General features: G+C 41.7%; 1 protein-coding gene across 1 annotated transcript; it reads right to left on the reverse strand.

Annotated features, from left to right (window-relative positions):
* Positions 1–37,293: 37,293 nt before the first annotated feature.
* slx9 (SLX9 ribosome biogenesis factor) lies at positions 37,294–59,612 on the reverse strand. Its single transcript, XM_070930778.1, has 6 exons — positions 59,333–59,612; positions 58,882–59,002; positions 43,140–43,208; positions 39,126–39,300; positions 37,838–37,903; positions 37,294–37,710 (listed from the first exon to the last, which is right to left on the reverse strand). Exons 1-6 carry the CDS (start codon positions 59,528–59,530, stop codon positions 37,584–37,586), a joined length of 756 nt encoding a protein of 251 aa, XP_070786879.1. The 5' UTR covers positions 59,531–59,612; the 3' UTR covers positions 37,294–37,583.
* Between the last annotated feature and the right edge of the window lie 1,336 nt (positions 59,613–60,948).

The raw sequence follows: 60,948 nt of genomic DNA on the forward strand, positions 1-60,948 counted from the left end.
TGTTTTTAGTTCCACCTGTGCTTTTCCCTCTACGGCAGAGCAAAAGGTCTACTTCGAGAAAGACCTACAGGGTCCTTGCCAAATTGAACCCTAACCCGAAAACAGAAAGGTAAAAACATATGCAAGCTGATTGGCAGGAGACCTGATAAGCCTTCAGATAACCCTGTCATACCTGGTACACAGGTTACATACATCCATGCTAATTTAAATGACCTTCCCTCATTGCACTTAGTATCAGTTAGACCTGCATGGTCTCATTTCCACACTTCTGGAAGGGTATACTATCAAGGACCTGGGCTTCCTTCCCAGGGAAGTCAATGGAATCTTTTGGGTGAAAATAAGACAGATGTTGAGCTTTTTCCAAAGGCTCACCCTCCAAGGAGCTACAGTACAGTGGAATTAAAAGAAACCCTACCTAATATTACCCTTTGGTTCAGAGAGACCTTCAATACACTCCCCTATCAAAGGACATGCAATGCTTCAAAGAGAGATGGCAGACTGTTCACAACCGTAGGGTCCGTTCTCCTCGACGTTCAACTGAAACCTTGTCTATTAAAAAGCCATGATATATTCCATTATGGACATGGTGCTACACACGCTACATTGAATGTCTGCGTAAACGGACGTGTTTCACACACATCAATGTGCTGGTAGGCATGTAGTCCCTCATGGAGTAGCTGACAAATTGTAAGTAATGTGGACCCTAATGGATTAAACGGATGCAGTAAGTATAATTTGCTTTTAATTTGCTCAGTATGTCCTGGATCGGAGGATGCCCCATTAAAAATAGGAAATATATTATTCAAACATAGTGGTGAATATGGCCTTAAAGGTATTTTTAAGGTATTTTTGTGATACCTGTGGCAAAGTGGTAACATTTGCCTTGACTGTTTCCAACTTGTACAATTTTTTCCCCCAATGTTGTGGCCTTTCTTGTGTGATATAGCGTGTTTGCCCTTTTTGTCTGAAGGTTAATATTATCAAACCTCTTCCACACAAGTCATTCCCTTTTTTTGGGACTAACTCCTCCACAGTGGAACCAACAACTAGACAAGTTACTTTAAATTGCATCCATGCTTGTTGCTGTTGTATGCAATCATGACGTAAACACGTCAACATGCGCAATATTGTTAAATATCATCATATGACATATTTCTTTCACATTCAAAATGAAAGCGGTATCATCATGGGCGATATGATATGGCACAATCAAAATCAGTACAAGCTATCAACAAAAGCAGTGAGAAAATATGGAACAGGTATTATAGAAGCTTAACTGAACCTTCTACATACATAGATTATGTGTGTGGGGGTGTGTTCCGACTGCTTGATTGACTTCGCCTGACTGATACATGGGTTGTGGTCTTTTTTGCTTAGGAAGGTTCCTAACTGAGTGAAATGACCCGGAAGTATCTAAGTGGCAGCCATGATAAGAGCTGGCCGAATTCTCTAGGTGCCAAGGAAAGGTGCTTCAGTGCTTCCTTTAGCATAGGATACACTGGACCATGATTAATAAAAGGAAAGAAGATAATGTCATCCCACAATTCCTGGCGGTTGTAACAGTCGGATGCAGTCGGATTCTCTTAGCACCGCGGTTGTGTTTTCCTGAGTCCTGATGAATTCTCCTTCACATCTTTCCTCGACCTCATGACGTGTTCCGACGAGGTCAAGGAAAAGTGTTTCGGAAAACACGTAGGACGTCATTTTTTTGACCATTTCCCCGCAGCGATCAGCCAGAAGTGTAGGTGTTCACAGACTTCAGGTTGTGTGGCTGCTTACAGCCCACAGGATGGTGCTATTGAGGCCTGTTTCTACAGTAGTTTATGTACTGCGGCATATATGGATTTGTATCTATAATAATTGAGTAAAAGAAATTGAGTGCAACAACAATGACGGAAATGCAAATTTAATCTAACCCTAACCCAACTTAATATCAGCCAATGCTTTAAAGGGTCATTCCATCAATTATACACACAAAGGCCCATTTACTACATTACATTTACATTATTTTTTTTATCTGCCTCTTGCCTCACTCTATGGCCATGCAATGGTTCAAGTTGCTTGAATGTTGAATGAAAAGACATGCAGAGTCAATCTACCTGGTTTATGTCTTCTTCAGGGTCGGGAAGGACTTCACCAATACTGTGCTCTGAAATGAAGACAACAGTCATGTTACTTTTATGATGAAATAACAGCTTTTTTTAACAGCACAATATCAAAACATATATTTGTATGTGTTTGACATAACTATATAAAAAGGTAACAACAGCAGATAAAAAGGTGATATATAAAAGCAATTCTTTTCTCAAAAATTAGGTCTCCAGGTGTGGCCCACCTCTGATATGGATAAAATGCCATTATAATATCATCCACAAACCTGATATATCAACTAAAAAGAGTCCACTCTAAAGACACCGACTATCATCACAAATCCTCACCTTCAGTACTAAAACATCTGTACCTGCACCAGGGTTCAGGTTTTAAGTAAGCCTACATGCAGCCTTGTACCTAGACAATCAGTAAAAGCTGAGATTACAGTGAGAGGCCTGAAGGTGGAGCCGCTGTACTTTACATCTCCACACTAGAAGGAAATGATTGCACTACATGTGACATTCCTTCTTCCCACACTGTTCCCTCTCCTCCCACTCTTCTGTGCATCTTAACATCCATCACGGCTGAAGGAGCTTGTTATTAGGAAGAGGCAGATTTCAATATTTCAACGTACAAGGCGAAGCAACGCAGTGAGTACACAATCTCGGCTCCTGTGCTGACAAGCAGAGAGCACGCACAGTCAGAGAGACAACATTGGAAGATTACAATTATACGATACCCAAAGGAGCTTTCTGTGTCAGTCTCACAGAGACGTAACTCTGAAACCTTCAGGCTGTCACAACATTTCATTAAATGAGTTCAGTTTAATCAAGTTAAAGAAAAGACTTTCTGATGTCTATTAGAGTGAAATTCCTTTTTTAATGCTGTATTTCAGTCTCATCACTCAAATGAACAAATGAAGACACCAAAAATGAAACTTAAAAAGAGGGAACCTCACAGAGTGGGGATACTAGGATGATGCTCGCCTGGGCGACCCAGCATGGGATCAGAACTGTGGGCTTGTTGGACTTCTACCTCTCTGCGAGGTGAAGGTCAGAGGTCAAGTGTGATGCCCTACACTTAAAACTGTAGAGCTGATACCTGAAAGATAATGCGACTCAGATCAGCATATGTGCATTTTTTTTATCAACTCCTCTCTTTCCTCTCTGGACTGAGAGAGACATGTCCACCCCATCCTCAGTCTAAAAGATGCCCTTGCAAACAGCCAATGAGGTGTCTCTGCAGGGTGGCTGGTCTCACATTATTTGACAGAGAGATGACGTTTGGTAGGGCCTCAGGATGGAGCCGCTGCTCCTTTACATTGAGAACAAGAAACAGATCTGAGGGTTTTCCTGAATTACGCTGAATTACATCCAATAATTACCAAAAGTTTCAGTTTCCTTCCATCTGCCCTTCTGTAATGTAGCATATGTACTCACTCTCCGTTTCCCTCTGGTTTGCACACTTTCTAGCTCTCGGTCTTTCCCTTTCTGTTCTTTCCTGGGAGCCGGGTAAATTATGTTTAGATGTTGGTATCATTAAATCAACCAACTCACATCCCAGACTGCTGATGTAGGTTTTGGCCTGCGTCACTGTGTCGGTCTAAGAACTAAAGGCTGCGTTCATTAGTAGTTGAGATCTAATAACTCCTTGGATTATATCATTAAAACCCGTATGAGTAGGATTTGACTTTGACTGCCTGTCTGAGTATTAAAACACACTGCAGCAAATGCACTGAAAGGCATTCTCCTGCCTGCCTGCTGGATCCAGCCAGGGGACATTGAAATTAACGGCTGAACAACTAGAAAATGAAAGAGATCAGTATAAGTATTTGAGTGAAAATGTACTATTTGTATAATGATAATTATAAAATGCATGTCACATAGGCTCAAGTTATATTATTGTTTTTATCCTGTGTCATGCTTCACTTTAATTGCATAATACTTTGTTTGCGTAAAATGCTACTCATAGTTGGTATTATTTCATTTAATTTTATCTTTCTTCCCTGCATGTCCAGGTCCCACGTTGGATGGAATCTGTGACTTTTGTGTATGTTGTTTATGACAGAATCAATCAACTGAAATATACAGCACTTATTTTTTTAAAGGATGCTATAATCACACAAATGATTTAGCAAGTAAAAAGTTAGCAGCTCTAATTTCAACACATTTTAAGGTATTTCCAAATGCGTTATTTAAAAAGTAACTTTACATGATGGGCAGATAACTCAGTTAGCAGCATGTTATACGTGAGGCCATGATTACTATGTTAAATGGAAAAAAAGGGAATTATTGTTTAATAGGCCCTATTAATGGGAGCCAATAGCATTCTTCCAATTCACATATTTACTTAATGATGAAAGTGCATACATTTTTGCCCTTTTGTCCTCATGGCCCTGTATTTTACTGACTCGGTTCCCTCTGAAAACCCCTACTTTTGAGTTTGTATTCATTTATTTTTTTTTTTAGCTTTCTTTCCCTCTCTTTTCCCCTTTTCTTTCGTTCATTTCTTCTTTTGTGCGTAGGTTTGCATGTTTGTTTTCTTGTAACCTTTTCCCCCTCATTCTCTTTCTTATACATGTACATATTAATTTGCTGTGTTATGGAAATGCTGGGTATACACGTGTGGAAAGTAATAAAATAAAAAAGCCAATGCATGTGGCACACTCCATCCCTGATACCCAGATGCACACTAATTAAACAAAGAATGTGTGCTGCTTAGTTTGGACTGCAGGATGGACTTTCTGCACTCGACCTGAAACAACGCACACAATCACCATCTGGAGAACAACTGTCCTCCTGTCCAACACTAACAGAGCGCAGTAGCGAGCTTGAGCAGAGCACTTCAACAGCAACTTAAATCAGGTTTACCCAAACCAGAGACAACCAACACAGCCAGCGTTAAGACGAGCCTCCCATTTTAAATCAAAGAAAAAGTCTAGAGTGAGCGAGATATCTGTTCGGACAAGGACATGAAGAACAGCGGCAGGAGCCAGGGTCACTGAAGGACAGAGTCATTTTACTGTCCATTACACAACACCAACAGCAATTACATTCCCATCATCTGCTCTTCCTTTTCCTAATTCACTAAACTACTGCCTTTACTAAATTCAGCTGCATATTCAACACTTGGTTCACTATTTTTTTTTTTGTTTTTAAACTAAAAGCAATATTACTGTAATGTACAAACACCCTTAAACAAAGGAAAGCTCACTGGACCACAGCTACATTAGAAGAAGTCCAGCCAAAACTGCATCTTCACTAGACATGTCCGCAGTGTCAATCACAGAGCACTCCACCTCTCTAAAATGGAAACAAACCGTGTCTCAGCTGCTGGTTCAGGATCCAGAGGACTTCCTGACATTGTCTCTCACACACACACACAGACACACACACACACACACACACACACACACACACACACACACACACACACACACACACACACACACACACACACACACACACACACACACACACACACACACACACACAAAGCTGACTGTGATGGAACAGGTCAGTGTCAAGTAGAGAAGTATAAAAGATGACGGACACACTTAAATATTGCACCATTTCATATCCACATTTGACAATATCACAGTCCAGCCTGAAACATGTGATCATATATCAAATATCTTTTATATCAATCAATCAATAAATAAACAAGCTTAATAAACATGTACATATACATATTTATACATATACATACATATATACATAGGCTTCATGTCTCCATGTCACACAGTTGAATGCCAGACCAGGATTGGCTTTGAAAATATTTGTCATGTCACGCTTGTCATGCTTGTAGGCCCACCCCTGAAAATGGGATTTTCAGTGAGCATATAGACACTTTCCACTTTCAGCAGATGAATGTGAAAACATCCCTCTAGCGTCAAACTCTGCACATGCACCATTCTGTACAGTGAAGCTCAAACATTCAACTGTGGGAACAAGAAGAAAAACATATTTTTGAGTGGAGGGGGGCTTTAAATAAAGTCCTGACCGAAACACATGGACATGATCTGTGAGATCAATTTGTTGGGTTACACTCAGCTACAGGCAGCATATCCTATTGAAAATAACATCTTCCTCCAAACATGAAATAAGGACACAGAAAACTTGATTTCAGCACCAGGAGCTGTCCAATGCAGGATAAACAATAATTTATGAATTAAAGTACACACGTGGGTTTTGTCAAGTTTATCTTAAAGCTACAGTGGGCAATATTATTACCATTGCATGTCACTTACAATGTTTAATTGAAGGGCTCCTTTAGAAAGATGTGGGTCTGTGATCACCTGCCAGTCTTCTAAAAAACTGGTCTGAATCAAACAACCAATCAGGGTAATCAGGGGTTCTATGTTTTGATTCCTCTCTTCCAACCGTTATGATTCACATTCCAATCCAGAAGGTGGAACCTTCTGTAGAGCGCCCTTGTTTGTACACAGTCGATGTGATTGGCCAGTTACGTGCTAGCTAACCCTGATTGGTTGTTTGATTCAGACCTGGTCCAGCTTTTTAAAAGACTAAATACAAAAAGGGGCGGGTGCAATGGTCAAACTTTGTTATTTCAACCAAAATTATAATTCAATAATATTGCCTACTGTAGCTTTAATACTTAGTTGTATTTGGTTACTGTAATCATTCCTCCGGTCCAGACTGACCGTGAAAAATCCTCAGTCTACAAAAACACATTCTAAAGTTCAGCTTAAGTTAACATGAGGGCTCAGCAGCCTGCGTTAGACAAATGAAGTGGGTGTGTTCAATATTTACAGCCTTTTTAGAGGGATATATCCTGGTAGTCTATTTTGGTTTGGGAAATGAAACTCCTAGGAATCCTTTTTGTATGTTACTGAAAAGTTATCAGCTGTGATAAATCTTATCTCTGGCTAGATGGCGTTCAGAGGAATTGGTTGAATGAAAGAATTTATCTACAGCGGCAAAAGGTGCAGAGCCACGCAGAACAGTGACAACAGGGACTGGGGTCCGCATCCTAAGTCCCGTCTGTGGTTACATTTAGGTGACTAAAAACCGTTTCAGTTGTGTCAGTTAAATGTTAAAAACATGTAGTGCATGGTGCAAGTTACTGCAGATTCTTCGGTAATAAACCATACCATAATCTTTCATTCCTGCCAGTGCCTAAACACAAGCACACGTTTAATGATACTGTAGCCACGACGAGCAGTTTATTAGTGTAATTGTATATAAAAGTTATGCATAAAAGTATAAAAATGCTAAATGTTTAATGTGCAGTAGATTAGTTACCAGACTTCAGACGGTCAGAAGCAGCGGTTATCAACCATCACGTGACTGCTTATCTTAAAGAAAAAAACAAATGTACTGTTTGGCCAGTGATTATAAATCTTTGAGGTGAGCTGAATAAAATAAAATAATTCTCACCACTCAACCTGAAAAGTGATTCATGATTTCCACCTCGAGCCCATGAGCTAACCACGTAAAGAACAGGTAGTAGATCTACAGAACCCAACAGTGGTTCTTGAAGCTTCGTCCACATTATTACATTTAAAAGGGAAAAGATTAGAGCCATTACTGGCCTTTAGAAGAGACTCAGGCTTGTCCTTGTACTGTCTGTACATCTTTACGTTGTGTTTTTACCAACCTCCTTCCTGTACGTATGAAGTGGAACACCCATCCCAAGTACAGTAAATAGCAACTTAATGCAGCTTTGGTCCATCTATCCCCCTCTTCGTAACACTGCGGGTGCACCCCCATGTTGAACAGCCTAATCTGTTCCTGTGAATCACTGCTTTTACATTCTGTACATGATTTCCTAAAGCAATTTGAAACGTGCAGTTTATGTGTTTGATTTTAATCAAACACAAGAATGGATTTCATATAAATGCATGGCATTTAGGATCAATATCATTGATCAACCTGATGTGCAACAGAGCGTATGTTAATACACAGTGAGCATTGATCCACAGGGATCACTTCTGTTCTAAAGACCGATACTTCACTGTCAGCTTCTTGGCTTCACTGTTCTCACATTTTGAGTAATCTGAAAAAACATGCTAATCCCAAACGTAATCCTACAGTATATTTAGCAGGCTGCTTATCTTCCTATTTATCCAGATTCTCTGTACTATGAGGGACCCTGATGTGGTCTCTGCAGTCTGCATGAAGAAATCCAACATTCCTGAAGTTCAAGTGTTTGTGATGAGAGCAGTCTCCTCAGTTGGAAGCTGCCTAGAAATGAAGAAACGGGGCATTTGTCTAACAGAAGCTATTGTTTACTGCAGCAGACCAGCAGATGGCCTTTGATGACACAACGGGGCTTTCAGTAAGGGGGGGTAAATACCCACAATTCTCCTGACGTACTGGAATGTTCTCTACAGCCAATGGGTGAATGATCAGACAGCAGTGATATATGTTTTTTTCCTGTACTCAATGGCCTTCAATGACTTTAAATAAATAACCTCTATCAGGTTCGTGGGAACCAAACACTGAGATACATTAGGACCAAACAATCGACTTCATTTTCTTCGTTTATTCTTCGAATTGCAGAAAGTACAATACAAATCTGGAATATGAAGGGCCTGGATTTCTCCCTGCACCAAATCTTTAAACCATTCATACCAACCTCCTCCTGATGAGATGTGATAAACAGAACACCTGTCTACCAAAACTTGCTGCTACTTTCTGGCAGTGCATTTTTAGCCACCTGTTTTTATGCACATTTTCAGTTTGCGCATAAAAATCCTGAGAGGAAACACCGGAAATTAGAAAAGTCAAAGCATTGCAATAAAGTTTTTACGCTTGGCCTAGTTGGAAATGGAATGGTGTACTGATGAAAGCGAAACACAACACAGAAGACGGAGAGATGAAACATCAGATCTGTGTGGAGCGAAGAGGAGACTGTAACCTTACTCACGTGACACACGTGAAAATCATATTTCCAACCATGTTTTCCACATGGTTTTCCATGGTTTGAGCTTTGACTGGAGCTCTGTCAATGACGTCACCTCGTCATGTCCCCTTCTTCCGCGATGGTTTAATGGCAGCGAAATGGAGAATTAGCTCCACCAGCTGTTTATCTCCATCAACCAGTGAACTCATATTCACAAAGCAGCAGTGGGCTGAAACGCACAATAATTCGCAATAAGTAGAATTTCTGGAATTTGGTTAAGATTTGTGCTAAATCTGGATGGAAACCTGACTGTTGAAATTAATGAGGAGGCTGCATTTTTGCAGAATGCTGTTGTCTGTCACAGCATAAACAAGCACAAAGGCTTCTTTTGTCTTTGCTTTCAAAAATGACCCCTTTTGAACATGAACTGCAACGCTGATGACGTTGATCTGCCGATGCAGTGAAGACATTGTTTGTCGGTTGGACTGCAAGATGAACCGCGTTTTCAAAATGCTTTTTATCCCAAGTGCTTTAGTGTGCCACTCATTCAGATCAGAAATCCGAAATACTTTATTATTCACCAATGAACACACACACAGCTGACAGCAGAGTTGCCATGCAAGGCCCCAGGGGAGCCAGGGACAGAATCACCGCCCCTGTGATTAATGAGTGAGTGAGCGAATGACAGTTACAAAGATGATTCTTATGACTGTTCTCCGATCTGCCACCTCCACGGTTAAAGGGGGTTGCGACTGCTTGGTCAAGGCTGGGGAAACATAGTGGTCATGGTGAGAGACAGAATGCAAACTGACAAAGTCACACACTTTGGTTTTGCAGTCTTAGAGTCATTATTCACATGACCACAAGAAGCTGCTTGTCAGGAAAACATGAACAGGGTTGTTTTAAACATTTGAAGAACCAACCAATGCTATTGTGTTTCTGATGAAGATAGTCTCATTAAAAGAAGCCCCAACGTATCCCCTGATTCGTTAGATATGTCAATGACAAATGGATTAAAAAACAATTGAAGGAACAATTAAATAGAACAAATCTGTACAGAAAATGCGCTAGCCGGAGATCAGGGATCACACAGACAGACTGTGACAGACCAAAACGTTAAAGTTTAAAGTCATGTGCGTCTGTACACGCAGTATTCAGGCAGGAGTCCTCATCAGTCCTCATCCAGCAGCAGACTCCTCGTGCCTGAGCCGCAGGGGGAATGCATCATCCTCTGAGTTTTCTCACATGCTGTTGCCTGCTGACCTTAACTGTCCTCCACAGACCAAGAGGGACGTTCCAGCTTCAGCCATCAGTTTGTTTTGTTTTTTTAAAAAAAAGAAACAAGACCCTCTCTGATATACACCCCTGGTTGGTCAATCTGTGAGGCCTTTCAGGCCATGCGCTCACTGTCAGGAAATCTAACGTCCGAATGTGATCTAGACACGAGCAGGAGAAGAGAGGCAGCGGTGGATGGGAGGCTGGAGGATGCGCGTTTCCTTTCCTTTTTCCAAATCCCACAGCACAGACAGATGAGAAGCAAACACGAGGGGGGGGGGGTCTGTAGCCTACTTTCATACATTTGCATATTTTTCAGAGAGGGCAAGAGGCAGTTTCAGAGAGGGGGGGTTAATTGGATGAGGGTGGGGGGTGGGGGAGTGTAGGGGCTTGACAAGGTCAAGACAGGGTACAGAGAAACTCAAAATCAGCATTTTAGACCCACTGAGGTCAAATCTATTTTAAACCAAGCCAAAAAAGGTATTCACAACACCAAACCTCCCTCCAAAATCCTCCTAAAATAATAGATCATTATTTTGGCATTGTTTAATGTTTAATGTATGTGTTGTCCTCCTCTTTATAATGTCCCACAAACATTTTCATCCTACAGTGGTGAATATTTCATGTGTTCACAGATCAGCACGTCAAAGGACAATGCAGCGAGTCCCAAAATTTTCACAGTAGCTGGTAACTGTGGGGGGAGGGGCCCGCAGAGACAGGCAGGGCTTTCATTCCCCCTGCGTCCAATCTGTTTCCTAAAATCACTTTCAAAAGGAGGAAGATGACGCTGGAGTGGTGCTGCCGGCCGATGGAGGAGTGTACCTGCAGCTGGGCAGCAGCAGAGAGAAAACTCAGGCTGTGTGAGGAGATAATCAGACTCCAAAAGAGAGAAGATGGAGAGGATGCAAGGCACAAACACACCCATAGACACATTGAGCGTGTGGTCGAGGTCTTAAAGGTCTAAATCAGATCTCATGGTTATTCAAAGCTTGCAGGGGTGTGTGCTCCTGTTTCAGTGTGTTACCGTCACCTCTCTAACTCCTTAACCTCTCCACGAGGACACAAAGTGCTCTCTAACTTTACTTTAAGGGGCACTCCACCTGCTACTCGGCATGTAAAACTAGTTGCATGATGTCTTCTGTGGCTCTGCATGAGCTTTGTAAAGTCTGAGACCCTGATGATGTCGTCAGCTTGAGAAGACATTTTTTGTAGAAAGAACCGCCTGAAAGTATCTCAGCCTCTGCTCCGACATCTCTGTCTCTTTTGAGTCCCCCAACATTACGGAAGTGCAGCGCTACATTTCTGGAGTAGCCCTTCTGGGGAAAAGATTTTCTTCTTTCACCCCAGCACTTAAAAACAGCTCAGCATTCTGAGCAGATGAATTCATTTCATTGGAATTGCTGCAATCGGCGTATCCACTCATAGAGGCGAGGTAAATCCTCACGTCAGATACAACAGAAAATGTTATATTTACATTGGCACTGTTTTTAATGTGGACCAGTCACGTCATGGCCGACGTCCAATCCATTTAATACGGTCGGTATCAGGGCCGATACAGATCCAGCATATACCGTATCAGATTGGTGCGTTTCCACCACCACCAATTTTTACATAATCCCGCTCTGCTGGAGTAGAAACTGCTCCACATACAGCACAGAGTCATGGTTAGCAGTCAGTGGTAGAAATATTAGCTTAGGGCTGCAACTAACAGTTATTTTCATCATCAATTTCATGAATTTAGAAATAACTTTCTATCACTTTCGCAATTAATTAATTACTTGGTTTGGTCCAGAAAATGCGAAAAATTACCCATCCCAAGTACCAAAGCAGTGTGTTGACATATTCAGATTGCTTGTTTGGCTGACCAACAGCAAAACTGAAAACGATTTAGTATAATACCATAGCAGACTGATGTAGCCAGTTAGCTTAGTTAGCAATCCAGCTAGCTTGGGGAGCTATCTTGACTGATGCTGCATTCACACAATGTGGGCAGAATGGGATGAACAGAACCACCCTCTGTTATCGGTCCCGTTCGGTTAGCCCCACCGAGGTGTTGTGTAATTGGAGCGGCCGGTTAACAAATAAATCTAGATACAAACAAAAGGTCTAGCTCCTATTAAATGAACTTTGACTGTGTCAGTGTTAATGAACAGAATGTGTTTGTATGATAACTGGCATTTGATAGTCAGATTTTCTGTCTCTAAAGGAAACATTTGAAGCAACAAAAACCAAAACAGCATTTTCAAAGTTTGCAGCAGCCCCTTCCGTCATTTCACCTTGAATCATCTTTCCCCGTGTTTCGCCTCAGAGTTTCCCTCCTCTGAATTCTGCAGTCTGAGACAAAGCTGTCAGCCGAGCTATTTTTACACGAGGAGAGCTCATTTGATGTCATCCCAGCACTCATGTTGCCACTTCTGACAGTGTTAAAGTGTTTGGAAGATGAAATTATGGCAATTATTTTTCAGGTTTGCAAAGCACGCGTGGATGCCCTAGATACAGTAAAAAAACAACACTAAAAGTCAAAAGTCACTGCGGTCTGCAGTGTTCATTATGCAGCACACCAAAAAAAAACAAAAAAACATATGATTTCACTATCGGAAGCTTGCCAGTAGTAAAAATGTAATGTTGGTGCTGGAGGAAAGACATTTGCGCTGACTTGTTTTATTCAATTACAAAACCAGAAAGGATATGAAATTAAATTGCTATCGTTAAAATGTTCAGTTCGTAGATTAAGCCTGTAATTAATTAATTGTTTTTGTTGACATCCTGTTCGCATCTTTCTTGCCCAGTCAGACTTCACAGTGTTATCATGGCTGGTATGGGATGATGGACACGGTGTAACAACTAAGTTGTGATATTAATTTCCCTTTAAAGATCAAAACCAAGCAGCACATTAAAAAAAAAAAAAAAAGCTTGTACAATATTTGATTTGTGAGGATATGAAACTGAGAAACACAAATCCTCCCATTTTAAAAGCAAGAACCAGCAAGTGTCAGTATATTAATTTGATAAATAATTCATGAATTATCATTGTCCAAGCAAAGTATGATAATATCATGAAATATGCAGCTTATGCATATGTACAGTATGCAGGAGCCATAGCCAGGGCCATATCTACTGAGGTTAGGTCACCCATCGGTTTGTGGCAGGTTTGAGAGATCTGGCCTTCATTTAAAAACACCTGTTATCATTTTTTTAGACTTCCAATATGTTCTATACACGATGTATTAATTATGATGATTATTTTAGCTTAAAAAGCAATTCAGTGTTTCCCTGCCAGATTTTTATTCCTGGCAGCGTGAAGACTTTGAAGCCTATATTTTTGGAGATGAGACGGATAGAAATTATAATTGAATAAAATATAAATGAGAAATGTAGGAAGAAGTATTGATAACTCATGCACTACATGTATTTACATACATTTGTCAGTTGCAGATGTTAGATGCAGTGTTTTATTGTTTTATAAAATACAGCACACTTCTATATTCTATATTATTTATATGGAGTAAGTATCTCTGAATCAAAAATATGATATGACACCCTTGAAATAGCACAATTCTGAAAATATACAGTATGTTATATATGTATAAATTATAAATCATACAATTGTAATATTTTAGATATATTATATGATATATTTTTTAACCCATGGAATAGTACTTGATTTTGTGTCTCTTGAAAAAAGAAAGGGAGTCAACCAAAATGGAGATACAAGGTTGTCGTAGGGAAAACCTTAACTGTATTCTTCTGACTTGACTGAATGTGTGGGGTATCCTTCAGAATAAAAGGTATCATTATCAAGCCCCTTTATGGTTTTGTTCTTCATGTCGGGAGCTTTTATCTGCAGCCTCTCCGCTGAACGAGTCCCCAGAGCGATGTTGAATTACGCCGGCAGAGGAGCCGTTCGATTGGCTGTCTCTTACTGTATTGTGAAACGTCTGTCTTGATGGAAGCACCCGGGCCGAGGGGACACTTTGCTGATGGAGCCTGACACACAAGCTGCAAGCCTACACGCAAACACACACATGGCCACCATTTACTCTCTCCCGTGCTTTATTGACTTTGAGATGAAAATTAAAGTATAAGGGGGCCCCGGGTTCACTGTGCTCCAGGAAAGGGTCACATACGGTGTCTGCGACCTTCAACTTTACAACACATCCGTCACACTCTCCGTCCTAAAATCTCGTCTGCAGGAGAGTTAATTCAGTGTATGGGCTAGTATCAGTGTTCCTCCCTGACCTCAGCACCATACGACTTTTATATCAACAGCATTGCTCCACAACTAGTGACCGAATGGCCTAAGTTTGTTTCTATATTCATGGTTCCCAGAGGACTCTCCTGCCCTTACCTCTAGTGCCACCATCAGCAACAACATTCAGTGTCCGGCCGATCTACTCCAACAAATGAGCTTTTCTGTCTCTCCAACTGCAGGGAAAAAGACACGGCAGGACTAAGAACTACCGAAGAGTTTATCACCCTCAGTAGAGAGATATTAGGAGCTGTTTTGTTTCCAGCGCCACCAGTTTCTCAGAACTAATGAGTGCCAATGAAGATAACCCTGAGTTCCAATTCGACACGGGAGCAAGAATGAGTCAGTACTGTACTCAGCTTTTTTTTTTTTTAAGTCACAAAAATGTATCAGTGAGATTATCGGTTTATTAGCTAATGAGGTACACAGGTGTCTGACAGAAAACTCTCTTACTGCTTCTATGAAACGAAACCCAGGACAAGCCAATTAAATGTCTCCGGGGTCCGGTGCCATGTTCCATTGCTTTAAAAGTGACTTAAAACCCTAACCTCAACCCTCATGTCTCAATTATTACACCAAGTTCAATTATTCCCTTTGTCTCCGAAGTTGAAGCAGCTATCCAATTAAGTAACCATCTCTTTTTGAGCTTCATCGCTTCAATCCGTCGTCACATATCATGGAGGTAGCACTGGTAAATGACCCTCATGACGAGAATGCGTCAGGACACGTGTGAGGAAAAGCAAGTCTCAGCTTCGCTTCAGGCTCAACACAACTACATATGCCCTTCGTCCTCCCTCCGCTCCTCTCCACAGCAGACTGGATGGATGTGAACTCTGGCCCTCTTGCCTGTCTGCTCTGTGTGGCCGCTGGTCATGTCATCTGCCAGCAGAGGAGGAGGAGGAGGAGGAGGAGGGAGGACGAAGGCCCTGCTTGTCCGGGGGTCTGGCTGGCTTTTCTCCTTGAGGTGTTGCAGTGCGGACACTGACAGTAACAAGCTGGAGGTGTGAGACACGTGGCAGTGGGTGTGGAGGTTGGACTTTTTGAGGTTTTTCATACTTAATGGAAGGGACTAACTTTGGCTTTCTGAACAATGTGGTGATTGTGATATAAATCATTATTTTGTATACATTGAACTCCTGCCAGACAAGACATGTTTGTAGCGAGCATAACCACAAATTTTTCATGTTTCTGGTCTAAAATCAGGGCGTGATATTCTCATATAATCATATTCAAGAGTGACATTATATTCATCGACAATATCCACAGAGGAGGATATATATATTTATGGTAATAATGACAAACAAGTGTGTATTCTTTTATGACAAGTCATGTCTGTTATTAATGACCAGGCTGATGAGGTTTGCTTTGTAGCTTCACAGCTCTAAATCCAAATTTATGACTTTCAAAGGCAATAAGCTTGAACAATATCATGTCAAATTCAACTGGGAGATTGTGGCTACTACGTCCGCCAGCGGTCTGTCACTGGACGGTGGACAGCTACTGAGCTACCTGCTGCTGCTAGCTGCCTGGCTGAAAGTGACGTGGGGCCATCATCAGGTCATTTATCCAGAGCAAGACCCGCCACCTCCGCTGGTGCTTTGGAACTGCACAAAGGCACAGCCTACTGTCTGTTTCTTCAGACATTCACGTTGCAGTGTAAATAGAATAGTCAGAACGGCTTATCAACCAGTCAGTAATAACGCTGAGTTATTACTGACTGGTTGGCAACAGCTGAGTAAAGTTGCCAGGGACACAGTTTCCCAGCTAAACCTTGCCCCTCCTTCAGCTTGTGAAAACAGTGTGGATTATGAAAATTCTAATTCAAACCGCGGCTCTTGCAATTTGAAAATCGCAATCATTCAAATCACGATTTCATTTAATGCTGAATCATAGTACTGCTGCTCAAACAACTCCAAAACACTGCCTCATGTAGGCTAAAGTTTCTAAACAGGATGTGTCATCCTCCTGTTTACTACACAGTGCACTACACACTGTCAGTATCCAGATTCTGAGAAATGTATGCACCATATAATGCACCCAACCCCCCCCAAAAAAGGGAGGGAGTGTCCGTGGCACATACATTGCTTTCTGCTAATGGAACTTGATAAACTGGCCAAGTTGCACCGCAAAACTGATACGCAAACAAAGTGGCATCCAAAAAGGGAACAGAACACTGTCACACAGAGGGCTCGCCACGCTCACCTCAGACCAGCCACGACATAAAAGATCACCAACTCATTTCAGCAAAACGGCTAGCTATCTAGAGCGCACTGTTTCGCAATAAATGCATTACATCCACTTCTTCACAGCAGGCCACAACACTAACACATTCATGCAGTTGATATGAAACAACCTACACTACTGCGTATATGGCAAGAGTAACCACACAGACTGTTACACTAACAATTCCACAATGCAATGCGACACATTTTATGAACGCAGAAATGACAGTCATGCAAAACTACACCTGTCCGTGATGACTCAATGTTCTATCTATGTTTGTCTGTTGCGTAGAAAGCAAAAGAGTGAACGAGGCACAGCCACATCCTCTCTGCTCCACTGTACAGCAGCGAGAAAGTCACCTTGCCTCCCTGCAGGAACAGCACCCAGGGGTCCAGTCCCGGCCTCCCTGTCACAGTGTGGCCCCTGCTGGCCCCCATCTGACGCACTAAACACAGACCTGCACACGCCGCCCTTGTTCCCCGTCCCCTCTGAAAATAAGCTTGACGAGATGCAAGCAACAGAGCATCAGCTGCTGTGATGGGACTCCGGCTGACATCATTCCGCAGAGATAATAATCTTAATAATAATCTCATTTTAGATTCCTTGTTGTGAGTCCAAATCTAATTTATGATCACTTTTTGAAGCTGAGGTTACACCGATACTAAACTCTAGCTGTTTTTGGCCTCGGCCTCGACTCCAAAGCAGAACAAGATGCTTGAGAAGAGTCAGACAATCCAGGTTTTAATCCCGACTGCTTTCCATCTGTCAAAATATAGAAAAATGTATGTGAAATCTGTCGTGACACACAACATTTCATCCCTTAAAGACAGAGAAATGTGAATCATTTATGTGGGTAAATCCTCAAACTGCTCTTATTCTAATTCCCAGGAGGATGGACCATCAGTGAGTCTGTCACACACAGGCGACACAGAACCCTCACAACACCGCCACATTAAGACTCCTCGCAACTGCACGTTTGCCGTCTTGTCAGAAACGATTACACCAAAAAGATGGATTTTTCTCTGCAGTGCTTGCGTAAGCAGCTTGTGGCAGCGTCCTGAGTTAACCTCGTCCTCGCTGCCGGATCTGACTCTAGCAGGCGTGATCTGCAGCCCCTTAAAATCCCCCTCCAGGCTCCAGCTTCACTGTGTTGGGGCAGGCAGAGGATCACGGTCCAATCAGGGATCCTTTGCTTAACGTCTGACAGCCTCACATGGACAGACGATGATGCAGACGGGTTCATCTGCAAATACATAACCAGCAGCCCCTGCAGTACGAGGCCAGATCCCACCAGGCTCTTAATATCATAGGAGTGAGTGCCCTTTATGACAGTGAAAGGATCAGCTAACCGAAAGTCAGCTGAACAAATGTCTCAAACTACCAGCCCAGGGTCCAGATCAGACCATTAGGTCATTTCATAAAGCGCCCCACAAGTGTAGAGAAAAGGTTCCCTCCTTCTTTTGCTAGTCTTCAAATGCAGAGTAATCAATTTATGATGAAATCTAAGATAAAGCAGGTTCAGTCAGAAAATCTGAGCACGAGGCTTTAGCCTAATCTGTAATCTGTCCTTTGAACCCAGGGAACATCAGACTCACGTTTAATTGTTCCAGTCTATTTTAGTGGAACATTTAAAAAATAAATGAGCCTGAAAAAAAAAAATCTAACATTTTAGATTTTATACCTTTTGATTGGCTTATTCACCTAATTCAGATATAAAATGGCACAAGTGTAATATCATCCCGTTGTCAACAGGGAGTGGGACTGTGGCTGGGGTGAAGATGATGAAAGGCTTTGACCTGCTGTTACCATGACTCTTGGTGCAAGTCACATAAATAAATCGTGAAACAGCAAACAGGGTCAGGTTGAGGACCAGGCAAACATCTCTGCCTTCCAGTCTGCTTTTATGTCGAGAAGTCCAGATCAGTACTGACGCCAAGATGTCCCATCACCCGGGTCATGGAGACATGTGCGACACATGTATCACTAATAATGCACTAATGTTCATGCCACACAGCTAACTCACGAAGATGTCACGTTGCTGCAGCATCACATGATCTACAGCTCATATCTGGTTTGGCTATAAGACATCACACATCACAGGCTCAACCCACCGCAATCATCCATCTAGTCCTGCTGGCTCCGTCTGTCACAGCGTAAACAGTATATACTAATGTGTGTGGCGACACATTCGTCAGTCTACAGGTGCCTCCTGAGATACACCACATTAAAACAGCATGAGGTTTCAAGCTTACTCTGTAAAAACACGGTGGATTTAAATATTATTCTTCCTTTTCTAAAATACACAGTGCAACAAGTCAAGAAACAGCACATCAAAAAACTGTTTTCCTTCCTTTGGCTGCTCGGCACTCATCAACAGTAGAAAAATGCCTTAACATATGAAGGGTTAACCCCCTAATCTCCTCTGAATGTGGCTGCCTTGCATTCTGGTTGCACATGTGTTGATGCCACACATTTGCTATTTTCAGGGCTGAAGCTGGTGGGGCGCAGGAAATCAGTGCAAGCAACGGCATATGTAAGCAGGGGCTTTGCGATTGGCAGGGCAGGGTTTGGGGGGAAAGCACTGCAAAAGCACTGCAAACGTGAAATCATTAAGTCACGCTCTGAGATTGAAACACCACGCCCCTTGAGTAGAGAAAAAAAAAAGCCCCATGTGGCCCCGAACATGATACTGTGCACTGAATGATTTTCAGGAAGCTTAGAAGCTGTTTAATGCAGGGGAGGCAGGTTTTACACACTGAAGTCCCTTCAGAATAAACAATCACACACAGGGTCTTTTAATGAGACTCTAAACACAATACAGAATTCAGCAAAAGTGCAGGGAGTCTAGACTGAACAGAATGACAGACAGGCCAGAAAAATTAGCGAGCTGACAAATGAATGACTGAATCAACGAAGCCGTCAAGGAATAAATGAATACGTGACTGATTTGCTGTCTGAAACCAAGAGGTGCTGTATATGCTGTACATGTGCAGTCAAAAGTTAGGACTATCGTGGAGGAGCACAGGCCACAAAGTGAGCTTTGAAAGCATCTCAGCACTCAGGCAAGTAATGCTCAAGTCACTGGTATCGATCAATAACTCCCAGCAGATATACCATGACATTCTAATCAGTTTCTGCAGTGGTTGGGGGGGGGGGTAAAAGAAGTGCCTGTTTCTCAGTGTTTTGCTGAAGGACCTTCAGCAGCCTCCTGAACACAGCTGAGAGGGTGTTTATACTGTACCAGTGATTCATGATGTAAAGTGGAAGGCAGTGCTTGGCTGGCTTTGTGTAATTATTGTAGCTGAGAGGTAATGAAATCACCAACACTTCCAATATCTCAACGCAGATCATAAACTGTCAATGCAGCACGGTGCTGCTATTACATGCTCGGTTTCCATCCGCTGCATTCTTGACATTAACAACTCGCAGGCATGCACAAGCACCTGTCGCGTAGGTGTTCTCTGTCACACACACACACACACACATTTCTTAAAATGAATAAAACCTCCTCAGCTGAAGTAACGTGAGTGTGTTTCTGTGGTGGGCCTGCGTATGAATGCATCAAAGAGCAGGTGAGGAAAAAAAAAACTGTGAATGATAAATGATTCAGCAGCTAGGCATCCGAGCACTGATAGCCTGACTCCCATTAATGAGGGCCAGCGTTCCCTCTGCTTCATCAAAGTGGCGACCTATGAAATATTAAAGGGAGCTTGACAGCAGCACAACACGGCAGCTACAGAGGGATGGCCTGACCTCCTGCACAAAAGAAAATGAGGAAGGGAATAAAGGGGGAGGGAGACGGGAAAAGCAAAAGACAGAGCGCTGACTCAAGTAAGGATTCGCAGAACACTCACATCAGCGTCTCAGAAACTGAGGCAGCAAAACTAGCAGAGTATCGACGCAAACGGCTGCAAAGAAACGTCTGAAGACGGAGGAAGGGAGAGGAGTCTGACAGATTTACAGATGTGGAACCAAACATTCATTTCATTTCACTTAGAATTTAATTAATTTACTTCTGCCAACAAAAATGGCAATGTTAGTGAGCACTGAGCATTTCATTTAGGGTGAAAAGTTAATGGATTACCAAAGTGATTCCAATCCATCCTGAGGGGAACATTTTTTGCCAATTTAGCAGTAGATTACTGACAATATGTGAAATCATGAAGGAAACATTATGACCACAAATAAATAAAACCCAGAGTTACAGAGAGAGCCGACATTATAGAGCAATAAAGGATGTTGTTTTAAACGTCTCAGACCTCTCTGATTGAAGGATGCTGGGGGATTTTTGTGTTACCAGAACATATTTGTGGTCACAGTGTTTCCTTTCTGTCTATCCACTTCAGATCCTGGCCTCCACAAGAACCTGTGGTTGTTTTGGAATTTTTTAAGTATTTCTCTCATTTGTTAGACTCGTTAGATTTCCAGAGCTGACATCTAACTTCCTGTGAGATTAGGGCACTTATCTCTGGCACATACTGGCAACATGTGACGATAGGTGACTTTGAAGGAGAGGAAAATACAAGCAGAAACTGATCGGGTTGCTGCCTGTAGCTTGTCTTGAGGTTTGTTTCAGTATGGCGGAGGGACAAAAATCAAATGCATTCCATTTTCAGTTGGATTGAAATATTTGATTTTAGAGGGAGAAAAAAAGGCAGCAAAGGTGATAATTGCAGAGAGTGTGTGGGGATAACTTAAACTTCTTGGGAGCCGTAGTTAACAACGTCATTATTGTTTCACTTGGAATTCTAACCACAACTGCTGTAGTAAATACTCATTTATTTTAGAATATAGATTGTACAACCCGAGAACATGTTCAATTGTTTTCAGAAAGATGGGTGAAAGAAACCTGCAAAGAGATATTGCATTCATTTACAAAAACCTACAGAAGCTAGTGGAAACGGCAGTGAGTGCGGAGGTGACGTCAGGACTTCAGCTCTCTATACTCAAATGGTCGACATGCATGCGTGGTTCTTAAAATGTGCTGTTGATGTAGTCCCACAATGTAATGTACAAGAAGAAAAGAAGGCACAACTCATGGCGGGCAAAACCCAAAATAAATTTGAGAATGTTGGCAAGAAAGCTCTAGAATAAAAAATATCTGCGCTAAACAGTATACTTAACGCACAAACAATATATTTAACTTAGGGAAAAATGTAATATGACAGGTGTCGCTCACAGTGATGAATAAATGAATAGATGATAAACTCACTGTACACCACCCACTCTGCAGAAACTAGCTGGTGATGAACACAGTGAAGCATTTACAGTAGCAGCTAAACAGCCAGATACAGTTCTGAGGAGATGGTGGAGACCAAACCAGAGATAAAAAAAAAAATAGAGTGATCGTTAGCCAGAGACATGACTCCAAATGAATGGCAACATTGCTCTGTGCCTGCTGCATGTGTACAGGAAATACTGTTGTCCAACATATTTGTCATATGAATTTTATAAGGTCAACGTTGTGTTTACAGCTTGTTTTATTGCCCCCAAGTGGCCAGGAAATCAATAAATGCAGCTTTAAGTTGTATTGTATTCCTTGACACAATGCGTCCATTATTGATGTTTTTTATTAGGCAAAACGGTAACGTCAGTGGCAGTTACACTGCAATATCTAAATAGTTTGCTGACATTAGCAACAACAATTAAAGCTGTAGCAGCGCAACTGAATCCAACCAGAGTGCATTTTGTTTCTGATGGATTCAACTTTTAATTTGTGACAGGACGCACGTGTTATTTCTTCTTTGGAAAGTCGCCGTCGCATAGCTTTAAAATTCCTGCAAACTAGACTCTTTCTTCAGTCTGTGCGCGCGCATTTTAAAATCCTGCCTGGACTCCAACATCTCCTCACCTGTTACTGCAGCATCGAATCACATGGGCCTAACATATTTCCAAACCACACAGCACATTCCCACCTCTGACAGTGTGATTCTAAGCCTGTTTTTAGAAACCATCTGCTATGGCGTGAGTGAATTTCACAATGAGATCAGCATTCTGCTCCTCTCTCACTCTCATCTTGGTTCTCCCTCTGACTTACGAAGCAGATCTAATATTAGCACTGACTCAAATAAGAGAGGGCTCTATCATTCTGCTTTATGATTAGGAAGATAATGAGGTCTGGACTGAAGGAGTCGTTTCACAATGAATGATGAACACACACAAACATTATTCCTCTCCTCACATTGAAACCACTCAATGTTCTTTCAGCATTAACAACTAGCAGTGCTGTGAGGACGGTCCCCCGGTCCCCCGGTCCCCCGGTCCCCGCCCCCCGCCGCCCGCCACCACACGGAGATCATGAAATCCCTTTGGGATCGCAGACAGATGTGGTCGGTGTGTAGCCTCTTGTCCTCCGTCAAGGCTCTCGCCTCTCTCTGGAGATAAGGACACTTCCTCTTTGTTCAGCCATCGAACCCGGGACGAGGCCGTCATTAAGATTAAAGAAAGGTGCTGGCACATCCCCGAGCACCAACACTCTCCCCTCACACTTTGTCAAGTTCAAAGGTGCACCGTTACGGCAGGAAAGGGAAATAGATGGGTTAAGCATGGCAGGGGTGTTGTGCACAGGACAAGGAACAAGAGCAGAGGTGTATTCAAGCAGATATTTTAATACTTTTTCTTTGTCTCAATTACAGTTAGACCAAACGCAATACAAAATCCAGTTGATTCAAACCCAGAGCCTATTAGAGGGCACTGTCCAACCCTTCAACTTCAAAATACGATATATTTCAGCAAGAATGAGCAGTTAGTGCTTAAAACAACATTAAAGCATCGCAACTAATTTAGCCATTAATAACAATTTAAATTGGATGTAAATAATAAAAATAAATAATTACAGTCTTGTAATTATGTACAAGCTTGGCCAGTACTTCAATTTGTTGGGGTTTTTTTTTTCCAAAGACGCTGGTCCGCATGCTCGCAATCCACTCGGAATAGACCTGCAGTCCACTTTTGGTCCACAACCCACCAGTTGGGAACTATTGCTTTCAACCATTTTGTGATGCTAAAACTGAAAAGAAGCCGGTAAAATCAACACAAAAATCGAATTGTCCCCTCCGCCGCTCGGCCACACCAGCTTCTTCGATGCAAAAGGACATTATTCTAAACCTTTCCTGAATGTCTCGCAGTGTGATTCACAAGGACATGAGTGAAGAGCACAAATTGATTTGATGGCCACACTAAATGTTGTCGAAGCCTGACATCAGCAAACAAGCCATGATCTATATTTGTCAGGGCTTTGCGACGCCTACAGTGTCCCTCTTTTTCAGTCCACGTCCTCATGAACCTGACTGCATGGCGGAGGGGTTACGTGGGGTTAAGCTGGAGGCACATTAACCGTCTAAAAGAGGATTCGGCCGTCTACAAAAATGCTCCGACCACCCAGTCTGCCCTGATAATCCCAAAGAGTGGAGCCTCGCAGCAGCCCGCCACACGGCCCAGGATTTAGTCCAAGAAACTACAGGGTGACTATCGCTAAGTAGGTCTAACATCGGCGAGTGGACAGGCAGAAAAAGATTCAAATCACTTCCTATTCCTTTTATTTTTACTGAGTGGATGTTTGTATATTTAAGTGCTGAAAAGGTCATTTATCAAGATAATGTATCAGACAGTCTGGTTCCAGTGTGAGGATTTGCTTCTTTTCTGTCTTATATCATTGTTGATTGAATGTCTTGGTCACGACGAGACAAGCCAAAAGATTGGAGGAACGCAAAACAAATAACACAAACAACAGATTCACCAAAACCGTAATCTTCAGTCGCAGACCTCCGTTTTTCAGACACGTGGAGTTGGCCGGATTTGTCACGTTGATGTGAGAAGAGCCTGGTTAAGAAAGATAATCTATATGTTGCCGTCTCCCTTTAAGCACAGAAGCAGAGGCTGGTAGAATAAAGCTCCAGAAATAAATGCAATTCCTCAATCTCTTTTCAAACCCTGTCGCCAGACAAGAACGCCGACATTGCAAAAGGTTAGCGCGAGCAAACATACACAACCTGGACTTCGGCCTCCTGTGTAAGAGTCAAGACACACCACACACCCATCACCACCTTGATCTTACTATCTGTTAGGCTACATAAAAGACACACACAAACACTGCGTCCTGCGTTGGCACTAAATGTAGAACGCTGAACATAAATCATGAGGTGTGGGACCGTCCATTGTGAAAGTCCTTCGACACAAAGCATCTTTTGTCATCACCCACATCCGCAGCATCAGCAGCAGAATCATGAAAGACACCTTCCGTAGCGGACAACCCTAAAGGCCGGAGTATATCGAGTTTCATCTGACCACGTCTAATGGAGAAAGTGTTTATAGCTGCTCTACCATTATAGAGAGGACAGACGCAACAGTAATTCAGATGGGGATAACGGGGCACACAGTCTCGCTTTAAAGATATTCAAGGTGTTGGACTTGTACAGGAAGTTGTGTGAAGAATGAACTTGAACCTCATTGGACGGCATTGGACACAATTATAATCTTGTGTACTTATTCTCCGATCAGATAGTTAAATCACAATTTTGCCAGTTTTAGACAGTATTTATTATTATTATTAATAATAATAATAATAATAATAATATGTATGGCTGCGTGTGTTTAGACAACATTATCCTCAAAGGGGATCCAAAAAGACATTTTGGTGCTGCCAAACTGAGTCATCATACCAGCACTAATGTCCAAACATCTCAAACAATAGTCTCTCGCCCTCGTTATAACCTGGATTATATTATAACCAGCTAAAGTGGCGCACGGTAAATACAACACAATGGGTCCAGTTGCTGCTGACAATGCCCACTGAGATTGAGTCACACCTAACTGACGTTGAGTACACATGCATGGAAGTGGACGTGCGTTCTGCCGTCCGCCTTTTTCGTTCTATTTCTGTGCATGTAGGCTAAGTGGACAGCTGAAAAAAAGAAAAGAAAAAAGCCTGCGGCAAGTTGAGCCAAGCCATGCAGAGGCCAGAAGTAATCGCAGCGCAAATTTGAATTTGCCAAATAGGCGTTCTGTTTCAGCCAAGGGCAGTTTTCCTCGCGGGGGAATAACACAGCATGATCTGTCTTCATACCAGAATAGTCTTTTAATGTGCTACGCATCATTTATGAATGCTTCCAAGGATATGGATGCTTAAACACACCCATTCTTAAAAAGATAGTGAGTTTACGACTTTAACAACTGATTTCATATTGAATAACGGGGGCTGTGCTTTATTTATGTGTTTTGACAAAAACGCAAGCACAATTCAATCAAAACAAGGGCATAAGTCATATTCCTCTGCCCAAATATCTCTCTATCTGCGTTGGGCTGTATCTGCAATGACTGCTCCTAGAAGACTAACCTCAAAGTAATTTTAAGTACGCCTTATGGCATAATATTGATTTGAACATACACTTTCCATTAAGCTACCACTGATTGTCATTAGGGCCAGCGGCACTATTTCCACATGTATAGATGAAAGTGGTCGTTCCACGCACATGAATAACATGTCCGCGTTTTGGAAGACGTGGGCTAGAACATTTCCACCAGGACCAGGAAGCAGTGATATGTGCCCTGGTGGCCTAGGGGTTTAAGGGCTTTAAGATCTTCAATCTCTTCTCCTAACGCATGATTTTGTGTTAAGTTGAAAAACCCCTGTTGTTGTTAAACTTTTCCAAAGTAGTTTTCCATCAGATTAGAAAATGTAGCCTATCCTCTGTGGTGCAGGAGCAAATCCATCAAACAAGCCTCCTTCTTAACAAGATCACGTTTCCTTAAATACAGTTCTCATTGTTTATGGGGTCTACTCCTCATATACTGACCAGTGTGAGCTACTATTAAAAAAAAAAAAAAGAGGCGACTTTTATAAGTGTCGCTCCTTTTAATTGGGCATCACAAACCTCTGCCCCCAATTGCAAAAAAATTTGCTTTTACTACAAGCATTGGTAGGCTGACCAAACCAGCTGATGTGGTCGAAGACATGTTTGAAATGTGTTGTTAATTTCATGTTTAGGTATGTTTGCTGATAAGGAAAGCAAGATGAAATGTTCAGGGTTTCATAGAGTTTGCTGGGCGACTCGGGATTTTGACTTTTGGTCTTATGGTATATTATTATGGTGTACGGCGACCGTGTTAATAAGGCGCTAATTCTAATAATTCTAACAATATAGTTAATCATTTTTCAAATGTTGCGATATACAGCAGATATTTCAGGAGTCGTGCTCGCTGCGCTTTCCCTCGCGTCAAAAGAAAGTGACGGCAAACTTAATCGAATTAACTGCTATTTTAAGGAAAACTTGACTTTCAGCTAAACTATAGTTGAGATAAATTAGAGTGGGAGCCTGTCTTATTCAGTCGGACTGACCCTTCAATTCGGCGTGCAGATGGCACACATTGCAGCGGTAGGTCCAACAATGCTACTGCTTTGCGTGTTGTGTCCCCAGTTTTCTTCCGCCAAAATTCACCGGGCTGCGCTGTGGCGAGTAGTGCCTGCCTGTTAATGAAGTTGTGATTTCAAAAACATAGCCGCTTGTTTTCACCTCGTACACATGCCGTGCTAATCAGTGTGCTTTACCTGTTAAAAAATCACTGTGTCGTGTTTCACGAGCAGTGTGCTTAGAACGTTAAGCGAAGAAAGGTAAAATTGACACATTTTAAAGCGGAGTTTTGGCTTGAGGAAGACAGCCGCTGTAAACGTGTGAAGCAAAAAAATATATATATAAAGCGACCCATTATCGGGTACTTACGGTGAGCTTCTGTGTAAAGGTGCTTTCAGTCAAAGGGTACGGGAACTCTCTGATAAAGCCAACCGACCCTGGCGCAGGTGATGCTGCGGCGTCCGAACTCTACGGCGCTCAGGAGAACACGCTAATGGTGGATGGAGTGTTGCTCTGCGGGGTGAGGGAGGGAAAAAAAAAAAAACCCACAACAATCACGGAATCACTGGGCAATATCAGCCAGGCAAGGTCTTTCCTGGCTGCTCCAAAAGCTGCCTTTTCTTATTGGACAGGAGGAAAGAGGTGGGCGCAGAGAAATGAGGCCACATTGGCGCATTACGCACCAGCAGACACGTTGATTGGACACACTGCCTATATATTAACAGAAAAACTGTTTTTACACGCCATGTGTGACACTAGGTTTTCAGGGCACCACAGCTACAATGCTCTCGTGTGTTTTACAGTGTCATTTCATAAATTGAAATATCACTGAGACATGTATCAGAATTATAAACGCTGTTGACATTAAACAATCACGCACACATTTTGTGCAATAGATTAAAGCTGTGGGTTACCTCTTCCTTAATGATTTATACTATTATTTCATTTTTTAGACTAATATTTTATGATTATGTTAAAATTTCATTTCAGAATTTCATTCATGGCAAATGGGCTAAAAAGACTAAATAAAAAAAGAAGAAGATGATAACCAATTGAGCAACCATTTCCCTTTTAACGTCCTCTTACTAACTTTTTCTGGACCTTTCAGCCATATGGTCTTCATTGCTCAGTTGTCATGGAGATGACATGTGAGCTCAGTAATCAGCGTCAGGCGTCAAGAGGTCAACCAGCCGAGGCAAAAGCCTGCAAATAGACCGGGCCTGCCTCCTCAGATTGTGAAAAAGCTGAAATATTTTGATCCATCCAAGCCACCACAGTGTGACAGTGAGCCAGCGTGAGCAGCCAGGACCCTGAAACTGAAGCAGCTAAATGGAATTCAGACGTCACTCATTGGATTTCTCGCACCTGTGCTTACGCTGTCACACGTCCAAATGGCTTCTGCGGAAAAGGATGTTTTATTTCTTTTAAAAGTCGTTCAGAACTTCATAACAAGCAGATTTCACATGTGAAAGATTCCCCTTGACAATCCCTAATGACATTTTTAGACATCTAAAAGTGTGTTTGGATTAGTCATCATTATAATGTGGGCAGTCCAATTTTTTAACTCAAGATATCTGCCACCACAAACTGACGATTCCACATGGACCATGACTGTCAGAAATCCTTTCTTTAGACATCTATAATGACGTCACAGAAATCATCATTAGGTCGATGGGATTCACACACACACACACACCCACAAGTCTCAACACTTTCATTTAAGAACTAGTAAGTATAGATAATAGATGTGTCTCAGGATCTTTTGGAGCCATCTTGCAATCCTCAGCATCCACTTTTCCTCATGTTTTGAATTTGTCAGTTGTGCGTATTTCATTTCCTCATCTCATCGTGTTTTAGTTTGCGTTTGCTGTGAGCCCGTATTGGCTCAGCTTCCCCACAGGATTCGCGGACATCTCATCTAGTTTAACCTTATTACAGAGGCTCAGATCTGAGGATAAACCTTAACTTTTACATTTACTCTGAATTACCCAGGAAGCAGCTTGGTAACAGCAGCAATTGAGAGAAATTGCTTGCTGAATAAAAAACAAAAATGCAGTAAGAGTTGTAATTTGCGTTGTTGTACTCGGAGCGTGTTGCCCTGTGAAATCAGCTTCACATCTCCCTCAACATCTGGATTTACTAGCACTTATTAACATTCCTCCCTCCTCTGGAACCATAAATTTGGACTTTGAGGAAACTCATTACAATTTAATAGTTCAGACGTTCCACATAAACATCATTTAGGAACAGAGGGCTTTGGTTGTGTTACAGGAGGCTGGATACCTAGAAATAAGAGCTGCATGCCTCATGGCCTCCGATGACACACGCTGTGACCTCTTCTTCTTATGTGCTTGTTTCATGGTTTTGTTTGGAACAGCTGTGAGTCTTATTAGTATGAATAGGATTGAAACAATATACAAAGACAGGATCTGAAGTGAAGGGTAAAGCCTCCATTCAAAGTACATTATCAAGTTCCACACTGACAGGACAAAAAGAATAAACTCTGCGTTGTGTAAATGTAGTTGATTGTGGTTAACATTGGTTGGTTATTGTGTCTGGATGTCATATCTTATCCATATTTTTATTCGCTGCTACATCACATCAAGTTTTAACGGTCTGACATCATCCACAGCTTTTTCCGTCACAATCCTGTCTTTATATATTTCTCTTTGTGTATGAAGCTTTTGTTTTCTTGTTATCGTTCTCCTTTTCCTGGGTTTCTGTTTCCTCAGATTCATTTATTTTATCGTTTGAGCACTGTATATCCACTTATAGGCTAAAATGCAAAACATCAGAGATGTTCATGGTCACTCTCACTATTTATTTAGTTGACTGAGGGCGATCACACTTTTCACTTCAACCAATCAGATTTGTTGCTGCTGTCGAACCAGACAGTTCCTGTCTCTGCTGCTGTCGGCTGTCAATGCGACCCTCCTCCACTCCATTCACCTGCAGTTTTATCAGAACCAGCAGTTACTGAGCGCATCAGGGCTTCTGCTCCACATCACATCCAATGTGGAGACTCCATCTGGGGATATTCCCCTCCAGCTTTCCAGTTGTGCACGCTATATACAATAACTTCACTCAGAGTCAGATGAGAAGATCAATATTTATTTAATCTCTGTGCATTCAGTCTGTACAGTTACGGAGCCCACCAGGATGAGGCCATAAACACTCACACCAAACTGGGAGGTTGCATAGAAATGTGGCTGGAGTCCATTAAACGAGCCTAAGAAGGACCTGTGACGTCTGTAGATATATGTAAATATAAGTTATATATATAAGTTGATATGTCCTACATATGTTCATATATAGTTATACTATTCAAAAATGAACATCATAGCATTTCCCTTAAGTGTCAACACTATGTGACTCTGCCAAAAGTAACTCACAGCTTTATTTCATATTCAATCATACTGATCGCTGCTCAAATTAGTTTCATCAGGAAATTTTCATTTTTCTGTAAATTTTATGTATTTCAAGGAAACTTTTCCAAACCTCCACTGTCCAATCAGTGTTTACTCCCAAAGTCCTGTGATGACAGAACGTGGCGATGACGCGCTGACAGTCATTTACTTGTGTCCCGGTGCACCTTGGGGACCATCAGTAAATCCACGACATGGATTCAGCAGGTTCTCAAGATCTAAAGAGTCCCATGTTAAAGAGCTCCGGTGCAGCAAGTCCACTTCTGTCTCCACGCCAAAGATCAGAAGGTGGAGTATTTGTTATTGTCTCAGAGGACAGACTGAGCAGAATACATTTTCGACGCGGTGCGTGGTCAATATGTCAATATCCAATTCATTCAGCAGCTGCTGAGACTTCTCCATTTGACCCTCGTCCTCCTGGGAAACTGCTGCCACGACACATATTATTGTCAGGAATATGAAAGAATTTGAGACAAGTACCAAAGAAATGTTCCAGTGTTTAGCATGGAGATGTGTTTCTTCTTCAAATGTTGCCAGCTGCTATATTTCACTATTTTCTACAGCTCAGATTATGACTTTACTTTAGATGTGATTGTTATCTAAGTTTTATGTGTTTCTTTATCTATTACAAGCGTCATTGGGTTGTGGCAGGGAACTGTGGAGGATTTCATTTCTTGGGACCAGTAGAGGGTGATAAATAATGAAATGTCCCCAATGCTAAACTTTTTAAATATTGGGTTTTTTTTGTAAATATCATAAATATCGTTAGTTTGACACTAACTCCAGTGAACGCATCACAACTGGACAGTGCTGATTGGCTGTGCTCACTAAAGAATGACAGGAAATGTGTCCAATCAGGTCTTGCTCGCAGTATCTGACCTACATTTAGCAGGATCATGTTTTGACGAGCGAGGTCCAGGCCACCCATCATTTCTTTTAGTTCAGTATATATAGTCACTGCTGTGTGAAACTGGGTAATTTGGATAATTCCAACCGGAAAATGAATTACAAAAAAAGAAAATTTCAATGTTAAACATTTTTTACTCAGCTACTAGCAATAATCAGGTGGAATAAAAACAAGGCATAGCAATGTGGTACAGTGATTTCAAAATAGAAGTAAAATTGCAAAACTGGAACAAAACAAAAAAAAAAACGGAAATATTTAAATTAATTTACTGTTTTCTCTTTTTTCTCTTTCCAGGTAAAATGATTTTCCATATTAGGGTTTTTTTTGTTGTTTGTTTTTTGCCATGAAACCACCAAACACATCTCCTACTGTTGTGCAGTTATTTCCACACGGAGTGCATCCCAAAGTTATATGAATTATTAGTAGCTGCTGTAAACAACATTGACATCTTTCAATAAATTTTCTTCCTTCTTCACAAGCTAATTAAAACTATAATTGTGAAATCTGAAAAATCTGGGACCTTTAATCTGGTTTTCTGTCAGACGTCACTGGGGCTTGCGTTTAGGTTCATCGTGCACAGTGACTCATTTACGGTACACTGTACTTTAAAGGAGGCAGCTAGGCAAGAGAGGAAGTCCTGCAGCAAACTTTCGCCTGCTTAATCACCAACACCACTCTGGAGGCACGGGAAGATTCCTCACCATCAGGAACGTCATTAAAACTCCAGCTACTATTTCAATGCTTTTTATTATTCACCAAACAGGTGTTGAGGAGCGGCCATGGTGTTAAAACGTCTCAAACAGATTCATGTGCTGTGTAAAACAGCCGATTTTGGTTTGCCGGCATCCCGCAGCAGATATGAGTCATGTATGAGGAATCTGTGACTGAGCTTGAGGGGAGCAGAGCTGATCCAGAGTCAGCGCAAATCACGGAGGCAGACAGTGTGGAAATGAAGACTCCAGAGCCACACGAAATGTACATCAGAGGAACAAACACACAAAGGTGCTCTTTCACTCCATTCATGCGGGTCTTTGGAGAACAGGGAAAATAATGAATAAAACTCCTTGCAAACATACGGTGGCCCAGAGTGGCCTGTACATTTGAATTTAATAAAACAACCATACTGAGAAAAACAAGGAATTAGAGGAAGAATTACTCACAAACTTGACTCACCATATGCTCCATGTACATTTGTGCAGCAGACACAGAGAGTGACAGGAAATATTTCAAAATAAAACATTGTGAGAATAAAGTGCATGGATTATGTTTTTCAAACAAGTTTCAAATATGTTGATAAGTTGATTTTCATGTATGAAAAGAGTTGCATCTGCACATCGTATGAAGCCTGGCAGATGCCCTGTGTTCGCACATTACTAACGCCTTGAATTAATTATTTATGCTCACGTTACTTCATTTGAGCTCTGCAAATTAATAATGCTTGCGCATTAATTAATGTAACATAATGTTGGCCAGGGCGAGAGGTGTACCGTCCTCAGCAGACACTGCTTGTTCTGGACAGCCTCAGTGGTGGGGAGAGGAGAACCGGTTGTCATAGCATACTGAGATGCAGGTGGTAAGGATGCTCGCAATGACGCAGTGGTAGAAGTTCACCAGAATCTGAGGCTAACACGTTGTTGGTCTTTTCATGAGATTTAGAGACAAGAACAAAAATAAAGAATAACACCAGCCTTAATTATTTGAGTCTTATTGTGCTCACATGGTGGCACGGCAGCAACTTCTTGCCCCAAGGCGGACTGTTAGGTTAATGTGACCGTGCTAAAGTAACTTGACTAGTTTGAGAGGACAAATGACGAATCTGCGTGAATGATGTGGGAATTTAAAAGCAGGCATTGTTTATTCTGATAAATGGTTTGGACTCATCTCCCTTCTCATTGATTCTCACGGCAAAGTGAAATGAAGTCAAACCAGTTGCTGTCTGGGAGGTAGGAATGAGGTATGAAGATGAAAGGATGAGAGCCCACACGCTGTATACTGCTCCTCCAACACCCTCATTAGGCCATTAAACAACGTTTGGATCCACAGGGGAATCTTGACAGGTCTTCATCAGGTCCTGTTTGATCTGACAAAGATCCCCTTGTGGACTGAAACATTGTTTGATGGTCTAATAAATGTGTTGCGAGTATTGTACAGCGTGTGGGCTCCCATCCTTTGATCCTCTGGGCCCAGCACCATCAGAAATAGATATGACTGCTGTGCTTTGGAAACTGGTTGGCAGTCATGTACGGCATACATAGGTTTTCGTTAATGGGCAAAATATGCAAAACCACAGCTGAGGTTCTTTAAATATATACGAATGTCGAGTAGATATCTGAAGCTTTTCCATAAGCAGCATCTCTGTGGACCTCTGTGCAGTATTTGTTGTATAACCTCTCACTGTTTACTCTGCATCCAAAATTTGGTTTATTCTGAATCAGTAATATCAGATTGAAAACTCATCTTCAGCAGATTAGCTGAAATGGCTAGCATTTTTCGTTTACGTGGCTGCAGACTCATGGTCCTGGTGACGGAGCTGTAGGCCAACAGTCTCCCTGCTGGCACTGGATCTACCTCTAAACCGTACACACCGAGGTGACGCTCTTGTCAATCTGGTCCAACCAACATTTACAACAGTGATAAATGGTAAAGCCTCAGTCATAGGAGAGAATTCACAAGCTGTGACGTACGATCCAAGAAACAAGATGAGTCAACGGTTCAAATTTGTTTCCTTGTATCAACATTGTTAATTTACAATCTGCTTAGTGACAGAAAGCACAGGTAGTCACTAAGCCTCCAGCACCACCTACTTTGCGAGCATGAGCGTAGGAATTTTGTCAAGTCAAGTCAATGTTATTTATCTAGCCCAACATCACAAATCACCTCATCTGCCTCAGGGGGCTTTGATTTGCTGTACCACTTTCTGTGACTGCAACCACATGAAGTTCAAGCAGGACGACAACTGTCATCACACTGCGGTTCCACCTCTCAACTGTTATCCAGTGATTTCACTGGGATCTGTTCGCAGGCTTTTCAAACCACCTTACCTGCAGGGTTCATACAAAGTCTCGAAAGTTTGAAGGAATGCTTAAATTCTAACCGTTATGTTTTCAAGGTCAGGGACATGCTTGAATTTGAATATACTCAATGTTTGATTGTGAACATAATCTGGTGTTTCATCCACACAGTCACACCATTTTAATATTTGAAATGATCCCGTCGTCATATTTGTTTGTTTGTCTCCTGGCGTCTCACACCCGACGTGGAGGGGAGCGGAGCTAGACTGACTGACACGGGCGCCGAAATAAAAAGGAGGCGTTTTTATCCGCTCAGTGTCTGGTGTAAGCCCCGGCGTCATGAGGGCTGCTATCTGCCCTCAGCATGGACTTTTTGCTTTAGGTACCTTGAAAGTGCTTGAATTTTACTGCATGAACCCTATACCTGGCTTGTCTCTCTCTGCTGCCACTGCAGCTGTTTTGATCCTCAGTCCCACTTAATTCAGTCAGATAATTCTCTAATACCACATGCACTGTTCTGCACTGCCATGTAACAACAGAGTGTCCTTACTTTAGGCGTGTGGAAACACTGTCTGGTCACTGTAATGGTTAGCTTGTAGCACTGTCCTAGCATGTTTTCTCTCATGTAAGTATTCACATTTGAGACGTTTCTAAATCAAAGGACTGTGCTGTGCTGAAATGACATCGCAGCTGACTCTCACTATGAACAACAGGAAGACAGCCTTCTCTTTACCAATAGTTAATTTTCGCAAATGTAATTGTTTTCCATTCAATAGGTTAAGTTAGGTCAGTTTTCATGACTAATGTTCCCGTAATCACTGTAGGTGCTGACTATTTAGCCTCATAAGCTCTCTTGTATAAGTGCTATTACTCTGAGTTCATTCAAAGCTGACATACTAATACATGATATTCACTGTAATATAATTGACCTGTGTTGCTGTCTTTGGATTCTGATTTGGTTGCTTCCTAGCTGGCCTCCATGTTATTCAAACATGCCTTTAATTCTTGTTAAGAGTTTGGAGACTTGTTGCAGCTTGGTCCCTGAACCCTCTTCCTGCCTCTCGCTCCGGTGTTTACTTAGTGTCAACCTCTGCTGCCACTGAGTATCAGCTGGGGACGAGCCAGAGTGTCTCTGTTGAGTCTCCCTTCAATGCCAGGTTCCATTTGGCAGCGCAGGAATGTAGGACAGCCAGATTACACAACATATCATTTAACACTGCCGTCAAAGGACCTTTAGAAAAAAAAAAAGAGAATATGTCCATACCTGTCTAAGAGACAACTCAGTCTGAGATAGAGGTAAAATGTATCTGAGTGAAGACTGCAGAGGAACACATCCACAGGTCCACATATTCAGTATACATTGATCGTTGCTAACAATGAGCTCTGATTACTTTTAATTTGACACTGTGCTTTTCTCATAATATCCATTATTAATGAGTCCTAATGGCCCGCAGCAGCACTGAACCTTGTATTGATCAGGTTTTTCTTACCTCTAATCTGATCATAGTGGAGTGTTTGTTTTTTTTTCCTTTTGTCACTTACATATCTTCTTACATGCATGGTGCAGAGGAGTTCACAAGACGACATCGAGCTGGAAAACTTCACAAACGGTGAAAGTACATGTACTCAAGTATAGTTTTGGGGTACTTTGTACTTCTACTCCACTACATTTATCTGACAGCCATAGATTTCAATAGATAAATTCATTCATTATGATTACCTCATACAATATGATGCACTGTTATGGATTAAAATGCTCAACAGTAGCACAGCACTGTAATCATCATTGTAGAACTTTTCAAAGAAGTGGCAGAATTACGGAAGCCTATTTCCGCCATTTCAAAACGGTCGGTACAGTTGACTGGAAGTGTCCCGGTGAAGCAGCGGTAAAGACGTAACCTCAACGTCTCCAGTTTGATTCTGGCAAGGGAAATGTGTTGCATGTCATCCCTCTTTTGACGTTTCCTCAACTGTCACTATCGACAACAAAAGTCTAAAATGCCAAAGATATAAGCTCATTGGGCTCTCTTCAGACGGCATAAAGCAAAGCTTAGAGGTGGCAGGAGGTTGCTTGTGCAACAGTGGAAGTTAGTGGCCATCGCTTACAGAAATGAGAGACTTATTATCTCCTCATGATCCGTCATAATCATAATTGTGAGTCAGAACTGTAGAAAAAAAAACAAAAACAAAACTGAGAGATAGTGTCTCCATAGTTTGAGATACTATTATGAGATTCAGTTATAGGAAACATGATGAGAAACCTATGATAGTATCTCATAATTCAGTGTCTCACAGCTGTGAAATCCTGTTATGAAATTCAAATTCAAACGTGTTGGGAAACTTTTTTCTATGAGATAGCATCTTGTAATTTTGTGGGGAAAAAAAACGGAGCGGCAGAACTTAGCTTCTGCACAAACAGATATTTAATTATATGAAAAAGCATCTGGCACTCTGGTGCTGCGAGGACGTTTAGTCAGCATCCTTCAAATCTGAAGACCAATGTAGAGCACAAGATGTGCGGCAGGGATTGTGATTTCCACATCTCTCCATAACATGTAGGTCTGCTTGCTGATGACAGATTGACAATATTTTCATTCAGTTTGTGGCTCAGCGTTGCCCTGCCAAGATGTTCATTTACATGGATCAGTGGAGTTGCTATGGTTATTGCTGGTGAGTCACTCAGTGTTGGGAGCTGATCTTATTTTGAATACAGCGCAATGAGAAGATACTGAAAATAGTAGAGTGGGAATGGTTGTGTAGGTGTTGAAACGAGGCAGATTTGTTTGTACGTGCACCATTTGATTATTAAATGTTTTGAGTTGGAGCCAATACAGATGCACCTGAAAGTAGACATTAGAAATCCAACATACAGAAAATGGGATTGTTAAATGTACTGTGATTTATTATTGAAGAGGAAATGTGGATAATAAAACTGAAAGGATATTCGTTACAGTCAACATTTACAAATACTACACTTCATGCCTCTCGTCTTTGCATCTGCCCGGGAGCAGTCAGCAGCATCCTTTACACAGTGGTGGAGAGGTGTGACGGGGTACCAGATATCAGGTTCTTCCTCCTTTTAAACCCAAGGATGTGCCGGGTAGGGTTTCCGTTCCTGGGATTCGCTGCTTAACATCTGTGGAAGGGCTTCAGTCTCACAAAGTTGAGCTGCTGCTGCTGCTGTTGTTAGCTGGGACCTTGCTCTTCTTCCTGCCTCATCCTCTTCCTCAGCTGCTCGCCAATGTCAGCCAGAGGGTTCATTTTGGCAGACAGTGTCTTTACTGCGTTGCTAAACCGGCTGGTCTCCGTTTCCCTACCGTAAAGGCAAAACACACATATGTTGAGATTTTTAGAGGAGAGAGTAATTTCACCGCTAATTGTGCAGGATGTTGACAGAACCATACAGCAAAGAAGGGAGAACATATGAAAAGCTAACTTACAGGAGTTTGCGCTTCTGTGACTGTTTCATCTGACTGAAGTCTGTTGGCTCAGGCCTCTTCACCGGCCTGAAGGGAGGAGACAGGACATAGACACGGACATTTTCACATGCGGGACTATAACATAATAATAGGACATTTCACGGGAATTCAAGCTACAGTTTAATGATGAGCTGTAGCTCAAGTTTTTCATGTTTATGACAGTAAGTGTGTTGGTCATGGTCACGTTCGAGCATAGGGTGATTCATAAGTGTACTATAAGGTACAAGAATACCTATGCCAAAGACTGATGATTGACTTTGTGGTGGTGTTATCAGATCTGCGGCCATATATCTTGGACACCTGGATGAAGAGGGGAGCACAGCTGACAACTGATCACCACCTGGTAGTGAGTTGGATGAGATGGTGGGGGAGGCTGCAGGACAGTCCTAATAAACCTAACGTGTAGTGAGGGTGAACTGGGAACACCTGGCTGAGGTCTTTAACTCCCACCTATGTAACAATTTGTCATGCACGCGTGCTTCGGTGATCCCCAAAGCAAAAACTGGGGTGGTGGTGGAGTTGTGTAGTAAAACTACACAAAGAGAAGAGTCTTAGTCTTCCGTACAGTGTTGATTATAAGTGGTTCACTATTGGAATTTCAAAATTAAATTCAGTCAATCCCAAATATTACTTAAATTGGATCTAAAATTAAGAAAAAACAAAGTCCATGTTTAATATAAAACTCCACTTTATCTCAAAATAATGAAAGAATAAAATGTTATAAAAAATATTCTTTTATAATCACAAATGTATCTATCAAAAGTAGAGTGTCTGCACACTGGATTATATGTTATTACACTGGCCATCTTGGAGTCTGGTATCCAGTTTATATAGTATATGCACCCATACATCACACGAGCCTGTCAACATGCTGCAGTGAGGAATAAACCAGGAAGTCTGTTCATTTGATGGATCCGTGATGAAACACTGCCAAAAGACTAAAATGTGTGACACCAAGTTGCAGCTCATCATTCAGTTTACTACACTTTTTATCTAAATAATATTTGTTGATTAAACATCTGACATGTGCTACTAACAGTCAACAGATGGAGGCTCGTCAGTCAGTCTGCTGATACTGACGGCGTCACTGCTGCTGAAGTATGTGTTTAACTCAGACACACTGTATGTGTGCAGAGTCACTCTTATCAAGGGCAAAAGAAATGGGAGAATTATGGAGCACTGCACTTTGAAGTCGACAACAACTGTCATGTTGACACTTGATGCCCAGAGCGGGCACCTTGGCACTTACACTTTGTTTTTCCTGCTCTTGCGGCGGGCGGTGGGGGCTGTGGCGGCGGGGGCGATCAGCTGAGAGAGCTCCGGCAGGGCGTCGGCCAGCGGCCTCATGTCTCCCACCACGGGCGTGGCCTGCCTCTGGGCCTCGGCCGCCTGCTGCTCCTTGGCCTGTTTGATGGAGCTGATCTCTGAGAGGAGCCAAAGAACAGAGAGATGGGGGAGGGGCGGGGGTTACATCCAAGCTAAACAATACAATGAGAATGTATTGTGAAGAATGTGAAGCAAGAGTGAAAGTCAGTGAAGGGTAAGAGGTCTCCATCTGGTGCACAGTCTGATGCTAGTATTTTGCTAAGGCCGTGTTCATATACAGCTAATAAAAAACAGCTTTCATCTGACAGTGTATACACACACACACACACACAAATATTACAATGTCATTTCTGGTATAATGATATATATTTTAATCAACACTGATCTACAGCATGCAGAGCTCATGGAATGTCCATAGTCTGAGGGCAGCAGCCTGACAAAGAAAGGAATGGTAATGTCAGAAAAAAAAAAAAAAAAAAAAATCACGAAACAATTGGGCAAAAAAACAAAACGGAAAATAAAATGGAATCCATCAGATCTAAATCATGTTTGTTTTGGCGGAACATAACTAGTTCCACTGTTGTTTTTTTGTCATCTTCTAAGAATGTAGAAGACTCTCTCATTCACAAATGTTTTCTTATTTTTTCTCTTTCATTTGTTCAGAAGCGCTGGTGGGTCCTGGTAGAATAATCATAGACTAATCATATAGTGTAACCTCAACGTCCTCCGTTTTATTCTGTTCCATGTCTTATCTCTCTTTCTGCCTGCTTGTTTGGTTCAGTTTTTAATATGTTTCGATAGAGGTTTAAACACAACTACGTTGGGATGGGGTTTATGAGTTTGGTGAGCCACTGAGAAAACAAATGAGTGACGTCTCAAAAATCTTAAAAGTAAAATCCATAAGCAAACAGACAACACTAAGAGCCATGCTAGCGACTGATGTGTCATAAATGACGACCCATTCATTCCACACATGCTGCAAAACCTCTGCAGGCTCGCTCGCTACTTGGTACTTTGAGCGAAATGCTAACAATAGCATGCTAACATGGTCACAATGACGATGTTAGCATGCTGATAGTTTAGCAGGTGTACTGTTTACCATTTTCGCCATCTTAGTTTAGCGTGTTAGTAGAGGCTGATGCCATTAGTTGTGCAGGAATTTAGTCACAGGCCGAAAGTATTGCACACGTGAAAATGTTGACCTGATGGCGGCGCTAGAGGAAAAGTCAGAGGATCACCAAAGTTACTACAATTCATCCTGAGGGGAACATGAAGGTCTGCGCCAAATTTCATGACAATCCATCCCATAGTTGTTGAGAGATTTCAGTCTGGACCAAAGTGAAGGACCGAGCACCCGAGTTTCCATCAGAAAAGAAACTAGTCATAAAAAAACGAATAAGAGAAAACCCCCCCGCTGTATATGATAAATCCAATATGCGCAGACATTAGGGATCGGGACATTCATTTCCAAAAGCCCGAGAGGGATGAGTGCAGCGGATTCTGGATTGAACAGACACATGCGCTACACTACATCCTACTGCATATATCAGCCATCAAGCGATTTCAAAACCCACGTGACATCTGTGCTGGGCAGCATGTCACCTCCGAGTGCCAAATATAGTGACTTGTCAGACTCACTGTCCCATCACCCTAAGATCAAGTAAATCACTGGGCTGTTTTGTATTACGCTACATCAAATCCTTTGGAAATGTGATGAAAAATGCTGAGAGGTACCAACTGTTAGAAATTTTTACCGTATATCTGGTACTTTCCTAACATCAGCGGTGCTCTATTTGTTATTTTATGGCCTTGAACTCACCACAAACCATAATAAGAATCTGTGTGTATCAAATTAGTACATTTTGTTCCCTGCAACGAACATTTTGGAAATCAAACATTGATGAATCTTGATTTCTTCTTACTTTGTTTGTACGCCCAAGTTGAGATCACATGTGTGCGTATGAATGATTCATGGATGAGGCCCGATGTATGGTAAAACTTTTTATGGTAAAGTCAGCCTGAAAGGTTAGGTACGGAAGGAACCACGAGGTCTTGTGTAACCGATGTCATGAACATGCAGACTGTAATGCATATGCACATAAGGACAGTATGTCTGGTGCCTTTTCACCTGCGCCCGAGGGATTTGGTGGGACTAAAAAGCAGCGAAAAACATGACTACTGTGCAAATGATTTACATTCACAAGCCTCAACCCTCAAATACTGGTCAAACTCTGCCGTCCCTACACTGGCCCGGGATCTGAAGAAAGCTCATATTTCGTTCTAATTTTCTTTTAATTCCTGAAAACTGTCGGCCATGGAGACGCTCTTGGGTTTCAGCGGGATTGAGTCGCACAGCCATTAGCACCTAATTATACGCCTGAACAGGATACGCGTTGTGTTACCCAGGAATTGATTGGCTCAGCAGAAGGGTACGGTTTCAGGGCCTGATCACAATTATGGGAGATGATGGCGGCAGTGATGATGTTGGGGAGCGGAGTTATGATTACAGAGAGACCTAAAGATGGACCTTCAGCCAAAAAGGCCAAAATTCAGTGAGTCCCTTATTGGCTAGGAAAACATTCAATAGCTGTCATAAAACATCTATAGTAAGTATTACCACTGACAATCAAGACTGCCACTTCATAAAGCAGGTAAAAGTCATTTTCCTTTTAAGCTCTACTGTTTTAGATAAAGATTTAACAATATTTTGAAAATGTGCAACCTAGTTTAATGGGCATAGCAGAGGTGATTTGGGATCTCTGTGTGAAGCCTGTACAATCAGAGAGACTCTCATAACTTTGAACTTTTTCATTTACCACATTTTTAACTTGCCAACAACAGAATAATTACGAAAACCTTTATGAAAATCTGCTCACAAAAAACACACAAATTCAAAGCGATGCCAGGCGCTGGCGATGAGAAAAATACAGAATGACACTGTGGTCAGGGCTGAAATAGACTTGAAGCTTTCAATCGGTGAAACAATTATTTTCAGCCTGGTGATAGGTTACTCTGTTTGTTCCATGAAGCCGACAACAACTCGGCCCTCGGCTTTTTCAGGAACATGGCTAAAAGGAAGATTCAAAGGTCGGCTTCTCCACCACCCTAACCTTTCAAGGGTCATTTAACCAAGTCATGAATACTGTCCCCATTTGACACAACTCTCTGCACCAGTTCGGACACTTGCTCCCCAAGCGTAGTCAGCTATCCTTGAATGCTGTTCAGGCTGACTTGGATTACGTCATTTGTCAAAATGGGCGAGCATTTTAGATTTGATCTGCTGTACGGCATCCGAAACAGTTTCAAGAGAGACCTTGTGCTGGTCCAGTGTGGGACGTCCCCTCCAAGACATGGCCAGACTACAACTCCAAATGACAAAACTGAGACAAAACCCCCAAAACGCGCCTGTGCAAAATATATAGCAGAAATTCTAATGTATGCAGACGAAGCATGCAACACACATTCGCGCGACAGCTGCCATCTTTAAGCACGCAACAATTGTGAAAATGTCACCACACTTAACCCCTTAATGTGGTGTTTGTTGAGGTTGATCCGGCTCTTTCCATTATTCCTGTTTGTGTTCACACAATCACAGATATCGGTGCTCAATTTCTCCACTAGTCACTCACAGTGCTAGGTAATCCATCGACCCATTATTTGAACGTTTTCCTCTATTTGCTGCCAACCACCTGATACTCACGGGAAGACATGGGAAGTCTCACCACAACGTGGTCCCAACTGCCAAACAAACTGTATCACATTTAGGGCCTTTACTGGGGGGGGGCAAGTTACAGGCGGCAATGGCTAACATGCTAGTCCACAATGTTACACAGTCCACAATTAATATCATGTAATATGATAAAGTGTACATCATGTCCAACACTCTGCTCAATGTTGTACATTACTACTAAAGTGCTGAGTGTTGATAGGAACTCACTGTTGAGCCATCTCTCCCTCCTCTCCTTCATCTTCTCTTTCTTTGGCTTGGTTTTCTTCTCTTCTGGGCCTGTGAAAACACACACACACACACACACACACACACACACACACACACACAGAGTTACGTGACAGCACACATCAAACCCGGCTGGGCTCTACTCAGCAGACGGAGAAGCCTACTAATTAAACATGAAGAGAGGCAAATTCATAAATGTGTTAAAGATACATCAAAGGTGGCGAGGGAATGACTTGGCTGCAAGCTACAGCAAGCCCCCCCCCCCCCCCCCCCCCCCCGAGAGGAGCAGAGCCGAATGAAGTGATCACAACAGTCGGAGCTCTGTTTAACACACACAGCTGTGGCGTCCTTTTCTTACAAATGTCAAATCCTGATGGCAAGTGAGAAAAACCTAGTAAGAGGAACAGGTGCTCCTCACAAGATTTCTGACAGAGGACTCAAAAGAATAATCAGAAGAGTTGTCCAAGAACCAAGGACCACTCTTGGAGAGCTTCAGAAAGACCTGGAATTAGCAGGTACAGTTGTTTCAAAGAAAACAATAAGTAATGCACTCAACCGCCATGGCCTCTATGCACGCTCACCACGCAAGACACCATTGCTGAAGAAAAAGCATGTTGAAGCTCGATTTAAGTTTGCTGCACAACATTTGAAGCCTATGAAAAACCAGGGAAATATAGTCTGGTTAGATGAGAGCAAAATTGGATGCCTTTGGATGTCATAGCACACACCATGTTTGGAGGAGAAATGGCACTGCACATTACCCTAAAAACACCATACCAACAGTGAAGTTTGGAGGTGGGAACATCATGGTGTGGGGCTGTTTTTCAGCATATGGTACTGGCAGACTTCATATAATTGAAGGAAGGATGAATGGAGAAATGTACAGAGGCATTCTTGATAAGAGTCTGCTGCCATCTACCAGGATGCTGAAGATGAAACGAGGGTGGACATTTCAGCAAGACAATGATCCCAAACACACAGCCAAGGAAACTCTCAATTGGTTTCAGAGAAAGAAAATAAAGCTGCTAGAATGGCCCAGTCAATCACCCCACTTGAATCCAATTGAAAATCTATGGAAAGAACTGAAGATCAGAGTCAGATCAGATCAGAGAAGATTTGAAGACAGTTTGTGTGGAAGAATGGGCAAAAATCACACCTGAGCAATGCATGCGACCAGTTCCTTCATATAGGAGGCATCTTGAAGCTGTCATTACCAACAAAGACTTTTCTACTAAGTATTAAATAAATTTCAGCAAGCGTGTTCAATACTTATTCCCTGTGTCATTCCACTTTATTACACATAACTTAATTTATGGACTTATTTGTTTTGATTTCTTTGTATGTGTGGATTACTTGGGTTGTTACCGACATCTGGTGAAAATGTCATGTCAATAGCCCCATCAGAAATGTATTTACTGAGAAAAATGTTATATATATATATACATACATACATACATACAACAAGAAATCTTGCAGCCTGCTCGGCCCGTCCTCAAGGCACCTCAGGCACTTCGGGAACCACTGGTGTAACTTCAGAAGAAAGATAGCATCAGTTGCAAAAGAAAAAAATAACCCAACATGAGTCCTATCTACTTTCCCCCTTTTGTGGGAAGAACATCCCGGGCTGGGAGGGATTTATTTATTTATTTTTTAATCAGCAAAGCCACCTTGAGGTTCCCTATAGTCAGGACATCCTCGGGGGGGCAGAGAGGCGGGGGTGGCACAGATTCACTCTGAGAATGTGTGTGTGTGTGTGTGTGTGTGTGTGTGAGTGTGTGAGAGAGAGAGAGAGAGAGAGAGAGAGAGAGAGAGAGAGAGAGAGAGGCTTTTCCATGATCAACCCATGATAGTGTCTTCTCTGCCTGTATACTCACTTCCTGTCTTCTCCCTTGTTTGGGCCCCCTTAGTTAAGTGACAGAAACGGGGAAATGCAGCGGTACACAACTGGTTGAACTGGGCAGCTTTTACATTTGAAAACCCATTGGCGGGGGGGGCTCCTCCAGCTACACAGGAAGTGATGGTTTTTATCTTCCTAGTTGGGAACAGGAGGTTGTTCAGATTACTGTGCTGGGAGGCAGAGGATGTTTTATGTGAAAAGTTGCATGGGTAATAATTAGTATTAGAATGAGAATGAGAAATGGGTCACACACACACAACAACAACGGTTGCTAGTGGATGAATGTGTCAATAAAATAAAGACAAAAGTAAAAATAAAGTGAAGATGACTTACATTATCACATCTCATCTAATTAGACTCCATATTTAAGTGTAAAAAGTTACTGGTTACTAGTTAATACACAGAACGGCTTAAAATAAGGTCAATTCTCAAATAAAAGCCAGTTTTCAAATAATGATGATGTTCAGTTGTACAGCACTAATTCCATTAGTACAATAAGAGAGTCCTGAGTCTCTATTCTAACAGAAATACTGGTTTCATTCTCTAATTCATTCCAATCCTTCTACTTGATGTGTGTTAAGCTGCTGTCAATGGTACTCAAGACTTTCTGCAGATGTTTCAAATTAAAAGACTATCAGGAGAGTGAAAGGTTATGTCCTATGAGCTGTTGGGTGGATTTACCTGCTTTGAAACATGAAAGTGAAATGTACATTATACTAAGGCTTCAAACTAAAAAACATGAGGGCATGAATAAGGTTTCCAACCCCCACCATCATGAAACAAAACACAGACGATGAACTCCAGCCATCGGCCCCACGTGTGTGTGAACAGGGGGAGGATCGATGGGCCCTTCCCTGAATGAAGCACAGTATTGCAGTGGTGTATTATAGAGGCCTGAAGGCAATGACTTTGTAATTAACAATGCAGCAAAGACCTTGAGCACCATTTCTTCGAATGGCCTGAGGGTGAGAGCAGACAACAGAATTAAGATGATATATTGCTTTGCTGATATATAAGGGGGCAATATTGGTCTTTTGTTAGATTACATATTGGCAAATCAGTGTCACCTCTAAATATTATATGTAATTATAGATTGATCAATATTATTGAGTTTTATGCATGAAAAGTCACAAAATCTACCAAAAAAAAAAAAGGTACAAATATAAGTGAATGGCTTTAAACATCAGCCTGCATAAACTATTCCCATTTATCTGGTATTTTTCTATCTACTCCAGAAAACCTTGGTGACATTTGGTGTGACATTTACTGCAAGAAAAAACCTTCTCTGCTCAAAATATCCCAAAATGATGTAACATTAGCTATGTCTGTATGTTATCCATATACAAAAAAACCCCCATCAAAGTGGACCCAGAATTGGGGGCACCTTGAAAACAAATATCAGTTTTGGGTACTTTATAGTTAAGTATCTTAAATCCTTATTCAAAGTGAAATGTAAACTAAACGTTGCAATGTCGTGCCTGGCCCGTTTCTATCTATTGATTGGCGTCCGCTCCAGGTCTATGGAGTTCAAAGTGCGGAGGCAACAGATAGGCCGCATGTCATTTCGATGACCACAGCACGGTGTGATGTGTCCTGCCCTGCCCTGTCCCAGCAGCAGCAACAGCAGCACTACTGCATGCTGGCCTATTGATCCCATTTAGCCCAACCACAGACACGAGGAGCGCTGCAGCAGTTGAAATATTGTCTGTATCATCTGTAGTCTGCAGCCTTTATTTCACTCCCTCGTAAGCGAGAAATGGACTGTGGGTTTTTGGTCTAATGTGCCATGAAAACTACATCATCATCTTTAATTTCTTAATAGATTATTTCACTGAACATTTTCTAAGGGCTATCTGTGGGCCTGCTTGAATACCATTTACATACTAGACACACAATAGTGCCCACAATTGCACCATAATGCATCACATTGCAAACACATTATAATTATTATAATAAATGTACAATATAATACACCGTTCACTGCGTAGTTGATGACATAAAACTTCTGGAATCTTCAGGTTTTGTTGAATTACAGAAGAGATAAGTTGATTTGGCTCCTAACTGCCAGTTGTGCTTGTGTGCTATGGTTTGCATAATACACATATATTAATGTGGACAGTGTATCTATTTGTCGGTTAGTGAGTAGCTCCCTTATTCACAATATACATCGACTTGTAGGACAACAATGTCCATCAACACCAGATTAAGAAATTACAGATTTAAGACTCTTGTTGTTGGCATTTTTAAGTGTCCATTACTTCGTATTTTACAGTGTAACTGCAATACATGCTTGATTAGACTGAAAACAACACATTAAAAGGTTAAGGCTGGCAATGTGTTAGCCCATTGGTTCCTACTGAAGACGTTAACAGCTCACAAATACATAGTTTCAATTTTAAGAAAAGCTCAATCATTTCCTCAAACAGCTGCTCACTGTAGTTTTTAAATCAAACAAACTGGTGGAAAATAGTGCCTTTGTTGGGGACTATTTTCAGCGGTGGATGAATCCACATTTGGTGCTCGAGTGAGTATTTGGGGCAGCAGGACGGTGTATATGAGATTGAGTCAAAATAAACTACAGCGTGTGTGTTCTTGGTAATGAAGGAACATGTCCCCCAGTGCGGGATGTTCAATCACAGGACGAGCACAACTCCTCGACAAGATTCAAGATAAATAACTTTTTTCTTGTTTTTTTGTAGTTTGATGCATCATTGCTATCAGTTAAGACAACATTACTCATCAGCTAATGACACAGGTTTTAAAAAGACCCTCAAAACATGTTTTCTCAATCAGCTTCAAACTACGTGTTGGGGGGTGTTGGTGGGGTTCTACATGAACACACAATTAGCTGTCAAAGCTGGAACACTTTTGTTTATTTCACAAGACTTTCTGTCTTTCTGTGGGTGGGGCTCAATTGGACAAAGGTGATGTCACATACCTCTATGCACCAATCAGGATTAGAGCCCGACCGATACTGTATTTTTGGGGCCAGTGCCGATACCATTATTAGGGAGTAAAAAAAATTCAGATATCGGTATTCTTTATACAGAATATACACATAATTATATACTTGAACTGGAACCAAACTAGTTTGCATTTCATGTTCTATTCTATATTCTATTCTAAATAGCTTAATCTTAATTAATTAATTAATTAATCTTTATATTTAAAAAAACCTCTCTACTAAAATTCTCTACTCTATCAAGCTAGCTATGAGAGTCATGCCACAGCTTTCGTTATGAACCATCATTTTAATGGATTTAACTGCAATCAGAAGCGTATTTTCTTGCTTATCAAAACATTTCATCTTTAGCAATATTTCACTGTCAATGTACAACGATAGCGACCATTAACTCATGGTCCGCTGCTGCCTTCTCGAGATGAACAGCGCCTCGGCTATGAATGATCAGGGGAAACTTTCAACTTTTTTTCCGGTGGACTTTAAAATTGAAATTTTATAAATGTATCGACTGGAATTATTTGGTTTGGAGTCCTGAACAAATCAGTTTGGTGTGAATACATTAACGTTACCATCACACTCCTATTAATGTTATAATGTATATGCAGAATAGGCTAAGATGCTCACGCATTATATTCGACTCAACTGACAAGGTATGCAAATGTTACTTTTGTGTTTTTAATGTTTCTATTCAGAACATGGTGCTTTATGTTGATAATTGTCATTTTTGTGCTGGTTTACAGTTTTAACCATTAGTGAGGTGGCTGTTACATTTCTTGACTCCAGCTGTAGTTTTCATGCATGTTTAAATTTTTGTGCCTGGAGTGCATTCAATTCCTGGACAAACTATGTAATGGCACCATTTCTAAGTTACCCCAAAGAATTATATTATGGAATAATAAGATTTTCATATCGGCACAAATCGGAAAGCATATACGCTGATACGTATATATTTGTGATAGGCCAATTATATCGGCTCGGATCAGGATGTTGTGCTCACCGACGGCTGTTGCAGAAAGTGATATCTGATGAGGCTGATGGGAATGCCATTAGCTTTGCATGCGTGTGGTCGTAAAAGTACTGGACAAATTAAGATGTTGACCTGATAAAGTCACCACCAAAGTTATCACACTCATCCTCTGGGAACCATGACTGTCTATTCAAAATGTCATAGAAATCCATCCTATAGTTGTTCAGATAGCATGAATAAAAACAAAAATGAACACTCAGAGGCGAAGTGAGTTTTGTCATCGCATCCTCAGCTTTTAGACCCATGTTTGCTAAGAGCTAAATTTTCCTTCAATGACCTCCAACTTTCAAGGTTGAAAAAATATATTGAATCAAAATCCAAACACCGAGTTGTATTTGGCATGTGAAATGTGTACATATCCCGTCCGCTGGTGTGTCAGTGGATGCTGTTCAGACAGGCACATTATCTACACACTGTCTACACACTCTGGAGATCCTGGCAGGCCTTTATCTGCTGCCACGGCGCTAAACAACAGAAGTGTTTTTGCTGCTGTTTGCACTAAGAGAACAGGCAAAGATAGGCATCTGCTGCTGACTACAAATGCGGGTAGAGGTGGAGAAATCTAATCTGCCATGAGTGGGTGGGGGTATCTTTTGTGTTTGTGGAGGGGGTTGGGGGTGGGGAGGGTGCTTTACCACCACTCCGCTCCCATTGGGAGCATCGTCTTCCCGCTGTTAGATGAAATGGATAGCTGTGATTACGGCTGGCTGGAGGCTACCCCCTTGCCTACTCAGCCCACATCCACCCAGACTGTACATTGTGCTCAGACTCCTCACCTTCCTGCACCTTCTGGGCTGGACTGACAGCTTGGATCCAAGGGGTGGAGGGGGACCAGAAGGTGTTTTGGAACACTGAGACTGAAAAGGTTGGTAGATGGCAGAGGAGTGAGTAGTATAGAAGAACTGAGTCTACATGTTTTGTGCATTCATTTATACTGGACATTCCCCCCAAGTTTGTTGTTTGCTTTCAGTGGAATTTCCTCGTGTGTAATGTCTCGGCTCGTCTTGCTGCCTACAGCTGGAAACGGGGTGCAACCATGTTGAATCTTACGTCCGTTGTCCGGTTCTCGCGACACTCACGCTCCTCTTTCATTTTGAAAGAGCAACGTCCAAAGGGGAAATTCCAACACTCGACCAACCAATTGTGTAACTTCGTCACTTAGTCAGGGGGAGACTTCGTTTTCCAGCCAAAAAGACGGGGGGTATCAGAAGATCCAAATGTAGCTTCCAAAATCTGGAAAGACATTCTTGAACTGTTTGTTCTGTTGGTGCTGATACACTTGAGCTCCAACATATGCAGTAATTCAAGAATAATCCATCACTTTGGACCCCACAGTAAGGACCCATGTCTTTGACAATGAAATATGACTGCAGAGTTGTTTCCCAATGAGGCGTGAATGTCATGACTTTTCTGTTTCAGGGAGGTGTGAAGCCATACTGCTGCTAGCCAATAACAAGCCTTCGGTCTGCCTATGTGTCCTTACGGTCAAATGAGCACATTAGGCAGTGCAAACAACACAGCCAACATGACTGTTCCTTTAGAAAGGTTCTTTGTAGCACCGTGCTCAAATGACGTGTGCTCCTTGACTGATTCAGAATTCAGGATTCATTTAATATGCATACAATGTGGAATGTCAATTCCAAAGCAATATTGAAATAACTGTTTAATAACCACTCTGGGTTGTTTATTTTGGTTTGACAAGTTTTTCAACTCTAAACATATCCACCATCCTGACCAAAGGACCCCCTGTAGAACTATTTGGTCTCTCACCCAGAAACCATTTTCATCCTTACAGCATCACTGAGTTTCACATACAGATAACTATTACTTCCATTGCATGCTCTGATGCTCTGACGCATGCAGTTGCGTTAAAACGATGCGAGTAAACATGACAGCTCTGCACGGGCAAATTGGCCTTTCAGCCTTGTACAAAATGGAAGAAAAATAGCAGACGGGTAAAAAACTAAATGAGGAGAAACACTGAGAACATGGGAATGATGACAGGTAAAATGACATAATCTTAAAAGTTGAAATGATGTCGATTTTTCAATTGATGAACATGCAGGAAAGGAGAAGGGGGGGGGGGGGGGGGTCACGAGACGAGAGGAGGAGAAAGATGGAGGGTAGAGGAAGAGAGGATGAGAGGAGGGAAGTGGGCAGACGGGCGGGCTTTAGGGAGCTGACCTCAGAATAAAGAGGAGCCGGGGTCTTCCCTCCAGGGTCTGGTAGTGATACGATACCTCTAATTAGACTGCAGACAGAGCGCTTTGGGCTGTCTGATCAACTTCCACAGTCAGGACTTTTACACTATAGGCTCGTGACAACACACGTAATGGCTTTTTATGATGATCTCTGAGAACATCATATCACACACACTGATTATATAGGCTTAGTTTTGATCAGGACTATACTGGCTGTCTATGAGAAACTGGATTCTACATGAATACGCAATGATGGAAGGTATTGTTATGTAATGATTAACTTTAACCTGCCGAGCTTCAAGTCCAGCTGTCCTCGTATTAGAAGACCCGAGACAATTACAGATGCATATATACAAAATATATCAACAGTAGAGCTCCCAACAAAGTGTCATCAGAGCAGTGCTGTGACGGAAAGGAAGCGGGAATGGTCTGACTGGAAGTCAAAGAGGTGCTGCACACTTAAATGTGTTTTTTGAGCCATCTACTGTTTTAAATCAGCCAATGCTGACAGAGTCGACCAGTTGGGACTGATCTGTCATGAAATGTATCCAAAAAAAAAGGATGGTAATGCCCTCTAATCAGTGTTAGTGTCCCCCATAGTATATAAAGATGGACAGCACGTCTCCACTTCCAAAGCCAAAACATCCCAGATACGGCCGCTGCCATCATTGGGACGTCATCCCCAGCTCCCCCCGTCCACATGTGGTGAGTGTCCTTGAGCAAGATACTGCTCCCGAGGTTGCTCCCGATGGAGGCCAGCACCTTGCATGGCAGCTCCACCGCCATCGGTGTGTGAATGTGTGTGTGTGTGAATGGGTGAAAAGCGCTATATAAGTGAAGACCATTTACCATTTAATAAACTGGGCTGAACCTGTCGTCTCAATTCAAGTGAGTCAACATGTTACAGATGGAAATCTAGCAAATTTGTTGTATAACTACTAATGCAGTCACTACAGTATGCATATGCTAATCGTCATGTCATTTTATATGACGATATTAATATGTATTGTGATATAGAAAATTCCATTAAAAAATATCTCTTTTTGGCTTATCCAACGAATACTGACAAATCAAGGTCACATCGATGCCAAAATCAATTACCATTGACATTTAAAGTCCTGTTCATTGACTCACTGCACTGCCCACATTGACCTAATAAAGCCAGCGATATTATATGTTGACACACTTATACTGTCTTTATGTATATACAGTATTGTCTTATTGTCCAACTCTGGTGTACTAATGCTTTGATTGACTGGACATTGATCAGTGTTAAAATTCAGAATAACTGATGCCAAACTAATTGAAGAAACTAGATAAATGTTACTCAAATAAAACTCAAAAGCGGACATGTTTGGTCCATCATGCTGCCCAGTCTCCACACAGATATCCGAGTTGTGAAGGCTGCGAAGTGCTACATTTGGGCAAAAGGTGGCCGCATTTCTCTGCTCCATTTAGAGGATTCTTTGAAATGAGACTAGGACCAAAGTGTACCACAGCACAAGTATCAAAAGTTGGCACTGAATGCGCATTCAGTTTGTTTACTTTTTCTTTGAATTTTGACTGATCTAAATCCAACTTTTCCAACCTGAGACTATATTTTATTTTATTTATTTTTTTATTTTTGTATTTAACTCTGATGCACTGAACAGTTTGGCCTGAGTTAATAAGAAAGAAAAGGTATTGCTTTGGTATCTGTGCCAATCAGGACCACATTTTCAAACAACACCCAGCCCTCTATGATACAGCCCTTGCTGACTTACATATTCAGTCAAGAAATTCAGACTTCTGAAAATCCAGCCCTTGTATCTAGGCCTGCACAGACATCAGCTGCTGCTGCTGTGGCTGCAGTGGGAGTGTGCTGGAATCCAGATGCAGGAGTCCAGATGCAGTCAGTCAGGGAGCAACGTTGGACTCTAGCGCCCAGCAAGCAGTGGGCTTTGGAAGGGATTACCTTTTGGATGTGAAGTTGGAAATGTCCACATAGTAAGACTACGATGAATCGGAATCATTAACAAATGAATGACATTAAATCGATGATATATAACAAACCATCTATCTAACCGCAAGAGTAACAACAGATTTAAAAATGAAAAGCCAGTGTTGAACATAGCTGATGAAAGTACTAAAGTAAAAAATAAAAAGCATACAGTAAGAAGAAGTTAATGATAGTACAGCAAACATCAAAGCATGCCCCTCTCTCTCCCCCCCATCCCCTCTTTCAAAAGCCTGGTCAGCTCCACATTTGGCGCGGCAGGGATTTTCCATTGAACAGCTCGCCATCATGCCTCTCGCTTTGCTTTGTTGGACGTTAGTCCGTTATGGTGTATGTCGAGAGCTCTGAGGCATTCGTTAGCTACCTGGAAGGGGGGGGGGGTCAGGTATATGGGTGGCACATACTGATACACACACGCGCATCCACGCAAATTCACATTGTTTTATGGTTTTCGCTATGTGAGCTTGGGTAGTGAGGTTTTGTTTCCATTTTTAGTTTCTTTTAGGAAGTTAGTAGATCTTACTTTAAGGTTATATTTGTTTGTTAGATTTGAACAGCACCCACAGGCACTTTTATCCTTTGTAACTTGCCTAAATGAATTATTTTATTTTATTTTTATTTTACCAAATACATCTGGTTTTATGTCACTAGCGAGCTGGAACGTCCAATAAAGCAGCAGATTTGACTCCTATACTTCCCAAATGTAAAATTTTAAACGTAATTTCCTCTGTTGTAAAGGTCAGTCAGCAGTGATAAGTCAGGTGCAGCGGATATGTACATAAATTTACCTTATCTCCTACCATACTGATGTACAGTACGGTATCTGAACAGGGACGCCTTGAAATACATGCAATTTTCAGCTTCTGCTCCATTTTACCGGCACGATGAGTGCAGTCCTAGTGAATAATGACCAACGCAATTGGACGATTTAGTACATGAAAATCCACAAATCCTTAGTAAATATCCCCTTTGAGTTTCAATGGGCAGCGCCAGGATGTGTTTCAAGGTTCAGTTCACAATGAGAAGCGTCCCTTTGCTTCTCTAGTCTTTGGGTCCGTGCCAATTCCCTTTATTGCATTCACACTCACTTGTGTCTTTTCCTTGCGTCTTAGTCCCTCTCACTAAAGATGCGAGGAGAGAGGACTTGAGGAGACACGTCCTATTGTGCATGTTTTTTTGTTTTTTTTATTGTTTTCATTTTTTTTTCATATTTTACTGTCAATTTTATATTTTATATTTATGCTTCTTGACTTGCGGCACCTGCTTTCATCTTTCTTTATATTTTCTACTTGCTATGTTTATTGTTATGCACCATTGTACCAAGGCAAACATCCACCAAAAACATGCATTATTCTGTGTTTATACTGTGAACGGGTGAAAGTCCGAGTTGAAGAGGAGTCGAACTACAGTGGACTGCTCAGACACCGAATGCACATGATCCGCTCTACAGAAAATGAATGCGACGTCATGGAGGAAAACGGGTTTTATAACTGTGAAGCTAAAGACGTTCAAGGGTCCAATTGCTGGAACACTGGAAACCTATCGTATGTTTAATATAGAGTAAAAGCTCAGTCAGCAATGACGGATCAGTCTAGCGGTGGCTCAACTTGAGCTGAAACTCAACTCACAGAGATTTGAAGCTTGGTGCTCTATTACAGTCAACATCATGTTGTGATAACGATTAAATGGAAATGAATCCGCAACAATTTAAATTACTGATTAATATTTATACGCATTTATTAAGAAAATGGCCCATTTCTTTCTTCTTCTAATTTTTATATCATAAAAATGGAACATGGGCTTACGTCACCTTGCTTGCTTGGTCCTTTTTCCATCACTGTATTACATTCTATAGACTAAACAAACAATCGAACATTTCAACACATGATTAACAGATAATTGATAACGATACACAGAATGGAAATAGAACAGAAATCATTGCTGTTTAAACTAATCACATCCTGTTGTTTTAGTTACCAGGAGCTCATAAGAGAGAGGATATTGCAACACGAGTGTCCTTAAACTGAGACAGTACCAGCCTCAGTGTCTTCCAGCTGAAGCAAGGGAACACTGATGCAGCTAAACCTTGATTTCATGCATGAGCTAAATTTACACTGCGCCCGGTCTATAAATAGCAGCGGGCCGTTGTCTGGCGAGGCTTCCTGCAGCACAGCGTGCTTAGCAACTAGGCCCACATCCATCACTCTCTTCTTCAGACACATCCCCAGCCACAGAGAGATGCTACCACTGCCCTCCATCCCCTTTGATGAGCTTTTTTTTATCTATTTTTTTTTGTTTTGTTTTGTTACTCAACAGCTCTGCTCAGATTTCTGTGCCAGCCTTTTTAAGCTGCTGTTCCAAAGCTGAAAGGACATGTTCCAACAGCCTTAATTAGTGCCACAGAAACTCCCCCAAAAAACCTTTACTGTTGTCTGCTGTGGTGCTGCTGCAGCATGAGGGCGGCTATAGAAGCCTCATACACCATCTAGTGGCCAGAGAGGGCAATGCTACAACACAGTGTGCAACACTTCACTGTGTCAAATTCCACACCACACGTTCTTTGTAAGCACATTTTCCCTATGTAGTGTGAATACATATATACATATACTGTATATTGCATAATTTCCTGGGAGCACAACATAATGAATTAATCTCTTTATTTTGTGTGGAATGACAAAATAGAATATACTGACATTGGTTTACACACTGTATACAATTAGCATGTAGCATGGAACTTGGGAACTTTGATGGGTTGCCTCTTCAACAGCAGCTCCCGACCTTTGACCCACTGCACAGCTAATATAACACTCCTGCATGATCTTTTTTTTTTTTTTTTTTTTAAATACACTATTAAAAGGTATTACAATAACACACAATATGTTAACAATGTATGAGTGACTTTCACTCTTTTATTTAATTTAATTTAGAAAAAAACCTCAGTCTACTACATCCAACTAAACAAATATCGCAAAAGTACAAGGTTATCCACTCATGACCAATCAGGGCTGGGGGTGCCATAATGACATTACCTATGGGGTGGTTTAAAAAAGTTTTTGCCATAGAATATTGAACTGTCAGTTACCAAAAGTGTGTCACCTGCTACACACTCGTCGAGTAAAACTGACCAAATAAGGTTAAGGTTCAGTTTCTATTTAGTTTCACTTTTTGCCTACCTTCCTCTCTTCTCTCTCCTATTTATTGAAGCTTTTCTTTGTATTTTGGGAGGAGCGAGACAGAGACCATGGATGATTTGTGAACCAGTCATGTGCTACCCTGTGTAAATAACTGCCCTTGCAGCGTGCATACTGATGGGGTATGAAAGGGGAAATAGTTTCTGGCAAATCATCATATAATAATAATAATAATTCCTTTCTTAACTTCTTTAGTACTTGTTCGATCAAATATGTCCTGTATTCAGTTTTGCCAATTTTAGACCATTTCATTTTAGCAAAGTTCTTGTAAGGCCACTTGTGTTTACACATTTTTTTTTGGCATCTTTTGTTGTATGAAAAAAAGTTTTACCGAAAAACAAGTTTACATTCCTTAAAGTAAGGCATCAAAAAAGAAATGTGTTTCTGTGCTGGTGCTAAACCTCGGGTCTAAGGTCATACTGCTACAGATTATTTCCATGATCTTTGGCTTTGGTTTCTTGGTCGGGGTTTACTCTGACTACTGTGGGACACTTGTCTAACCTTTCTAATCAACACAAACCATTTAAATTCGTAGCTCTGACAAATAAGCCTTTATTACTTAATTGGAGGGACACGGCAAAATGTTGGTAACTCGTTGGCTAATCCTACTAACAGAACGCTCAGCAAGGTGACATTTAAACGTGGACTCGCTATGGGTGTGATTTTAACGGTACTACTACTCTTACCGATGCTGCGATCGATCCAGAGTGAGCGCTGTCCATGGGTGATTATGCCGCAAGTGTTGGTTGTTTCGTCAACACCCAACAACCAAAGGCTTTATACTACATCAGTTGACATTTAGAAGTCAAGTGACGTAGTATAAAGCCTACGTCACTTGACTTCTAAACGTCAAATGACGTAGTATAAAGCCTTTGGTTGTTTTCTAAGACATGGTTAATGTTGTGAAACGGTCGCAGTTCAGTCGGGTTCCACCCCATTCCCCCCGTTGGGGATTGGTTCCTCGCGCACTAAGAGAAGACCCTTTAAGTTCAAGGGGTAGAAGCAACCTGCCAGGTTGCCGAGGAGCTTGTCTTTGCTCTGGGTCTGGATCTTTTTAGGGCTGCACGATTATGGCCAAAATGATAATCACGATTATTTTCATCAATATTGAGATCACTTCACTTTCACTTCCATGTTGTGCTAAATTCCTGCCAATGTACAAAGCTTTGCATCAGAATAAGACTGGACCTTATTCTCAGTGCATCTCCTGGAAGCAAATTATAAATAATATTGTACCAAAACCTTTTACAGTGACAAGCTAAACAGCGTCGCTGTTATGGATGTCTGAGTTGATGCTGGACAAGGACCGGGATTCAGTGAAGTGACGTTAGCGACGTTATATTCACGCTTTCATCGCACTGCAGTGTGTGGTGTTTTGCACTCTTTACATACGATTTGTTCTTGCTTACACTTCCAAACAATGGATGGTGATCTGTTTCAAGGGACTAGCTCATCGCTTTCTGCTCCACACACTTCGTTTTCGTCTTGCCCTTCTGCTCTCTATTGTATTTTACTCTTTTATTCTAGACTGCAGCCGCAACCTCCAGCGGATGTTTCTTTGAGCGGAGCACGCATTTTATACGTCAATAACGCAGTCGATCATGTTCATTTATTTTGTGGGAAGCCAAAATCGTGATCAAGATTAATATTTCGATTAATTGTGCAGCCTTAGATTTTTTGCAGATTACCCTTTGCTACTCGAGGCACCATGAGGCATCTGACCTCCCGACATAAGGAGGTCAGCCAGTGGCAGGCCCAGGTGTCTCAGACTATTGGACAGGCGGACCGCAATATCATTGCCCTAGAACAAGTGAAAAGCACTGCTGAGAGCTTTCTTGAGGAGGAACTTTTGTATGGCCAGCTAATGAGAGTGTGCGGAGGTTAAAGACAATCTGAGCACAGCTGTCACAAGACCCCTGTACCCTGTACCCTGAAGAAGGAGATACGTTTGACCAATGAGATCACATAACTGCTCCAGAGCCAGATCTGCATCTTACTGGACAAACTGAGCTCTCTGAAAGAGATCCACACTCAGCTGCTAACAGACTATTGGGACTGGTGGGGCCATCAATCTCACCAACAAAAGGTATAACTCATGACAACTCCCCCAGCTTCCAGCTCCTAGTTTGTGAATATAAGCCCAGCTATGTGAGCACGGGAGTCCTGTGGCAAGGACATAAAGCTGACTGCTGATAACCTGGATAAAAAAATCTTCTTCCTTCAGGGGAAGAATGCCCAAGAGCGTCAGCACCGGAACCCTAATCTTGCATAGCCAGAGCTATTACCACACTTAACATAATGCAATTTCACATAAACATTACAAGTAATAAGAAGTGTCTATCTGTCCCCCTAAAACAGTCAACACAATTGCAAGGCTATAGGCAAGCATAAGTCATAATGAGGTGAGGGAGGAACTGATCTCAATCTAAATAACTTCCAGCAAGTCTTACCTTTCTTAGCAGGTGGGGGAACATGTGGAGGTTCCTCGAACTTCAGAGTTTGTACCAGGGCCTCTGGAGTTATTTTAGTGCCAGCAAAGATCCCAGTGGGGAAGGAGCTCTCTGCCAGAGCCTGTGAGGTTTTAGAATATAAGCAAATAAGTACAAGTCCATCAAAGCAATCTCCCACCAGCAATCTTTCACGCTCAAACTAGTTATTTCAGTTACATTCTACATTCTGATTTTTAGATCTGATTCACTACGTTCCCTAAAAGGGAATGAGGCTCTCATTTTTACTGAGTTAAATAACCGCTACTTCTCCTGAAATAACCGTGGCCATTCATAAAATGTCTGAACGTGTTTTACTAGATGTATATTTGTGTTGGCCGGTACGACACTATCGTTGACGTACATTCAATACCATATGTCACCGTTATCCATTGCAACCGTTCTCATAACAGACCTGTTTGACATTTTTCGAGGCGTCGTTCTTGTTGTTTTCCAGAAGTGGAGGACTTATTGTGTGCGGTCCCGAGGCAGGAGGCTTCTCTAAACTGTGAGACAGCACAAAGCCGGGGGGCTGCGTGAGGCTGCCCGGCCTGTCTAGCTTGACTGCCTCCTGATGAATCTTCTGACGGACATGTTTTATCTTCCCAACCATGTTGATGTGGCCAGGCGAACTTTATAATGAACTAAATCTAAGGTGTTCCACACAAACAGGCGTATTGCTGCTCCCCGATGTCGACAGCGTGTTGCGTTGTCAAGACGGCTCTACTGCCACCGGAAGTTGATCTGTTTTGCCTTCAAATTTAAGCTAAATGACACATTTCTCTTATTTGCCCCTTTTGGCTAATTTTTTGACTTTAGCAACCGTCGTGATTTTCATATAAGCAGTCACGAGAGAAGTCACCCCTCTTTGTTGTTTAGTGTCATCCTCTACTGACTCTTTTTAGGTCCGACGTGTATGGCATCTTATGCAGGTTACATGGCTAATATTAGCTAGCTAGCAGAGAAATATGAAATTAGGCGGAAAGGTGCTTCGCAATTTACTTTAAGCATTTACTGTCCCATTCATGTGCTTAACAAAGTTTCAGTTTGGAACTTTGTATTTCCTAAATACCTGTGTAGAAGACATTCATAGCCTAATAAAGGTTTTAGTCTGAAAGTAAATACCAGAAGTACGCGTTTCTACTCGGATAACTTGACATTGTTGACATGACAAGCGTGACTGGTGTCCCGGGTTAGTGGGTCGGTGGAAAACAGAGCAGGAAGACAGTTCCGCATGCTATTAGTCCAACTAATTCGCTTTATTTTGCTATTGCTTTTAAAAAGTTTAATAACATGGTCAAATCAGTGTCGGACATTAAGCTGCATAAGATAGGCATGTCTGAAAAAAGTCTGTGATGCACCTGAATTTCCTCAAAATATACATTTATTTAAGTGATATGGTTCGAAAACAATGTTGAAACAGATTTCTGTGCTTTTCCACCCAAGTTGGCATAAAGAGTATGAAGCAAATACATGAGGAGAACGAGGTGACTGAAGCTCTACACAAGGGTCGCACAAGAACATCAACCCAATATTTGTGCTGTGTCAATCAATGTAATAGCCAGGACTGCAACCCCTGAGTGAACAGTATTTAGCATTTGTTTTGGTACACGATGGTGTGTTGTAAAATCGTTATCCTCAATGGATCCAGGCTTGTACTGTACAGCCACCCATATATGTCACACAAGGTTAAATACACATTTGAGATTCAAATTTAAAAAATGTGCTATGAACCTGAAATACAAAGAGTTTAGTTTAAAGACATTTGAGAGGTTATAAACTGAGCGTGGAATGGTCAGATATTTGGTTAGTTAATGCATGCCTGCAAATGTTGAGACCGAAGGGCATGATTACACTGCATGCTAGTGTAATAAGTGATAGCACATTGTTCCCGTCCCATTAGACTGTATATTTGCACTGACACTTGTAAGTAGTATTTTCCCTGTGTAGTGTTGCATGCAACAGGATAATAGTACTTCATCTTGCCCTGGAGCGCATTAACTCTTCCTAGCCTTCTGGTCATGTAAGCAT

The sequence above is a fragment of the Enoplosus armatus genome, chromosome 24 (genome assembly GCF_043641665.1).
Source record: "Enoplosus armatus isolate fEnoArm2 chromosome 24, fEnoArm2.hap1, whole genome shotgun sequence".
Taxonomy (NCBI): domain Eukaryota; kingdom Metazoa; phylum Chordata; class Actinopteri; order Centrarchiformes; family Enoplosidae; genus Enoplosus; species Enoplosus armatus.

Excerpts from the sequence above, each read along its gene's own strand:
- slx9 (XM_070930778.1), bottom strand. The coding sequence starts at position 59,530 with ATGGTTGGGAAGATAAAACATGTCCGTCAGAAGATTCATCAGGAGGCA. Across the intron at positions 43,209-58,881 it reads TCCCCCACCTGCTAAGAAAG|GCCCAGAAGAGAAGAAAACC; the intron begins GTAAGACTTGCT and ends GTGTTTTCACAG. Across the intron at positions 37,904-39,125 it reads AAGAGCAGGAAAAACAAAGT|GCCGGTGAAGAGGCCTGAGC; the intron begins GTAAGTGCCAAG and ends TCCTCCCTTCAG.